The sequence below is a fragment of the Danio rerio genome, chromosome 11, assembly GCF_052040795.2.
Source record: "Danio rerio strain M-AB ecotype USA chromosome 11, GRCz13ab, whole genome shotgun sequence".
Lineage (NCBI taxonomy): Eukaryota > Metazoa > Chordata > Actinopteri > Cypriniformes > Danionidae > Danio > Danio rerio.
The window spans coordinates 4222699-4287500 of record NC_141031.1 but is presented as its reverse complement, the minus strand read 5'-3'; the positions used below and the strand labels follow the sequence as shown (position 1 = coordinate 4287500).

Below are 64802 nucleotides of genomic sequence, written 5' to 3'. Positions count from 1 at the left end.
CTGTATTTTGGGATTTTCAGAAGCTGTGGAGATGTTACAGATTTTCAGTTGTAAATCAAGAGCCATGGCTGCGTTCAGAATGGCATAAATGATTCTAAAGTGCACTACGAAGAGTTTATCTCAAATTCGCTAAAACTGAAATGTAAAATAATAACTTTGAAAGCAAATTAGGCTCCACATAAGAGGGATATATCCTTTAATTTTGTGTCATTTAAAGTGAATGTTGGAACGTTGGAAATGAATCGGTAATAGGAATTCAGATTAGAACAACCAGAAACCACGGCACTAGATGAGTAGTTACAACCAAACAAGTTTGCGATACACTTCACGGATGTTTGTTGGAATGACGGATTTGGGAAACGCCAAACTATAATTTTCGATTTAGATTTTTTTTTGATGACAATGAAACTATAATTGTAAACTTGCGTTCTAATTGGCTAACGATGGTTTTTGGAAACGCATCCCAGGCTGCTTAGTGTGTGTGCACATGAATCGGCCTGGACATGTAGCTATTTTACATTTTGTAAGTTTAGTGGCTTATTCGTACTAATTCAGTTGTACGAAAATGTATGATTTTAAAAGGAGGCGTGGCACCAAACCCCACCCCTAAACCCAACCATCATTGGTGGATGAGCAGATCCTACTAATTTGTACAAATGAGATTAGCAACTAAATCAAAACGTGAGATATCATTGGATGGACAGATATGTTCTGGTTCTGTTACATTGGACGAAACGTTGTAAACAGGGAGTAAATAAACAGTCTATTGCTCTCTAATCGAAACGCAGAACATTTATAAGGCGACGATTAGACAAACACATCAGTATTATAGACGAGTTAGTGATTATTGCTTAACCAAGCCGCCAAATATTTGTCCATTGCCTAATTTTAATCGTCTCTTATACTTAATCAGCACTTGTCACTTTTAAATGAAAATATGACACCTAATAATTATTTTCAGCCTTCGTCGACATTGATTTGAAGCAGAATTTTAGCGATTTTTCAAGCAAAACTATTAGAGATTTGACTAGTTTAACACACTGATAGCTAAATGAGGACGCAGCGTTACGACGTGTTCACACTAAAGTGTGAGCATGCAAAATTCTTATGATGCTGTAAAAAGGGGCGGGATTAATCGAGATGATTAGACATTAAAAAAACTGATTGGTTCATATTTTTTATTTTTGTCCAGCGAGGTCATGTTTTGATCTTCGATTAGCCTCACGTGATGCAATTTCGCAGGTCAGAGTTCACCAAGTTTGAACTTTCGAATACATGCGAAACTTGTTGCACAAGCTTGTGTTTGAGGTCTGTTGTATTCGCATGCATATAAATGGAAGTCTATGGGGCGAAAAGTCCAGTGTGACCGTGGCTTTAGCTACATGATGCTAACGATGTGATTTGAGACGTCTGAGATGTAAAACTGTTAACATAGGGAAGTTGTGTGGTTTGTGCTTAATTCAGTGCCTTTGTTTAAGCAATGCAACAAGAAGGGCTGCCTGACTGTTATTGTGTTCATAGTATTTCTTTGTTGAATGTTCCCTAATGTGGCTGTGAATCAGATGTTGTTGTTTTTTGCTACTGATTTGCTGCTTAGATTTCTGATATTTTTATTAACGATTGATAAAAGCACTAAGGGTATTTCAGAACTCATATGAAAACTGAAAAATGTGTTAAAAGTGCTTTTTTCACTCTTATTTATACTTAACAAAAAACACATGAGCGTTACACATTAAACTCGGATGTTAAATTAGAAACTCCAAGACAAAATTATCCATAATTATTTACAGTTAATTTACAGCGTTTGCTATGTATTTTGCTTTCTTCTGTAGAGTATTCATTTTAGTTTGGCTGGAATTTTAAGTTTAAAATATATATATATATATATATATATATATATATATATATATATATATATATATATGTGTGTGTGTGTGTGTATGTATGTATATATATATATATATATATATATATATATATATATATATATATATATATATATATATATATATATATATATATGTATATTAGGGCTGTGAAATGATTAAAAATTTACGTAATTAATTACACTTTTTTTGTAATTAATCATAATTATTTACGAAACGTCGTATTTATTACAGAAATAAAAACACAGGCATGTTAGTGTCATTTGAATTTCAAGACAATCAAAGCCAATAGCAAACAAAAATGATTTCCATGTTGGATTTTAAGTGGACTACAAACACACACACACACAACGTGCGCAGTACAGTGGACCCGGTGAGCGAGGGAGGGATCCCTTCAGATTTATCAACACGCATGAACACATTTATCAAATTTGCTTAAACTAAGCGTACTAAACAGACAGAGGAGCGTGAAGCAGACGCTTTACAAAAGGGGGTGAAACACGTCAAACTTATGAAATGTGAGGGCTCATGGAAGCAGCTTAAAGGCAGAGAATAGGGCTGTCTTTGACAGCTTGCGACTTCATCTGCCACTTTCACTACAGAACATTCACATGGACACCAAAACTCCACCTTTATGATTAAAATAATACTGATTAAGAGTCTACCATGTAAGCAGAGATTTTTGATTACCTTAAAGGATCACGCGAGTCCCGAAATGCGGAAGTTTTTATTTCCATTCGCCATGAGGTAACAAATTCCATTAAAAAATCCTGAATGAAAATCTGCTGAATGAGAGTGAACTGCTGAACTGTAGGTAAAGTCCAAAGATTAATAATGAAACACCGAAATTTCATGAAACTCTGGAAAGCCTGGTGATGCTATATTCATTGTTTTAACTGAAACTTTCCTTCTAAAAGTGCGTCCTTGGTCTTATCCAAATTTTTTTACACGTTAAACACCCACAGGGCCTGAACAAACGTCGGCCACAACAGAAAAAAAAAAACTGTTATTTGCGTTATTTTTTTACGCGATAAATATTTCCAATTAATCACGTGCGTTAACAAGCTAATTTTGACAGCCCTGATATATTTATATATATATATATATATATATATATATATATATATATATATATATATATATATATATATATATATATTCTTTTTTATTATTATTTTAACCAACCACTGTTAAACATCACTAACATTTCATAAGGGGGCTCATAATTATATTTGTATTATATATTTAGCTTGAAAATGTTACACACGTGTCGCTCTTGTGTTTTTTTTTTTATTTCAAATAAGTCATATTTAATATTTTTTTTTACTGTTTTGGATTGTTTGGTATTTTAAAGCACAAAATAAAATTGAAACAATCTACAATTCCTGTCTTTTTTGGCTATTAGAACAGTTGGATAATATAACAATCAAGTTACTTCAGTATAATTTAAACACAAAATCATATGAAAATATAAGAGTAGGCTATACTTTATATTTTTGTAGCTTTAGCCGTGACATTTTGATTGTAACAAACAGTGAACTTAATAAAAACTACACATGCTGCAAACAAATATGATTTGTCATTTGATTCTTTTGTCCTTTTGTCTAACAATAAAGATTTCATTTTAACTCAATCTCGATATGATATTCTGATTTTTGCTAAACACACACCTACACACTGTCATTCAACAGAAACATGCTCCTTTGGTATGGCAAAACTGTTTAAACATAAATTGTTTTTCTAACGTTTAAACTTAGAACACTAGCATTTATAAATTTAATTCTGGATGTGACTACAATGTAATGGCAATGTTACTACAGTAATTACACGCAAGATAAACGTATGTAATTACAACTCAAATGAAATTACAATGTTAAAACAATGTAATTACAACGTCATTACATCCAAATAAACATTTGTAATTACATAGTGTACTTGAAATATGAAAAAAAAACATTTAGAAATATTATCTTGGATGTAATTACAATGTGATGACATTATATTCAAAGTAACGACACTGCACACAGGGGAAAAAATTTTTAATTAAATGTGTACTGTGTATATTTACGTACATAACTATAAATAAACAAAGACTGTACATGCAATATACAAAAAAATACGATAGTAAATATTTTATTGGATGTAACTAAAATGTAACAACAAAGTACAACCAGGATAAAATTTGGTAAATACATATTACATCTCAGATGTTATAAAAATGTTATTACAATGCTATAACAATGTATATGCATTTTACAATGTTATAACAATGTAATTACAGTGTTAATACAAGATCAAGTTATGTAATTACAATGTTATTATAATGCTATAACACTTTCATAACGATGTAATTGCAATGTGATAAAATATTATAATGTTATTACAAGGTCATAACAATGTATTTACAATTTCAATGTAAGTTCAATGTTATTACATTGTAATTACAGTGTTATTACAATGTTAAAGCACTTGCATAACAATGCACTTACAATGTTGTAACAATGTAATTGCAATGTTTTATATAATGCAATAACAATGTTATAGCAATGTAATTACAGCATTATTACAATGTTATTACAACAACAATGTGTTTACAATGCTAATACAAGGTCAAATGATGTATTGTAATTAGAGTCAGATCTAATCTGATGTATCTATAATGTTATTACAATGTAATTACAGTGTCACAAAAATGTAATTACAAGGTCATGACAATGTAATTACGGTGTTATAACAATGTAATGTAAATACAGTGTTAATACAATGTAAATACGCTGTTATTACAATGTAATTACAGTGTCATGTAATCAACAATGTAAATATGGTTTTGACAAGCAATGTTAAATAAACAATGCTATAACAATGTAATTACAATGTTAAAACTATAGTGTATTTACAATGCTAAACCAATGTAATTACGATGTTATAACACTGTAACTACAATGTTGTTAAAATGTCAAAGTAATTACGATGTTATAAGAATGTAATGTAAATACAATGTCATGACAATGTAATTACCGTGTTTTAACAATGTAATTACAATGTTATTACCATGTAGTGTGTTTACACTGGTAAACCAATGTAGATATGTTATATGATGTAACTACAATGTTATTACAATGTTATAACACTTTAATTACAATGTCAAAACCGTGTTATTTAATGTTATAACAATGTAATTACAGTGTTTTAACAATGTAATTACAATATTAAACCATTGTAATTATGATGTTATATCAATGTAATTACAATGTAGTGTATTTACAATGTTAAACCAATGTATTTACGATCTCATAACCCTGTAACTAAAATGTTTTTACAATGTCCTAACAATGTAATTATGGTGTTACAACAATGTAATGTAAATATAATGTTAAAACAATGTATTTACGGTGTTTTAACAATGTAATTACAATGTTATAACTATGTAGTCTATTTACATTGTTAAACCAATGTAATAATGATGTTATAACAATGTTATAATTATGTAGTGTATTTACAATCATAAACCAATGTAATTACGATGGTTTAACAATGTAATTACAATGTCATATCTCTGTAATTATAATGTTGTGCTTTTTGCATATTAGGTCCTCTTTAAATAATTTATTTGTTTCTCAAATTGAGATGGTCTTTTTTAAGTATATAGAACAACCCAGCTGCAAAAACAACCATTTGATCCATCTCCATGCACCAGCAAGTGAACAATAAGCTATCAAGTTCAGCTCGGGCGTATTTAGATCCTGCCAGCTCCATGTCTGTATGGTCCAGGAGTCCAGACGTTCCCTGCTTGTGGAATTTCACAAACCTGTAGCAAAACAGATGAGAACAGAGTGTGTGTGTGTTCCTAAAGCAGATGCTCTAGAAGTAAAGTTGTGTGATGCTACAGGAGGTCACAGGGCTCGGGGTTATCACTTTAATGGCTCTTCGGTGAAGATTTCTTTCCTTTTTTTCAACTGATGGAAATTCTCCATCTTGCCTTCCATCCAGCTTCTCGATAGCTTCTTAATTAGAGGGACAGGTAACACTATATCCCGAATCACAAGACCCTTTGTCCACAAAAACACGCTATCCACCTCTAATCTGTTTAATCCTTAAGAATCTTCGGGATCCGATTTGTTGTGCTCTGGTAAACAAGGGCTAAATTGTTTGACGCGAGGCAGTTGTGAACCTGAACTGAGCGATGGCACACCTGAGGAACAGGTAACACAACGGACTGAGCATGAACACTGGGTTCCAGTGCAGACCAGGCCAACACACACGTCTGATGGAGTTAAAAACTTCAAGAAATCAGAAAGAAAGAAAGATGTTACTGACCCAAAGCTCAGCTGTAATCGGCTGTAATGTTTTTCAAGTGCAGTCCTAAACAGATATGAACACATACACTCACTGGCCACTTTATTAGGTACATCTGTTCAGCTGCTCGTTAACGCAAATTTCTAATCAGCCAATTTACAAGTGAAGAGCATCTCTGATCGCACAACACACTGAACCTTGAGGTAGATGGGCTACAGCAGCAGAAGACCACACCGAGTACCACTCCTTTCAGCTAAGAACAGGAAATGGAAGCTACAATTCACACAGGCTCAACAAAATTGGACAATAGACGGTTGGAAAAATGTTATTTCTGCTGCGAAATTCGGATGGTAGGGTCAGAAATTGTGCAGCCGACAAATCAGCAGCAACTGTGTGATGCTATCATGTCAATATGGAAATCTCTGAGGAATATTTACAGTAGCTTGTTGAATCTATGCTATTAAGGATTAAGGCGGTTCTGAACGCAAAAGGGGGTCCAACCGGGTATCAGTAAGGTGTACCTAATAAAGTGGCCGGTGAGTGTATAAAAAATATTTTATATTTGCCATTCCAGTTGTTCTAAAGAATTATATATATATATATATATATATATATATATATATATATATATATATATATATATATATGTATATATATATATATGTATATATATATATATATGTATATATATATATATATATATATATATATATATATATATATATATATATATGTATATATATATATATATATATATATATATATATATATATATATATATATATATGTATATATATATATATATATATATATATATATATATATATATATATGTATATATATATATATATATATATATATATATATATATATATATATATATATATATATAGATATATAGATATGTATATATAAAGTTGAACATTACTAAATGTAATTATTCCTAGTTTAAATTCAACACATAAAAATTGTTTACAACAATTTTGCGGAATTTTCTTATGAATTTATAAATAAAAAGAAACATAAACAGCATGCACACAAACAAGCTAACAAAAAACGCACTGCTACGTCACATTGTGGTGGGTCCTAAAATCACTGGGATTTGGACCCTAGCCCTGTATATATATATATATATATATATATATATATATATATATATATATATATATATATATATATATATATATATATATATATATATATCACTCCAATATAACTGCAAACACATTATATCTAAATAAATTTCTGTCCAAACTGCTTTCAAAGGTTTATTTTGTATGAGAGGTGCCCTTTAAGTATTGCTGTTTGATAAATGTTTCTAAAGGAAGGGTGCTAAGTGGTGAGCATGCTTGCAACACTGCAAGAAGTTTGCTGTTTTGAGTCTACTGTGACGACCCCTCATAAGACAAGAAATTAAGCCAAAGTGAATATAGTGTTTTCAAAGATTTTTGTTTTTCTGTAGCCACCGCTAGATTTCCTCCACCTTTTTTTAAGTATAAGACGTAATTTAAATCAGTGTTTCCAGAAATGAAGACTTAACATGTTACGTAATTTTGCTCTAGTAAATCTTGATTGAAGAGATCCTTTAAAAAGGATTTTTTTAAGACAAAATAGCAATGCGTGGATTTCACATATGGAGTAATAAGTTGTTCAAATGGATATTAAACCGCAAAGTATATAGAAAAACAAAAGAGTAAAAAACTAAAATATCCTGTTGTGTCCATTTACATAATTTAAAAAGTATTTCATTAAACCGAACAGCTCACAACATCTTAAATGAACTAAAAGACCTCAAGTAACACAACATTCTGTAAGAAATCTTCGAGGGAAAGCTGCTTTTTGTCCGTCTCCTGCTGGCTTGGCATGCGACCAGTGTTTACCTCTCATAGTTTCTGATAACATCTTAAGATATGCAGTAGTTTGCCCAGTGTTGGCTAAACTCCGCTTCAGTTTATGTAAATGTACATTCCTGCTTTGGTCCAGTTCCCTCTAGTGGATGCTGGAGGCCACACCCCTTTGAGAAGATAAATGCTGTAGTAGGTGGAGCTTGGCACATAGTAGAGGCCACACCCCACTGAGAGTGCTATGCTTGGCAGATACTGAAGGCCACGTCCCTCTGATGAAAAAAAATGCTGCAGTGGAAGGAGCTTTGTGGGTATACTGGAGGCCATGCCCCTCTGATAGTGTTGGGTTTGGCAGTTACTGAAGGCCACGCCCCTCTGAGAAGATAAATGCTGCAGTGGGAGGGGCTTGGCACATGGTATAGGCCACGCCCCTCTAATTGCGTTGAGTTTGGCAGTTACTGGAGGCCACACTGAGAAGATTGATGCTGCGGTGGGAGGTGCTGGGCACATGCTAGAGGCCGCGCCCCCCTGAGAGTGGTGTGCTTGGCAGATACTGAAGGCCACACCCCCCTGAAAAGATAGAGGCTGTAGTGGGAGGGGCTTTGGATATACTGGAGGACACACCCCTCTGATATTATTGGGTTTGGCAGATACTGGAGGCCACACCCCTCTTAACAGGTAGATGCTGCAATAGGAGGGGCATTAGCGGATATAGAAGGAGGCCACGCCTCTCTGAGCACTGAAATGCTGCAGAGGGAGGGGCTTGGTGGATATACTGGAAGCCACGTCCCTCTGATAGTGTTTGGTTTGGCAGGTACTGGAGGTCACACCCCTCTGAGAATGAGATGCTGAAGTGGGAGGAGCCAGATGGTCAGGTAAAGTACAAAGCAGCAGGACTGTGAGCTCAGAGCTAAGATGAGCCATGGGGCCACGAGGACAGGTCATACTCACACTGCTCGTCCTGCTGTTTGTGATCTACATCTCTGAGGCGGGTAGGCAAACATTACTTTGTTTAAATAATCGTATAATACTGTTTTTTTATCATGTTAGTTTATATATAAACATCTGGATAAAACTTAAAATGTACTGGACTTACTATTCACATTTGAGTATAGTGTTGATGTGTGTTTTATATGAAATGTCTGGTTTATAGTGCAGTTTTACAGTAGCTCGGTGTAGATTTATATTTTCGGTTTATAGTTTTCTTTATATATAAACATCTATAGATAAAATTAAGAGAGCACCTCTTGAAATTGAGTAAAATTATGACATTTATTTTTATTTGAGAACGATTCTTTCACAGCTGGTCAAAATAACAACTTTTCATTAGTTGTTATAATTTTAAATTATCATTATTCCAGCAAAAAAATGTTGATTTCTTAAATTTTCTGAAATTGTATTTTATTATTATTATTATTATTATTATTATTATTATTTATTAATAATAATTTTCATAATGAAATTTAGACATTTTAACTTCAAAATAAATATTTGGTGCAGCAACCCTGATTTTCATCCAAAACAACTAAAGCATGTTATTTTAAACTAAATGTTTTTAGTTATACTTTATTTTAAGTCATATTAACTAAATATTATTATTAGTTATTATTATTATTATTATTATTATTATTATTATTATTAATGTGGTTACTTTAGTTTAATTATTAATAAACAGCATTTCCTAATGTCTTATTACCTGTCTGTTATTTAGATGTTAGCTGTGTATTAGCACTTATAAAGTAGAATTATTATTTACACCCCTATTCCGACCTATTACCAACTTTATATAAGCAGCTAAGTAGTAATATGTTAAGCTGAAAGTCTTAGTTAATAGTTTGTTAAAAGCCTGAACATTAAAAAATAAAGTATGTACTTAAAAAAAAAAACTAATTGCAAGTCAATACATATGTAATTAAATTTGTAATTATATTTAGAATTACACCATAAACCACTGTAAGTGGTACACTGTTAAAAAAAATGCTGGGTTCCACACAATTAAATTTTCCCCCCAAAAAATGTAAGAAATGTGTTGTTTCAACTCATTTTTAAAAGGTGGTTTGAACAAGCAGCAAAATTTCATTTTTGAGTGTAGTTAATGAAGTCTAAGCATGAATTTTGTAATTATAATTATTCAACTGATCTCCAAGTTCTCTTGTTTTCATAAACTGTTCATTTCCGGTTCGTTTGTTTGTTTAGCACGTCTACGTAAGTCTTCAGCACTGGACTTTCTGCGGTCTGGCAGAGAGAAGCGAGCGGCAAGATGTCAACATGGAGGTTGTAGTTCTGAAGACAGCGAGGCTGAAGAAATACCAGAGGCAAACTCAGATTACGTAAGTTCACTGTTGATGCTAAAAATTCAACTCTACAGTTTAACAAAGTGACTTTTATTAAAAAAAAATTTAGTAGTTTGACATAATATAGCGTAACATACAAGACTAACTCAGAGAATAAATCACTTTAAACTATTAAAAATGTTCATAAAACTCACTTTTTCCAACTTTTCAAGGTTAAAAGTTGTTGAAAGATCAAGGTCTCATAATGCAATTTAAAAGCATAAATAAACAGGGAAAAATAAAAAATAAATCATTAATCACACAGAAAACTGCTAATTTACAGATATTTTCTACAGTAATGGTGAAGTGAGACAAACAGATTTTTTTTTTATACATATTTTTGCTCCTCAGGAGCAGGACAACTCAAAGATGTTCTTCAATGGGGGATCTCAAGGAGGAGTGCAAACGGTAAGATACCGCATTTATACAAATTTAATTTGTTGTTATATTACCAATTTATGTTTTGTTTCATGGATGCTACATTGCTGACAATTTCTGGTAGAATCTACATTAACACGTAAATCAATTACAGCAAAAATACTGTTTTTTTATATTTTTTTTATATTTTTATGTAATTTACATTTACAGCACCATATATTGACAGTTTGGCATATCTTTACTGTAAAATATACAGTATTTTTCACAATGCCACTTTAAAATACAGTAACATACCACTTAACTGTGGTGCAGTAAAACACAGTTCATATTTCAGTTTAATGCTGTGTCGTTTACAAAAATTGTCAACAGTTTATGTTGGATAACTAGATAAATTACTTCTTAATCGCAGTATATTGCGATTGTAATACTGCAGAACTGGAAAGTATCCTCAAAAATGACATTTGCATTTGAGTTCAAATGAGCTAAATGACAAAATTCTTGAGTTCCTTTTGGACAACCTAATTGTTTTGAGTTCAATCTAAAAAACTAATGATTTAACTTAATTTCTTCAGTTGACTTTGTGAAAGCCAGCATTTTTATAGTAAAAAGTTAGTTTTATAGTTTCATCGTGTTAGAAATTTCTAAAAACTGACAAATGCTACAACTAGTGTTGATCTAATCCCATCAATGCAATCAATATAATTATGCAAATAAATCAATATTAAAAACATACATCCCTTGGCCTATACCCAGACATCCCAAGTCTCCCGGAAGTTGCGGGAGTATCCCTCAAATGCATAGACACTTCCGGATGCCCACAAATGAATGATAATCTCCCGGAAATCGCGCGCTTCCTGCCCGGTCCTTAAATACGTTGCACAGCCCTCTCTCCACCGCATCCCTCGTAGCTCTTCAGGTAACGTTATGTCGCGTCGCTCGCAACCCCCCTCCCCCCCTTCAAACACCCACTATCCCACTACCTCCCGCAAACAACTCTGTATCCCCCAGAAATGACTTTTCCTAACTTGGGATGTCTGTATACCTGACCAGTAAGCATTCATTCATTCATTTTCTTGTCGGCTTAGTCCCTTTATTAATCCGGGGTCGCCACAGCAGAATGAACCACCAACTTATCCAGCAAGTTTTTACGCAGCGGATGCCCTTCCAGGCGCAACCCATCTCTGGGAAACATCCACACACATATTCATACGCCCGGAGGAAACCCACGCGAAGGCAGGGAGAACATGCAAACTCCACACAGAAATACCAACTGAGCCGAGGTTCGAACCAGCGACTCCAGCGACCTTCTTGCTGTGAGGCGACAGCACTACCTACTGCGCCACTGCCTCGCCCATTGTTATGTTATTTGAAGCACAGTTACAAAGTATAAACACTTAAAATGACCTCTAATAATTTTTTAAGCAGGTCTTTTTTTTTCTCAAAAAAATTAATGAAAAATATGCGCAACAAAAACATACAGTAACATTTGATAAATATTAAAAACTTATCTGATACGTATGTAATAGTGTTACCGTAAACAATGTATTTTTCGACACCACAAAATGAACAACAGAGCTCAGCCTAGTATGAAATGATACACTGTTTATGTCATCTATACTATATGTTAGAGATAGAGTAGCTACGGTACATCCAGGACCTTGTTGTCACAGAATAAAGCCAGACTGTTATATAAAGCTTAAGCGCTTTATTCTGCTAAAACAACCATCCTGGATGTACTTTTGTCCTGCTTATTATATGGTTTCTTGCCACAAAACATAGAAATTAAAGACAAAACATTGTTTTGAGATATAATAGTTCATCATGTCTTTAATTAAATGTAAAACTAAGAGAAATTAAAACAGCTGATGGAGTAACCTGTGCGTTATTCAGTCACAAGATGATGCCAAACAGTCAAAAATCCAAAGCTGACACAAACGAAAATGGCTGAATAAAGCATTCAATAACCTGCATATGTTTTGGTAAATACATACTGCACTGCAGGAAGTAGCTTTCCTTTACTACAGTATAAATGGGAAAACACCACAATATACAGTGACTTCATTTACAAATGACCAATGTCGGCTGCCTGAAAGGATGTACTGTATATCCAGCATGTAAAGTGGACTGTAACTCAATCTATCCATTGGGGGCTTCATTGAACTTCTTTTCTTTCAGAGGCCTGATGGTGGGCCGCAGGGAGAGGGTTCAGGTATGTAGCACCACGGCTCCAGGATTCAGGGCTGGAAAAAAATAGAAAAGCCTGGAGGAAACTCAAGGCCTCCGTTGGATACAAGCGCAGGAGCTCCAGCATGGAATAAAGTCAGATACTGTAATAATAATATGATAGACTGAAATGTATTAAATCAGAGAGTAGTCCTGAAGTGTTTTTGGATTCTGAATTTCGCGTAGAAAGTCACACTGAAATTGATAATCGAGTCTGAGATGGATAGGTTTCTCAAGTCCCATGTATTGTATATTAAGTGGCCTTAACTATGATGCACTTATAAAGTTAGTCAAAATCATTCACCCTCCAGTGAAATTTTTATTATTTTACAATTACGTCACGAGTGATGTTTAACAGAGCAATTACATGTTCACAGTATTTTCCATAATTATATATATATATATATATATATATTTTTTTTTTTTTATGTTCACTGTATTTTCTATAATTTAATTTCTATTTTCTATATTTATTTCTGAAGAAAGTTTTATTTTTATTTATTTTATGACTGGAATAAAAGCAGTTTATAATATTTAAAAAATCTTTTTTTTATATATATAATAGTTTTTTTCTGGGTTTTCACCTTTAATTTTGATATGCCAGTAGAGAGTATTGACAGGAAAGTGTGAGGAGCAGAGAGAGGGGAAAAATCGACATAGGACCACGAGCTGGGAATCGAACTCGGGTCAGTGTTGCCAACTTAGCGACTTTCTCGCTAGATTTAGCGACTTTTCAGACCCCCTAGCGACAATTTTTCAAAAAAAGCGACTAGCGACAAATCTAGCGACTTTTTGTGTGTTACTGGAGATTTTTATAGACTGTCGTTTGTCCATACTGTACCGTCCCTACTCTCCTCAAAGAGCTGCAGATGATGCCGCCGGCCCCTCCCCCGCCTCAGAGCAGTGACTGGCGCTCCAGTCCTCGTGCAGCAGCCTCTCCCACCTGCAGCCCGAGAGCAGATCACCTCTCTACGTACCGACGTCAAATGATTATCTGGCAGCGTGAAGGTATTTCCCTGTACAGTCAAACTGATCTGCTTCTCTTTTTCCTTCTCATTTGGTGAGGTATTGGTGAAGTTTTTTTTCCCTCTCCGCTGTCGCCACTGGCTTGCATGGTTCAAGATCTGTAGAGCTACACATCAATGAATTTGCTCTTCAGTGTTTAGACTCTCAGTAATGATTTCAAACCACACTGAACTGAGCTGAACTGAACTTAAACACTAAAAACTGAACTACCATGATCCAGTTACTATGACCATTTATGTGAAGCTGCTTTGACACAATCTACATTGTAAAAGCGCTATACAAGTAAAGCTGAATTGAATTGAATTTAATCATATTAACAATTTAATTTGACCGTTTATTCTTTTCTTTTTCACAATCACAGATATTTTAAGAAAGAGTTTCGGAACTTGTCTGAGTTTATTACATCTGAGAGATTGCAAATTCACACATGTATAATTATATACTGTATTCAAACAGCAATAAATTTAGTTAAATTGACATGCATATATAAAGCGTAGTGCAAATATAAATACCCCTTTATTAACCATATGCTCAGGCTGTTAAACAGAAATGGTACGTCAGTAATATGCAAATTAACGAATGACATAATCTAGCGACTTTTCGGGCAGAGCTTTGCGCCTTTTCGTTGAAAATAGTTAGCAACAATGACTCGGGTCGCCATGTGCACCGAAGTGCATGTGTCGACGCACTAACCACCACACCACTGGCGCCAACTTTAACCTTCATTATGAGGTCAATATTATTAGCCCCATGATGGCAAAATCTAAATAAATGTTGTTTTAAATTAGCTATTAAAACGACTATGCTTAAACATGTTCTCTCCGTTAAATTACACTTGGGAAATATTTTGTAAAATAAATTACATTTTACTGGAGGACTAAATTTAAACTTTTCGCAGTTTAATATAAATAGATTTTTTTTACCTTAGTTAGGGCCACGCAATATAAAGTGGGACAGTTTCTCATCTAATTCTAATATAGATGTGGTGAACTTTGGTGCTTTTCAAAGAATGCTGCTGAAAGCCTTGACATATTATGATGACACTATAGTCATGGTGCTAAACTGACATTATTCAATCTAGAGGACAGTATTTAGATACAAAATTACTGTATAATGAATGAAACTCACTCATACCAGAGGTACCTTAGTGTTACAACGTTACAAATTACAGAGTTTTCTTTCACCTGGTGGCTAATGCTGTACATACAGAGAAATATCTGCTACATAACCAAAAAAGATGTGTTTTATAGCATGCTACCATGAAAGTAATACAACGACAATTGTAAAATGCATTACATTGACATTTAAATACACTGTAAGAAATTAAAACACAATCTAGAAGCTTTATTGATGAATTAATGAATTATTTTTCATTAACAAATTACACACAAATTTCTTTCTTTCTTTCAGATTCCCACTTCAAATTTTTGCTATTTTGGTTTCTTTGTTTTTTGGCTCAAACTTGACTACTATTTCCAAAAGATTATAATATGCTGGATTTGTGTTCATCAGTCTAGATCAGGGGTTTTCAAAGTGTGAGGCCCACCTCACCTGGGGAGCGCCAGAGCATGTCAGGGGAGGCGCGGGAAAAGATATTATATAATAAAAATATAATTATTAAGTTTAATTATTATATGTATTTTTTATTATATTTAAACATTTTAATTAAACAAATAAAAAAAAATAATACATCAAATATAAGAAAACCTTTTTTACCCAGAAGGCCATAGCTGTGAATTCGCTTCTGTTTGGCAAGCCCGCCATTACAGGTATATGCCTGCTAATAAAATGGATCGGTTTCTGAGACCCCCCGATTCAAAGTCTTCAAGTTCAGGGCTTAAACCCAAAAGACGACGATATGATGATCAGTATTTGAGTTTAGGATTTACGACAGGACCAGCTGATGAACCATGACCTTTATGTGTGGTTTGTCAAGATATTTTGACTAATGACAGCATGAGACCCGCTAAACTTCGACTGTTTTGACTGGGATGGACAGTTCTTGGATCTGTTCTATTCATATTGAACCATCATCCTAGTTTTAAAAACGTTATATTAAAATAGTTGTTATGACTCTGTAAATAATTGCACTTTCATGCAAATGATGATAAACGTGAGTTAACAGTCTGACATCTGTCTGTGTCTTTATATATACTGTATATATATATATATATATATATATATATATATATATATATATATATATATATATATATATATATATATATATATATATATATATATATATATATACATATATATATATATATATATATATATATATATATATATACATATATATATATATATATATATATATATATATATATATATATATATATACATATATATATATATATATATATATATATATATATATATATATATATATATATATATATACATATATACACACACAGTATATATAATTACATATATACACACACACACACACAGTATATATATAATATATATATATATATATATATATATATATATATATATATATATATATATATATATATATATATATATATATATATGTGTGTGTGTGTGTGTGTGCGTGTCTGGGAGGAGGGGGGCGCCAATGGATAAGTTGTGTTAAAAGGGAGGCCCACTGTCTTAGACTTTGAAGAACCCTGGTCTAGATCAGGGGTGGCCAACCCTGTTCCCGGAGAGCCTCATTCCTGCAGATTTCAGTTGCTACCCATATGATATGGGTTGCAACTGAAATCTGCAGGAAGGAGGCTCTCCAGGAACAGGGTTGGCCACCCCTGGTCTACATAAATATAACATAATATATCTTTTAAGTCAAAGAATATATATAAAGAGCAATATCACATGAGTAGCAGTGCGATATGGCTTCTCCCACCAGTAATGATAAACAGCCATACTGCACTGCTGCGTTTCAAGAGTCTCAAAAATTGTTTTGTATGAAGAACTACTTTCATTTGCCATTCTTTCAAACTTCCAACACACAGTCGTCTAAAACTATCATCCTAGACCTGTGTTACTGCTTATCACAACACACACAAACACACAGCCTGTTTTATTAATCATACTGGAATCAATTTACGCTATAAAATCATCAATGATATCTATTTTTACCAGATTTCTTTTCCTGAAAGTGTCATCTTGATTTCTTAGTGCAAATGATTGTATATGTCATATTGTAATGCCAATAAAAATGAACTATATTAGAAATATGACATTTTCTGCTTCTGCTTACAGTTATTTCATTCAGAAATCTCCATTATTTTATTATGTAATTATTCATTCATTCATTTTCTTGTTGGCTTAGTCACTTTATTAATCCGGGGTCGCCACAACGGAATGAACCGCCAACTTACCCAGCAAGTTTTTTTACGCAGCGGATGCCCTTCCAGCAGCAACCCATCTCTGGGAAACATCCACACATGCATTCACACACACACTCATACACTACGGACAATTTAGCCTACCCAATTCACCTGTACCGCATGTCTTTGGACTGTGGGGGAAACCGGAGCACCCGACGGAAACCCACGCGAACGCAGGGAGAACATGCAAACTCCTCACAGAAACGCCAACTGAGTCGAGGCTCGTATGTAATTATTAGGTTCTTAAAATCTTAAAAACCTTTTATAAAATATTTCCAAATATTTTTTTTTCTCTTTTGTAATTATTTTTTTTTCTTTACTTTTTTTATATTGAGGAAACTGATCATATTTAATGGAATTTAGATATTATGGTTAACCAGATAAGATGATAATAAAGTAAATGCTTGCAAGGTGGTTCAATTAAACATTGATGGTAAATGTTTTTATAGGTAGAAACACATGCAAAAATGTGAGGAGGAGCATATATTAACCGTTTTAATTGATTTTGTATTTTTAGACTTAGAAATCACTTTTATATGCATTTAATCTCTTATTCCAGCAACCATGAAGATGAGTGTGTATGGATGTTTCCCAGTACTGGGTTGCAGCTGGAGGGGTATCCATTGTGTAAAACATATGATGGATAAGTTGGCGGTTCATTCAGCTGTGGCGACCCCTGATGAATAAAGAGACTAAGTTGAAGGAAAATGAATGAAATTTACACACTAATAGAATAAAGTTTATAATAAAGCCAGAAACTTTTAAAAGAGCCATCCTTACCATCAGTGGCGCCTGCAGCCGTACAGATACTGTAGCTGTTGTTTAAAACAAGGTTCAAAATGAGTAAACTCTCTTTAAAACAGATAAACTTAATTGAGACATTTTTCAAAAGGCCTAAAACTAATGAGACAAACACTGATCCCACACGGAGTGGACACCACAGTTTCATCAGCACCTGAGCCGGGGAAACTGTGTCTTTCTTCAGACAGATCAGATCCTGCTGCAGCCTCCTCGCATGGAATGGAACTATTCAAGGTGTTATAGACAATTTTGTCTGACAGACTAGCATAACAAGCAGACATCTCCATTCTCACTACGAGTTTCTAAGTTTTCTCAAACTGCTGTGAGATTGCATTGTTTTCTCATCCTTCAAACCGAGTTTGTTCCACAGAGGTAATGTCGGAACATGTTCACTACTGTTGCGATAACTTGCGAATATTGAAAAACGCCTTTCTTGCTTATTAAAATTATTGAATTAAATTGTAATTGACCAGCGCAACATGGAAAACAGTTTAATTTAGGCTTCTCTGAAACTGAATATTTCACTTTAATTTTATTTAGGTTATATTGTTTGGCCTATTTTATTTGACAATCCAGTTTGTGATTTGTCATTTTTTAAGCATAACTCTTCACCTCAAATGTTATTCGTTCTTCTATTTTTATTTAGATTATAACTGACCAAGAAAAATATTTAAACAGAGACAATATATATATATATAAAATATTCGTTTTAAAAAGAAATTTTATCAAGAAAAATATACAATTTTTTTTTTTTTTTTTGAGCCCGTCCATTACTCAACTGTACGGGTGGATGATTTTTGGTCAGTGGAAAGTAAGGATTTAATTAATTCTTTACTAAATGTTTAACAATCTTCTGTCATATATTTGCAATTTTTTATTTGCTGGATTTGTGTGTACCCAGGAATAAAATCCTGCAGGCGCCCCTGCTTGACATGATAACCCAAAATCACATTGAAACTTTCCCCTTGGTTGATTCCCTTCAGACGGTCTTCTAATGGTTTTTGCCGCCACCTGCTGGCTGTAACTCATAACTACAACACTGCACAGACACGGAGCATAGAAAACAAACACAAGAAGTTTTAATATCTCCACTGCTCCACGGGACAAACAAGGACACTTTTATCTCCTACCTTCATCGCAGGAATGTTTAAGGATGTTGACAGGTAAAGCTTGTTTTTCACCTGAGAGAATCAATCAGCACACCTGACACCGCTGTGTGTGGCGGAGATGCCAGCCATGAACACACGCGGAGGTGTCAAATATACCGTGGGACACAGAAAACTTCGGGGATTTGAGCAGCCAGACGGCAGGAGGGCAAGCCGAGGCCACATGAACGAATTTCAAGAGGAAATGGGACACCCTGGAGCCCCACAGTAAGAGAACAATACAAACAGTTTCTGTACACTCGCCTTCCTCTGCCAGAATACACTGAAAATGCTGAAGAACGACAGGCTGAAATGGAAAATTGAGCATGCGCAGATGTGGGCCACTGTGGGTGAGGAAACAGACACATCAAAAGTTCGTTATGAAACAATTTTCTGACATTGTAAAGTTCATTTAGTAAAAGAAAAAACACAAAACCTGAAGTAAAAGCATGTTTTTATTTAGGGAAAAATTAAGCTACTTACAAATGCAAAGCCCTGTTGGAAAAAAAGCACAACAAGTAAGCTACATTTTAATTCCTTAGCTATAGTGTGTTTTTAGACATTACATTAGAATGTATTGGTTTTAACATGACACTAATAGAAAGGTCCAGTCTAGAGACTCTTATGGACCATTACAGTTTCCATTAAAACCACAATAGCTAATCAACATTTGAAGTCAATTGCCCAAATTTGCCCAATGCATCTTCTCAGAAAAAAATATTTCTAAAAGTGCTGATGACTTGAAATTTTCACCAGATGTTGACAGCACCAAAGAAATCCATATGAAAAGAAAACAAATCTAATTAGTTTACAAATTAAGTTATGAGTATTAAAATGAAATGACACAGGAAAAATTTACAGCATTGAACACATGAAGAAAGGGAGGTAGAAAGACTCAGACAGAAACTGAAATCTTTTAGTAGATAATGAACAACCATCTGCCCTTCATCATTGTTAATTATTTAATAATAATATATAAATGTATAATAATTTAAATTGTAATTTAATAATATATAGCTGCTTCAGTCCAACATCTACATTTGCAAGAGGATGAAGATGAAACCAGGGTGGATATTTCAGCAAGACAATGATCCACAACACAGCCAAGGAGACTCTCAAATGCTTTCAGAGAAAGAAAATCAAGCTGTAGAATGGCCCAGCCAATCACCTGAGCTGAATCCAATAGAAAATACAAAAGAAAGATCATATTTAATATTTATATATGTATTTTTAATGTACAATTTGGTTTTAGGACAACTGTGATAAACGTGTTTGATCTGCTTTAAATGTTGACTACTATAATTTACATTAAAACTATTACAGAAGGTTTTTTTTTGTCTGAGATAAATCTGTTTTCTAGCTTTGCATTTTCTACATAAACTTTAATTGCATTTGTTTTTAAAATGCATTTGTTATTATGATTTTCTAATGCACGTGTGACAACAATGTTGAAGATTGTACACTGCACTTTTTAAATTCAACTCAATTTAATTAGTGTGTTGCGTCTGCACTGTAATCCTTAAACATCCAACAAACTTCAAATTATTTTTTAATTATATATTTTATTGTTCCAACATTTTGTAAAAAAAAATAATAATAATAATAAAATAATAATAATAATCAGTTTGGAGTTTCTTGTTGATGTAATCTGTAAATTATAGTAAAAAATGTCATTTTAAGTAAAAAACTAAATAAATGATGCATTAAAATGTACCTGAGAATCAAATATGCATAAATAAAAATAAGCTTTAAAAACCTATAGACGGGGGCGGGGCAGTGGCGCAGTAGGTAGTGCTGTCGCCTCACAGCAAGAAGGTCACTGGGTCGCTGGTTCAAGTCTCGGCTCAGTTGGCGTTTCTGTGTGGAGTTTGCATTTTCTCCCTGCCTTCGCTTGGGTTTCCTCCGGGTGCTCCGGTTTCCCCTACAGTCCAAAGACATGCAGTACAGGTGAATTGGGTTGGCTAAATTGTCTGTAGTGTATGAATGTGTGTGTGTGAATGTGTGTGTGGATGTTTCCCAGAGATGGGTTGCGGCTGGAAGGGCATCCGCTGCGTAAAAACTTGCTGGATAAGTTGGCGGTTCATTCCGCTGTGGCGACCCCGGATTAATAAAGGGACTAAGCCGACAAGAAAATGAATAAAAGAACCTGTAGACGTTGATCCATCTGGAAGACATCTGCTGTTAATTTGAAGAACAAAATTAAGTTAATATATCAAATCATATAAGTTAATAAAAATTCAGTTGGTATAGATGTAATATGTTGTGTTACTGCTTTAATTTTTGATATTTCAAAAAAGTTGGCATATTAGTGACACACCTAAAGATGGCAGTAAAGCACAGGATAAACTTATTTTCACACTATCCTCACTATCTTAGATTGCTGTGAGTCATTGCTGAATTAAATCTCTTCGCAACTGAAAGCAAATGTTCTGAAATGCTGTGCAAATGACTTGGTATAAAGTCAAACTGTGCAGAAATAAAAGCCTGACAGCAGTGTGGATACTTCCAGCTTGATCTAATCATCAAAGTCTGAGTATTTTGGTCCAGCCTAGATGTCTATTTTGTGCATTTGATCTGAGATTCAGAAATCTAATTCTCTTTAAAGCTACCACAGACTGGATTAGAGATGAACAAACGATGGACATTGAGTTATCGGTGGATTATCCAAAAACTGTTATTTGGGATAGGCTTTGAGTTCAGTCTTTCATTTTTAGCACACTGATTTCTTTCCGTTTTTTTTTTTTCAGTCAAACTGGCAAGTAAGCTAGCTAACAAAAAAATCTCATAATATATATATATATATATATATATATATATATATATATATATATATATATATATATATATATATATATATATATATAAATATAATATTTCTCAGCATCTAAAAAGATTAGTTCAAGTGCATTAACTTGAGAGTAAAACAGAATCATGCCTCAAAGGTGCATTTAAAAACTAGTTATCAATCATAATTTAAAGGTGCAGAATGTAGGACTGACGCATTGCAGTCCAAATTCAAAAGATTGAAGGCAAGGCAAGTTTATTTATATAGCACATTTTATAGACAATGGCAATTCAAAGTGCTTTACATAAACAAGAATAAAAGAAACAAGTAAAATAAAAATAAAAACAAATAATAAAAATGCGTAAAAACAAAACAAAACATAAAAACAGGTAAAATGTGATATAAAAGAATGAGATTGAAGAGGGTTTGTTTATCATTCTGTCTCTTTTCTAAACATTTGAAGCAATCCAGGTTGCCAGATTGACGACACAAACAGAAACTGCATGCCTCTTGACGTTGCCTTAAAAAAGTAAGCTGCTCAGCTAATGTTTATGCATTTCATATTTATATTGTTTGCCAATTAAAAACCACCTCACAAAAGGTCTAGTCCTTTAGGAGCAAAGATGGGCCTAGGATCGCCAGTTTGCTAATAAATGCATAAGAAAATGATTGAAATGTTTATAAACAATGTTCCTCAAACAAAAATGGAAAGACAAAATAAGCAAGGGGTAAGCAAAATAATCTCATGTTGAAAGGAAAAACAATATTATTTTGCTTGCCCCATTGGCAGGGCCACACGAAATCTGCGCGCGCAGAATTCTGCAGATTTTCCACAGAATTCTGCAGATTTTCCACAGAATTCCGCATATTTCTGCAGATTTTTTGCCTATTATTAATTCTGTTTATTTACTTGAGTAAATGTATAAATCTTAATTTATTCAGATTTTATTCAGTAATTTATTACTTTTTATTTAATTTATTAAGGTTTTGGTTATGATACTCCACTGAATACTCCCAAAATAATTCTGCAGAAATCCGCAGATTTTTACAAAAATTCTCTGCAGAAATAGCAAAAAACGTCCGCAGAGTCCGTCTGGCCCTGCCCTTTGGCAGATTATTTTGCTTCTTTTAGGGAAAAACTTACTTAATTTTGGCATATTATTTCTTAAAACAAAACAATATGTTCTGCTTGTCTGGAAAATGCTTCTTGATTTAAAAACTTTTAGATATTTGGACTAGAAACCAGACCAAAAATCTAAGTAAGAAAAGCATTTGTTGCAGTGTTTCTCTCAAGGTTTTTTTTTTTTCCTTCACTTTCGTCAATTGGTGAAGTTTGTTCCTCGTCGCTGTCTCCACTGGCTTTGCATGGTTCAGGACTTGCACATTCGTGGATTTGCTCTTCATTGTTTGGACTTTCAGCAGTGAAAATTAAAAACTTTGAACTAAACTCAACTTCAACTCTGAAAACTGGACTGACACAGTTTCAACTCATTATAATCTTCTATGTTAATCTGCTTTGACACAATCTACATTGTAAAAGTGCTATAGAAATAAAGATGAACTCCACAGAAAGCCTTCTCCTAGATTTTGAGACAGCCCCTTCAGCTCATGGATTCTGAAGTATGAAGACGATTTCAGAAACATGTCATTTTTATGACACCTAAAAGCATCTCCTCCTCCTCACAGAGTTGCTGCAAGCACTACCTCAATAAGCCTGCAATAGGGGAACTCAGAAATGCAGTTCCTCCGGGTTTGTGCTGTCCCGTAGAGTGATTAATGTTCTGCGCGCCATTACATGTCATGCAATAATGATTTGCTTGAGGGCGCACTAACCTGTCGGCTTTGAGATGTTTATTCTTAACCCTTAACCTCGTGCATGAGCAAACGGTTTATTATCCTTATTTCGGCACGTAAACAAAGGGCTAAAGTGTGTTGGAACACAGCTATTACTCACCCTTAGCAAAACATGTGCGCTTGTTAATGACTTTAGACAGCCTTTTTGGGGTTGGTAAAAAATCTTAAAAGCAGAAAATGCTTTTCATTGTGGGACTTGATTACAGACAATACACCGTAAATAAATACAGTGTGAAAAAGTGTTTACCCCCTTACTGATTTCTTTTTTTTTTTTTTTTTGCATGTCTGTCAAACTTTTATGTTTCAGATCATCAATCAAATGTAATGATTAGTCAAAAAAACAAAAAACAAAGTATGCACATCATAAAAATAAAGGTTTTTATCATTAAGGAAAAACAAAATACAAAACTCACTAGCCATGTGTGAAAATGTGTTTAAATATAACTTAACTCTGGTTTATCCAACATGGACTCATTCTTAAAAACGAAGCCCTATGTAGAGTAGATTTCTGCAGATCAGATTCAAATGAATGCTATGGGGCGGTATGGACTTTTTACACTTACCAGCTGACCGATTACCTCCATGTGGACGGCTTTTCCGCTGTTACCAGTTTGTCCAGTAGTTCGCCATGTATGTCGGCATGCAGACTTGAGACACAGAGAGGAGTTGACCACTACGACGGGGTTTGAGTCTGGTAAACAACGGTTCCAGAAAGCAGGGGTCTGTTCTTCGTACTTCGCTTAAATAATCTAAGATGATTTGGCAGATCCTGGATCTTTTAATCTAGATAACTGATCACTGGCTAATTTGGTTCTTCAAACAAGTTCGCGAATCAGATTAAAATGTCTGGATGAACTAATCTGAGATCACTGCTTGTGTTGTGAAGGACAGATCTATCGATCCTCGAAATCATGATCAGCAATGCAGCGATTGGCTGACGGCACAGCATAATGACATCATCTGATTAATATTCAATTATCCATGTGAGCTAAATTACATCAAATTTGTAGTAAACGGTTTGTTAAATATGACACGCAATAACTTTATACCTTTTTGTGGCCTTGTTTGTCAAGAGCAGTTTATTTAGTTTTACAGTTAGAGCGGATTTTTCTTATTGTAGTAGCCATAGTAGTATTATAGTAGCCGTTTTTTTAATGGGTGTAAAGCATAACTGGTTGTTTACAAAAGCATTTTGATATTGGTAAAGGCGTCTGCAACTTTTGTGAAGCATCAAATCACATTCATATTAGCTGTCCAAACATGTCTATAACTGCATAAATGTATTATTGCTTTTAAAAAAAGGCACATATTGTGCAAGTCTATTATCATACACAAATTGTACTAAAGCAATCTAAAGAGTACATATCAATATGTTTTCTCTTTGCACCACCAGGTGGCAGTCTTTGTACTTTCATTTCGGGGGTGCAGATTGCAAAGTTATATATATATATATATATATATATATATATATATATATATATATATATATATATATATATATATATATATATATATATATATATATAGTTAAAAATAAAAATAGCTACTATTTTCCCAAGTGTATATAACTACTACTGTAAGAAAACATCAGAATTCGGTACATACTTTCAGTATTTTCTTTGCTTGAACTGACCTAATGTGGTCCTGTTTATATGAATTGAGCTTGCTCCCGACCAGGTTTGAGCCACCAGAATGCTATGACAACAACTCTCGGATCAGATTTGAAGAACGAAACGATCCTGAATCGTGTCAAATCGTCAATAAACAAATCCAGCTAACTGAGTAATCCTCGTACGAAGAACAGACCCCAGATAAGACAAAAACAAAAGGGAAAAAAATAAAATAAGTCAACCACTGGGTGAGAATGTGGCAAAAATTTGAAAATGTCAAAAATTAGGCGAGGGCTTTTCTTTTTCTTGATTGCTTTTGAAAAAACACTGTTGGTTGGGTTTAGGGAAGTGATGGGCGCTGGTCAATCGGTGCTTTTTAAAACACTATGGGTTGAGTTTAGGAAAGGAGGAGGGTGAGTCAGTCGATCGATCTCAAAAAGCATACACAGCGCCCTCTGGTGGATTCGCAAAAACTGCAAAAAACATAGCTCCTGGAACATATTGGTGCTCTCCAGAAATGCATATAGGGCTACGTTTTCAGAATAAGCTTGGGTTAGGTTTATCACACCTGAGTTCAATTTCTCTAGCCACACCGAGGCCTGATTACTGCCACACCTGTTCACAATCAAGAAATCATTTAAATATGGCCAGTCTGACAAAGTGAAGTAGACCAAAAGATCCTCAAAAGCTAGACATTGTGCAGAGATAAAATTAATTGATTCATTTTTTTAATCCCTTTATTAATCTGGGATTGCCACAGCGGAATGAACCGCCAACTTATCCAGCATATGTTTTACACAGCGGATGCCCTTTCAGCTGCAACCCATCACTGGGAAACACCCATGCACTTCCATTCACACACATACACTACGGACAATTTAGCTGACTCAATTCACCTATAGCACATGTCTTTGGACATGTCCGGAGCACCCGAAGGAAACCCACACGAACACATGGAGAACATTCAAACTCCATATACAGAAATGCCAACCGACCCAGCCGAGGCTTGAACCATCACCCATCTTGCTGGAAGGCGAGAGCCCAACCCCCTGTGCCACCGTGCTGCCCCAGAGATCAAATTAACATATTCGTTTCTATTAAATGTTTTCTGTATTTTAATTCATTAATTAAATAAGAAATAAAACAACTGAGATTTACCAATATGAAAAAATGTATGACGTCATTTCTAAAGCTTTTTCTAAAGATCTTTTACATCTCTAATGATGATAAGATGAATGATGCAAAACAATGTAATTTTTACAGGCATTTTTAAGTCATATGAATGTGTTTTACATTTGTTTTTTTTATTTACATCTAACAATATATATATGATGAAAAAAAGTCAAATCTTTGTGGAAACAAAATATGTGTGTTATGCCGTCTTTCACCAGTACTGTAGATTCTGAAAGTGACACCTCTTAATCATCCACGTGTTGATGATTATTTTCAAAGCAGGATAATCTGAAAATGGCTACATTTTTATTTATTTGATAGCTTTTACCATATCTGTCTGTCGTTGTTTCATCACAGCAAGCGTGAAATCCAAATGAACTAAAGATGTGAAATTGCGCATGTGTTTAGTCTGGAAGCATTTTAAAATGAATCTAATATAAATTAATATGATTGATTACATGTTTGCAATGCAGTGGTGCAGTAGGTAGTGCTGTCGCCTCACAGCAAGAAGGTCGCTGGTTCAAGCCTCGGCTGGGTAAGCTGGCTTTTCTGTGTGGAGTTTGCATGTTCTCCTTGCGTTTGTGTGGATTAAAACAAACAGAAATGGCTGGAAACTAGCCTGGAGGTGGCCAAAACCCGCTGGTCGACCAGCTAAAACCAGCCAACTATCCTAGGCTGGTTTAAGCTGGATTTTTCAGCAGGATTGTTTTCTCTGAGTCTGCTTTATTCAGGTGAGATGGAAGTTTTCTTTCTTTTTTTATTGATTTTTTAATCAAAAACATACAAAAATCAAGCCTACACATGGAAATGACACTGATGATAACAATAATGATAGTTATTTAACAGAGCAAGATATAAAGATCATATATATATATATATATATATATATATATATATATATATATATATATATATATATATATGACAGTAAAAGTGAATAAATAAAATAAATAAATACCACAAAAGACTTATGCATCAGTGATATTTAAAAAAATCATTATAATATTTTAAGAATCTATCACTTTCCTTCTTTTAATCAGTCTAAGACATTTAAAAAAATACATCAATTTCAATTACAAGAAGGCTGCGAATTTGAGTTGAATGTTCGAGAATAAAATGCTTCCCACACTGAAACAAAAATGATTAGATTTACATATTTTCTTAAGGTAAGTGGTTGCAATTAATTCATATGTTGAATTTAAACAAATAAATCATATTGAGTAATGTTCAGCTAATTTGTTTGTTTAAAATCAGCCCATTTAAATTATTTGCAACCACTAACCTTAAAAACATTCTAAACCCAATGATTCCTTTTTTTCAATGCACAAAGTGAAAAAATGATAGTGTAGTCCTCTGGTATATCAGTTATATTAACAAATAATAACTTGCAATCGAAAAGGGACTGGAAGAAATAATGCAATCGCGATTGTTTTCTCCTGCAGGTCTGTAAAAAAGAGCTGAGCGTCACTGAAGTCTCTCCACAAACCGCTGCGCGTAATGCACAGAGCGCACGGGGGAAGAATGCAGAGCAACAAGACCTATAGATCAGACTAAATCCACAGACATGCATTGCAGATAAGACCAACACTTAGCTATCTTGGAAATCTACAACTTCTACAAGGTGAATGCTGTGCGTTCGAGCTGGGTGAATCACTTTTAGAGGTTTATCAGAGTGGAGTTGCATTTGCTAGAGGCTGTTTGCTAAGCTGCGCGTCATGGGTACATCAGTGGCGTTAATTTTAGTGCTTTTCCTCAGCGCATCATGGGCATGCCAGCTGCCCCACGACTGGAGACCTCAGACGGAAGCGTGCCGCGCAGAGCTGGCGGAGATCATCGTGTTTGCCAAGGTGCTCGCCCTCCATAAAGAGTCTTACAGCGTTTATAATTTCCTGCCGTGGCAGTACGACACGGATCTGTTCTTCTCCGCGGAGATCGAGCTGCTGTGCGACCAGGCGTGGGGCAGCATGCTGGAGGTGCCCGCCGGATCCAGGTTCAACGTCAGCGGGCTGGGGTATTTCCCCTGCTACTCATACAGCGTCATGGAGAATAACTCCTACTATTTCTTTCTGAGGTAAGATTCAAAGGTCGCATGAAATTATAATAAAGTTTAAGATGTTAGTATTTTTGTAGGATATATATATTAGCCAGTGTGCTCCAAAACAGTGAAAAATACACATTTAGAAGATATAAACATCCAAAAGGTAGCAGTTTGTCACTTGTGCCTAAATAAGTCAATTATTGTTTTGATGTCATCTCATTTCCCAGATATGGGTTGCGGCTGGAAGTGCATCCGCTGCATAAAAACGTGCTGGATAAGTCGGCGGTTCATTCCGCTGTGGCGACCCTGGATTAATAAAGTGACTAAGCCGACAAGAAAATGAATGAATGTCACCTCATACTTCAGTTTCTCATCAAATCTTCTGGCCAATCAAATGCTTTCTATTGTCTAACATGCCCCGCCCCCTTCTAGACGCATCACATTTGATGTGCTTGAGCTCAACCACTCTCACTTGCAGAGTGGTGAAAATACAACACTATTGGCTGTTTTTAAAGGGGAGGAGCTACACTATGTCCCGCCCTCACTTTGTTTCAGTTTAGATTATGTCAAACATGATTAAAATGCACATTCCAGAGCACTTCACCTGACCTTTAAAGGTGCAGTTTGTCATTTTGTGCATTAAATAAGGGGGTTAAAGAATAACTTTATGGCTTATGAAAGGAAATCAAAAATGAAAAGATGAAGATTCTTTTACATTGAGGGTTGCCCCCTCATGGGCACCTCATGTAATGTGAGGTTAAGTTGGGTTTATACTTGATTAATAATTGGGTTTATACCGATTAATATAGAGACTAAGCCGAAAAGAAAATTGATAATTGAATAAAGTCATCTAAGCAGCCAACGACTCTCAAAGTGTAGCATTGTTTACAGTCAGCTAAATAGTGCTAATGTTGTTTTGAAGTCATATTTACATGCGATTTCAGACCGAATGTTCAAGCTGGCTTAATAAACAATATAGAGGCCGTGTCACAAGTTGTCACTGTTCAAAAATGAACAAATGTGCGAATATAAAACCAAATTTACCTTAGTTTGCATTGAGTGTCGCCCCCTCATGGGCACTGCCATCATGCCGAGATCATATGACTTGTCTTGCAAAAGATTGATAATATTGCAATATGGTCCATATTTTAAAGGACCTGACAAAATTCTTGTCGCCTTTCCAGGTTTTAGGAACAACAAATAACTCATCTTCTAGTTGATCATTCGGTATCAGTGGCTTATATGAAAGGCAAAGGCCTCATCATGCTTAATTTACTCAAATAAAATATGATCAAGCCCTGGTTTTTAATTATTTGATTAGGACAATAAGGTCTGACTTTGCTTAGTCTAAAGTCTTGTTACTTAACAGAAATAATGTCCAGTATAGAATATAAAGTCCTGCTGCAGTGGAAACAGAATGAATATTGTGTCTGACTCCATCAAATCACTTATTAATAAAGTCATCTGGGATGGCAAAGAAAGCGTTCTTGCAGGACTGCCAGAGCGACCTTCTTGCTGTGAGGCGACAGTGCTAACCACTGAGACACTCTGCCGCCCTGAATTAACATACTATCAATTAATCAATTAACAAAACTATCAATTCATTGCATATTCATTATATGATTACTAAGCAAACAGAACAAATTTGGGAAATGCATTTATTTATTTAAAATTATAAATATTTTACAAAAGGAAGCATCACTTTTAAATTTTTATTCTTTTATTTAATTATTTAATTTATTTATTTAATTATAATTATTGTTGTTGTTGTTATTATTATTATTATTATTTTACAATTACGAAACAATCAAAATAATGGATGATTGTCTTGGAGCTTAAACAGTGAACTATAGAGCTTTTATTTTGGCGACCAACAAAAGAATAAACGTCTTCTGAACGCATTTAATTATTTTATTTATTTTTTTTTGACAATACTTTTATAAACCTTATAAGAAACATGTCATGATGTGTATGTTATAACCTACTTTAAGACACTGAAAACACTGTTATATGAGCTGCTCGTGTGAACAGATCACAGAAATGCACATCACGTCACATTACACATTACATTTATTTACAATGCTGACTTATCATGCTAAACACAGGGCTTTAACAGGCAGGCCTATTATCAAAGACTTACTGTCCAACTAGTACGGTAACACTTTATTTTGATGGTCCATTTGAGTATTAGTAGACTGTCTAATTAATATCTGTTGATACTGCTCCTTCAACAGACATTTAACTTACAAGACATCACAGACATTTAACTCTCATAAGAAACTTTGCTAGTACATGTCAACTTACACTAACCCCAACCCCAAATCTAACAATCTACTTATAATCTAATGAGAATTGGTTGACATGTAAATGCAAGGTAACTTAATTCAACAAACGGATCACCAAAATAAAGTGTGACCAAAAATGCTCATCAACATTGATTTTTACTTGCATTTGGCTCTTTTTTAAGTAAAATTGTAAACCCTGTGTATGCAACTTTAGAAAGGCTTTGCATCAGCATTTCTGCAATCCAGTCCAAACACAATTAGAGTTGGACTATAAATTCCCAAATAAGAGCACGAACAAACCACAACAATCTGCAGCTCCAAGGTCACAGACTAAACAAAAGATAAACAACAGTTATTGAACTACCTTTAAACATCCATGCCTACAGGTATCAGTAAATGTCCAAAAGCACACAGAAAAAAATCAAATAAAATAAGTGCGAAAATTTACACTGTGCAGCTTTAAATCAAAGCAAATCGTTCATTTTTTATAGGTGCATCATTTTATCAAACACAGTTTTCCTAAGTGTCAGGAATCTTGATCATGATTAGGTTTTTTAGGCACATTTGGTGACGAAATTTATACAGCGCATCCGGAAAGTATTCATAGCGCTGGTCCCACTTTATATTAAGTGTCCTTAACTACTATGTACTTACATCAAAAAATAAATACAATGTACTTACTGTGTTTATAATGCATTTGAGAACACTTGTGGTGCTTTTGAGTTGGGATAGAGGTTGGGTTATGGACAGGTTTGGTGGCATGGGTAGGTTTAAGGGTGGTTAAGGTGTAAGGGATGGTCAACAGCGTATTTACAAACGTAATTACAAAAGTTAATTACAGATGTAATTACATACATGTATTTAATCAAGCATAAATACGGAGTAAAAACATGTATTTACACAATAAGTACATTGTAACAAACTATGAGTTCCTGTGTAAGTATATATTAGTTAAGGCCACTTAATATAAAGTGGGACCATAGCACTTCTCTTTTTCTACATTTTTTTGTTACAGTCTTATTCCAAAATGGATTAATTGATTTATTTCCTCAACATTTTTCACACAATCCCCCATAACGAGCCCTGCGCTTATAAGATCCTCAAGCCCGGGGCTCCCTCCTGTTTGCAAGCCTAGAGGGGAGTTTGAGCTCAGGTAGATCTCGAGAACTCACCTGCTGTAGCTAATGAACAGATAGTGATTGCTCTTAAGAGATAACCACTTACTCAGAGCATGCCTATGGTGCCGATTTGGATTAGTTAATTAATTTAAGTTGCATGTTTTTGGACGGTGGGAGGAACCTGGGGGGAAACTCATGTGAGCATGGGGAGAACGTGAAAACTCCACACAGAAATGTCGACTGGCTTGGTAAGGACTAGAACTTGTGACGTTCTTGCTTTGAAGCAACAGTGCTAACCATGCCACCCATCTAGGAAAGGAGGAGGAGTAGGGGTGGAAGGGGGGATTCTTCAAAACAAAGATGGCTGTTATATGGAACTTAGGGTATTTATAATGACTTAGGAATCGTCTGATTGGTGAATCATAAATTGAATAATGTAAGGCCGCCTGCAAGCAATTATAAGCACGTGATCCTCTCGAAATTAGTTTATAAATAAACTTCACTTAATGAGTGGAAAGCATCTAACTTTGCGTATCATTAGATCATGAATCCTGTGCATAATGACAAAAACATTTGTCAGACTTAATTAGCGCTGGCTCGTCCTTGTTTCTGTGTTTATAATAGGAATGAAATCACTTTGGCAGATGAGTTTACAAAGGATGAGGTAGCGAACAGATTAAGTGCAGGCCATTTTGGATGGAAAACAATAGCAATTGTAGAGTACAGTATTTGGTACAGTGTAAGGTTTGAATCTCTTGACAACTGTTCTTTTTTATTGCTCGTATTTCCTGTCTCACCCTATGGTCCAATCAGTTACTGGAGGATGTTAAACTCCCTCATGTTGAATCCGTCAGACTCAGCACTTTTCTGGCCAAGTGGTTTACTGTGATAGGCAGCACTTTACACATTCAGCCTGAATGTAAACCGAGCAGACAATATGACCTGTTTTATTAAAGCAATCTTGTTTGCTGGCTTCGTGAAACAGCTGAAACTTATTTGACAGATATACAGAGAAAACCTGCAGGCCTGTGAGAACTGTTGGGCACCTTTGGTCTTGTGGGTTTAGTTTACAATTTAATTTGAGCTATAACACACTTTTAGCTAGTTTCTTTCATCTATATGTTAAAATGTCTGACAGTGAACGTGCATGTTTTTGTTGTGTTTAGTTTTGTTTCATGTATCGTAAATACTCACTAAAGGCTGGTTTACATGTTATATGATTTTATGTTCCTGGGTCGAATTTCGTTGCTGGTATTTTGTTTTTCTGAACGCTACCTTAATGTCAGCACAGGCTCATTCTGAAAATGTAGTCCCGCAGACGTTTCTGGAGACCACGAATTATGGAGCCGGAGGTACGTATGACTGCATTTAATTTTTTAAGCGATAGCTACGGGGCAGTATGACGCCGTTCTTTTTGGCGCTTACCGGCTAACCGCTTACCTCCATGTGGAGGGCTTAGCCGCCACAACCAGTTTGTCTAAATAGCTCGTCATGTACAGTTGAAGTCAGAACTATTAGCCCCCCTGTTTATTTTTTTCCCAATTTCTCTTTAATGGAAAGAAAAAAAAAAATCAGCACATTTCTAAACATAATAGTTTTAATAACTCATTTCTTATTTAATAACTGATTTATTTTATCTCTGCCATGATGACAGTAAATAATATTTGACTAGATATTTTTCAAGACACTTCTATACAGCTTAAAGTGACATTTAAAGGCTTAACTAGTGAGATTGTCACTAATGGGCGGGGCTTTCCTTTTCTGATGATACGTACAAAGTGAGAATGTCAATCTGAGGGTTTCTACTGACTGTTTTTTATTAAGTGTGATAAACAATAGAATAAATACACTTTTACTATTAGAAGCTGGTTATATTCACAGACTTTTGCCACTGGGCAATCTTCCACTGGGGTAAGCTAAATAACTGTGTTTTGAACCGTTGAGTAAATAGTAAGTAAATTTTCATTTTTGCAGGAACTATCCCTTTACGTTTTGAGAGCTGACTTTGAGTATATTGACTTGAGTTCAACTACTCTTATGAGTAATAAAAGAATAAACCATTTGAATGCAATAACAGCACTTTTTGTGGCGCTTTGTTGACATATTGTAGACTTATTTCACTTCAATTGTGAGAAGCCTTCATGACAGTCTGCTTTCTTTTAGTGTTACAACTGTAAAATAAACAACTTAGTGTTTTGCATAAGGATAATAATCACAAAAGTACAATTATTTTTTCTTTGGGAACTCATCTGGAAGACCATCAGGGCTTTATTTGCCCTTTACTCCATGTTATGGATGCTGAATCAGCTCAATCCTTTGCAACTTTCATATTTCCTGCCAAATGCTCCAAACAAGAGTCCGCAATTCTGGAGCAGACATAAAGAGGGGAAAAAAAACTTGTTGAGTAGTTGGACTTTGTCTCAGTTTCTGCTCTGCCTTTTAATGTCCCATATGTCATGAGTCTGAAGCATGAACCAATCAGACAGCTGGTTCCAGTTTGCCAAGACAGTTCTCACCAGTCAAACCATCAAAAGCCTGAGAAACTGGAGCCACTCTGCATGGAAACGATAATTAATGCAATGTGGTACTACATGCAGGCGTTCAGGTTTCCTTGAGAGACTTTCTTTTTTAATAGAGGGTGGCCGGTGATTCATGGTGGTTACATCCTGAAGATGAAATTTGCAGGATGTCTAGAAGGAACCATTTGAGGAAATATATAGAATTGGTCATTTGTTAACATTTTGGAGGATTTTTTTTTTATCAGGGGTGGAAGTACTATTGCAGTGTAGAGAGATGTTTGCATGTTAAAAAATGTCTCTAAATTTGCTGTTTTCTGTATTTTGTGAATCATGTTTTAATTTTTTCCCATTTATTTGTATTTTTGAACTACATTATGGGACCTAGATCTTTCTTCCAACAGCTTTTAACCTTGAAAAATCCAAAAAGTGACTTTTATTGACATTTTTAATAGATTAAAATTAGCAAAATTACACTTGTAGCAGTGCAATAGGAGGTGTGCGTTAGCTCGAGGCCAAGTGCCTTAGTGTCTCATCAGTGACGATATACAGCCATATCGCACTGCTACGAGTGCTACAGTTAACCATTCATCCATTTTCCTTTAGCTTAGTCTCTTATTCATTAGGGGTCGCCATAGCAAAATAAACCGCCAACTATTCCAGCATTTATTTTGAGCAACAGATGTCCTTCCAGCCACAACCCAGTACTGGGAAACACCCATACACACATGCATTCACACACATATAGTCAATTCATCAATGGCACATGTCTTGTGGGGGAAACCGGAGCACCCGGAGGAAACCCACACCAACACAGGGAGAACATGCAAAACCTCAAGCCCAGCCAGGACTCGAACTAGCAACCTTCTTGCTGTGAGGCCACAGTGCTAGCCACTGAGCCACCGTGACACCCGTTACAACCAATTAAACTACTACAAATCTAATATGTTTCTTTATTATTTTTCAGCAGGGTTTTCTTTAAAAACGGATCTTATTATACTGTTGTGCTTTTAGCTAATATATAGAGCCATTATATGCATTATACGAGTAAAAGGAATATGCAGAAATTTGTATTTTTTCTGGTATTTTCATAAGCATAGTGTCTGTTTATTTTTAGAAATGTTGAACAGGAAAAATCAACATTAAATGTCTAATAAACTTAGAAGTCTAATAAACTTGTGCCTTTCTTAAAATGTTGGGAAGTCGAATGCTAAATGGATTCAATCCAAAACCAATTTAATGGAGAAAAATGTAGCATTCGGTATAGCTATACAGTTAAAACCAGAACTTTACATACACTCTAAAAAAAGGAAGATAACCATTTAAAAAAATATATATATATAAAAAAAACTATATATATAAAAAAAAAAATATATATATATATATATATATATATATATATATATATATATATATATATATATATATATATATATATATATATATATATAATATGTCTGGTGTTAAGTAAAACTAAATGTTTACTATTTTAGGTCCATTAGGATTACCTAAATAATTTACATTTGCTAAATGCGAGAATAATGAGAGAATTTTTATTTTATTATTATTATTTTTTTAATTCATTTATATACAGTCAAAAGTTTACAAACATATCCTTGTTATTTTTTAGCTTTGTTTTTAAACTGTTAAACTTTGGTCAAATGTTTTGGGTTTCCTTCCACAAGCTTCTCACAATAGTTTGCAGGAAATTTTGGCCCATTCCTCCTGACAAAATTGGTGTACAATTCAGATATGTCAGATATGTTGCCTGTCTTGCTCGCACAAGCTTTTTCAACTCTGCCCACAAATTTCTATAGGCTTGAGTTCAGGGCTTTGTGATGGCCACTCCAAAACATTCACTCTGTTGTCCTTAAAGCACATTTTACCTAATTTGGCAGTATGCTTAGGGTCATGGTCTGTTTGAAAGACCCATTTGTGGCCAAGTTTTAATTTCCTGGCTGATGTCTTGAGATGTTGCTTTCTTCATGATGCCATCTATGCTGTGAAGTGAACCAGTCCCTCCTGCAGCAAAAGAGCCCCAGGTGTGAAGGTGTTCCTAGGCTTGTAAGCTAACCCCTTTGTCCTCCAAATGTAAAACTGCTCATTATGGCCAAACAAAAATTAGTCCAAAAATTAGTCTTTTTCCCAGTGTAATTTAGCAAATTGTAATCTGGCTTTGTTGTTGATTCTGGCTTGTTGAATTTCCCTTGTTGTCACAGAAGGAAGCAGTGTGTTTGAGGTTTTCCTTAAATACTATTCTACAGTTGTGCCCCCAGTTAACTCAAATGTTGTCAATTAGCAAATCACAAACTTCCAAAACCTTGACACCATCATCTGAGCTTTTTCAGAGGCAGAATAATTTTACTGAAACTGAAACAGCCTTCACAATGATTCTGGAGCTCAACTGAAATCCATCAGAGGATTCTGGAACTCGAGTTGGGTCTAGAAGCTTTAAGTCTGGCACTGAGCACAGGTTTTGTAAAAGCCCCTGAGCTTCTGATGCCCCACTAAAAAGGCTGAATTATATCCAGATGGAGGGACTCTCTGCTGTCAGCGTCCAAAGCCAATGTTTCCGTCAGGGAAAACGGCTATAGGAGCCAGGTGGAAAACTGTTCACCTCAAACCCATTTCCCACATTGAGAGCGACGGTGATTCAGGGCCAACAAACATATGAACAAAGCTTACAAAGCTTACATCTGATTTTATACAGTAGGTATGATCATATAGCACCAAGGATTTAAAGAAAAAAGGAAAAACTCTCATTCAAAAGATGCAGAAATATGCACTGTAAAAAAATATCCATAAATTAGCAGTTTTCCATATTTTGTGATTCATGTTTTTATTTTTCCCAATTTGTTTATGCTTTTGAATTGTTTTGTGGGACCTTTATCTGTCTTCCAACAACTTCAAATGTTAAAAAGTTTTTAAAAAGTAATTTTTATTAACATTTTTTATAGTTTACAATACCTGACAGAAGTCTTGTCGTCGATCCCAGTTGTAAGAACAACAAATAATGACTTGAAAAGTGACAGAAGATCGATTTTCCTGATCAATCATCTGTTGATCTGCATCCCAATCATCACAAATCCTGCAGAAGACCTACTGGAACCAGCATGGACCCAAGATTCTCATAGAAATCAGTCAAGTTTGGGGAAGGAAAAATCATGGTTTGGGGTTCCATTCAGTATAGGGGCATGTAAGAGATCTGCAGAGTGGATGGCAACATCAACAGACTGAGGAATCAAGAGATTTGTGCCGCCCATTACATTATTAACCACAGGAGAGGGCAAATTCTTCAGCAGGATAGCGCTCCTTATCATACTTCAGCCTCCACATCAAAGCTCCTGAAAGCAAAGAAGGTCAAGGTGCTCCAGGATTGGCCAGCCCCGTCACCAGACATAAATATTATTGAGCATGTCTGGGGTAAGATGAAGGGGGCATTGAAGATGAATCCAAAGAATCTTGATGAACTTTGCGAGTCCTGCAGGAACGCTTTCTTCGCCATTCCAGATGACTTTATTAATCAGTGATTTGAGTCATTGCAGAGATGTATGGATGCAGTCCTCCAAGCTCATGATGGAGTCAGACACAATATTCATTCTGTCTCCACTGCACCATGACTTTATATTCTACTGGACATTATTTCCGTTAAGTGACAAGACTTTTGTCTAAGCAAAGTCAGACCTTATTGTCCTAATTCAATCATTAAAAATTAAGGCATGCTCAGATTTTATTTTGATAAAATAAGCATAATCTAGAGGCCTTTGCCTTTCGTATAAGCCACTTCTGATACCAAATGATCAACTAGAAGTTATGATTTGTTGTTCCTAAAACTTGGATAGGTGACAAGACTTTTGTCAGGTAGTGTAATGTGTGGGTTGGTGTAGTATATTATTCTACAAAACCTTGTAATAAGCTGCCAGTACATGGTCTTTTATTTTACAGACATATTTCTCTCTATATTTCTTGAACATTATATTATTTCAAACTTCTAAAATGTCAATAAAAGCCACTATGTTTAACTCTAGAGTTGAATTTTTAACATCAAAAGTCGACAGAGCAGAGATCAAAGTGCCATAATGTAATTCATAACCATAAATATTTTTTATTTATATATATATAGGCATGATTATATAGCGAAACAGTGAAAAATCTCATTTAAAGATGCAGAAAGTGCCTCGTCTGGCTTTCTAACATGCATGTCATTTGTTTGGATTAACTGTGATTTCCTGTTCCCAAATGACGAGTATTGAAAAAATATGCATTGTTAATGATTACACGGCGAGTGCTGCAAACCATTACGCTCGCATTTTAATGCCTTCAGGGACTACAAACAGACGGTCTCATTCCCCAACGTTGTGCCAATGTAACCATGGTTTTTGTGTCCGTGTTTTTAAAGCCACCCTTGAAACTTTGATAACAGACTTTCTTCATTTCCTCGCCGCTGTGAGGTGTGTGTATGTGTGTGCTGAAGTGTGAAAAATGTGAAAGACTGCAGGCCGAAACAGCAAGAGAGCAGTCAAAGAGCAGCTTTGTATGCCAATCACCAGTAATGCATACTTCACTCACACAGTTACGGACACAAGAAAAAGAACAAAGAGCAAAGGATAGACCTCCCTAAGCTATGTGTGTATAATTAACTTCTTATTGAAGTTATATATTGTTTCACTCTTCACTGTTTTGCTTTAAAGGAACACTCCATTTTATTTTATTTTTTGGAAACAGGCTTGTTTTACATCTTCCCTGGAGTTAAACAGTTGAGATTTACCATTTTTACTATCCAGCACTTTTAGCTTAGCTTAGATCATTGAATCAGATTAGACCAGGGGTGGCCAATCCTGTTCCTGGAGAGCCTCCTTCCTGCAGACTTCAGTTGCTACCCATATCAAACATACCTGAACCAATTAATTAGGACACCATGTGGTAATTACAGGCAGGTGTGTTGATTATGTGTTGCAACTGAAATCTGCAGGAAGGTAGCTCTCCAGGAACAGGATTGGCCACCCCTGGGTTAGACCATTAGCATCTGACCAAAGAGATCACTTTTCTATTTAAAGTTTGACTCTTTTGTAGTTACATTGTGTATTAAGACTGTTGGAGAATAAAAAGTTGCTATGTTTTGGTAGATGTAGTCTTAAAATAATAATTGTGTTATATTATTTCTGCTGCTTCAGCTGTGATATTGCAGCAAAGTTTCTTTATTATGTCAGAAGGAAAGTACAGTATAGTTCCCAGCCATATGGGCCTTGAAAATAGCAACTTTTCTGACACTCTTAGTACACAATGTAACTACAGAAGAGTCAAACTTTAAATAGTAAAGTGATCTCTTTGGTTACTTATGAGCGAGATGCTAATGGTCTAATCCGATTCAATGGTCTATGCTAAGCTAAGCTAAAAGTGCTAGATTCAAAGATGGTAAAACTCTGAATCTCAGTACTGGGTGTAACTGCAGACGAGTCAAGCTTTAAATAGGAAAATTAACTAAAATGTTTGGTCATTTTATGAGGGAAAGGCAAATGGTCTAATTGTCCCTGCTGAAAAATCCAGCTTAAACCAGCCTAGGATGGTGGTTTCCAGCCATTTCCAACCTGGTCTTAGCTGGTCAGGATGGAAAGGGACCAGCTAAAACCATCTAAAACCAGCTTGACTATGGTTTAAGCTGGACATAGCTGGTTTTGGCTGGGCTCCCAGCCTGGCTAGGCTGGTCAAGCTGGTTTTAGCTGGTCATCTCCCATCCTGTCCAGCTAAAACCAGGCTGGAAATGGCTGGAAACCAGCCTGAAAGTGGCCAAAACCCCTCTAAAACCAGGCTGGTCGACCAGCTAAAACCAGCCAACTATGCTAGGCTGGTTTGAGCTGGATTTTTCAGCAGGGTTATTCAATGATAAATGCTAAGCTAAGCTAAAAGTGCTAGATGCAAAGATAGTAAAACTCTGAGTCTGAGTACAGGATGTAACTGCAGAAGAGTCAAACTTTAAATGGTAAAATAATCACTTTGGTCATTTTATGAGTGAGATGCTAATGGTCTAATCTGATTCAGTGATCTTTGCTAAGCTAAGCTCAAAGTGCTAGATTCAAAAATACAGGATGCAACTGCAGAAGAGTCAAACTTTAAATAGAAAAATTATCTAAATTCTTTGGTAATTTATGAGCAAGATGCTAATTGCCTAAACCGATTCAATGATCTATGCTAAGCTAAGCTAAAAATGCTAAATTGAAATTGAAAAAATGATAAAATAAAAAATGATAAATCTCTGAGTCTGAGCACACATTGCATTCAAACTTTAAAGTATTTGAATTATTTAGTAAAATAATATGTTTGATCATTTATGAGTAAGACGCTGATGGTCTAATCTGATTCAATGATCTATGCTAAGCTAAAAGTGCTAAATTCAAAAATGGTAAAACTCTCTGAGTCTGAGTACAGGATGTAACTGCAGAAGAGTCAAGCTTTAAATCGGACGATTATCTAAAATCTTTGGTCATTTTGTGAGCAAGCTGCTAATGGTCTACGATTCACTGATCTATGCTAAGCTAAGCTAAAAGTGCTCCTGCCAGGCCCAGCAATTGGCTGATGTGATTCAAAAACAGTAAAAAACACAGTAAGTGCCTATTTTCACATTAAGCAGAGTATTCCTTAAGCATACAGTAATTTGCCTGCCTAATGTTTCAGGAAAAATATAAAGGCTCTCTAATGCAAACATTGCAAAAAACAGAAATGTGCGCACATCTAGAAAAATCTTGAAGGCAGGTGCACGATCAAAAAAACAAACATAAGTCGCAAAAGATTCAAAGTAAATCGGCACACTGCCACTTTAGCTCTCAAAAACATTTAATGTCAATATTACAAAATCACAACGTTTCGACCGACATGGTCTTCATCAGGTAAAGCGTTGTCAATTTGTGTCAGTTTTTTAGTCATCCACATTCAGGTAAGCAATTAAAGATTAAAGGTGTGATTTCATGCAACACAAAAAATGTGATCTATATGATTAAATGTCCTTGTGGTTTAGCCTATATAGGTAAAACAAGACGGTGTTTAAAAACACGAATTGCTGAACACAGAAGTAATATACGATTAAACGATCAACGAAATCCTATCGCCGTTCATTTTAATGCATTGAAACATAACCTTGCGACTTTGCGATATATTGGCATTGAACAAGTGAAGGTGCCGAGAAGGGGTGGCGATGTTGACAGACTTTTATTACAGAGGGAAGCGTTTTACATTTACACACTAAACACTTTATCCCTGAGAGGTTTGAATTTGGATTTTGATTTAAAATTCTTTTTGTAAGTGTATTTGCATTCTATATTGTTGTATACTTTTCCCAGAGATGGGTTGCGGCTGGAAGGGCATCCGCTGCGTAGAGACTTGCTGGATTAGTTGGCGGTTCATTCTGTTGTGGCGACCTCAGATTGGTAAAGGGACTAAGCTGACAAGAAAATGAATGAATGAATTGTTGTATACTAAATATGTACATAATGTTTTTGCCCCTAGGTCTACTGGCCTTGTGTTTTATTGATGTGATTTTGTGCAGGTGTGATGCGCTATATTTATTTAGCCTATGGAATACTGTCTCCGAGGAATTCTATAGTGAGAATTTGTATTTGTATTTTAAATGTCTGTTTGTAATGGTATGCATGTTTTTCACATTGTTTAGATGTATATTATTGTATGCAAATGTTCCTGTTTCCTGTTTAGCTGATTGTGATAATTGACTGCAGGTGCTGTGTAGAGCTGTTTGACTATTTCTGGAGGACTTCCATTTGCAACGCTTTACCTGATGAAGACCATGTCGGTCGAAACGTTGTGATTTTGTAATACTGACATAAAATTTTTTTGAGAGCTAAAGTGGCAGTGTGCCGATTTACTTTGAATCTTTTGTCTCTAATGCAAACACACATGCAAAGAACACAAACAGAGCTGTCCCAGCGTACCCTTTATTAGTACCTCTCTTCTCCTTGGCTGCTTCGCTGTGTAAAAATGTATGGGTCATTGACATTAAGTGTCCCAAGAGGCGATGGAGTAATACAGCGTTGGGGCCACACAGGAGAAACAAAAATACACAAGAACTGTGTGATTTTCTGCTGTAGCAAACTGTTTGGTGCTCTTCCTTTCTTTGTATGAACATTGTAATAGGCTGAAACTGTACATGATTAAGCAATATTGGTAACAATTTCACAGATTCCTTAAACAAAAACAGTTTAGGAGCGTCCAGGAATAAGCAAAAAAGTGTATATTTACGCTGCAACAAGGACATGGTAAAATAAAGTGTAACTCCAAGAGTTTGTATTATCCCAGATGCAAGAGCATCCACATATAGTACAATGATTACTTGTCATAGTAATGTTTCATTTCTCCTCAGGATGGATGAAAACTACAGCATCATACCTCACGGAGTTAACTTCCAGGACCCCATATTTCCTGACACGCCGGAGAACCATCGCATGTTTGCCAGCTTATTCCAGTTTTCTAACTGCACAGCGGGCACGCAGGTTCACACTTACACCCCAGACTGGGAGCTCCAGGAGGATAATCGGGTGAGCTACTTTTAATGAATTCCAACAATAGTAATAATAGTTAGTTTTAAGGCTGTGAAGCGATTTAATCTTCACTCTAAACCATACTGCGTTCATCGTTAGAAAATAATTGAATAAAGGTCCTTGCATAGGAGTCTGAAATTTGTATCTGAAATAAAAAAAATATCTGTCTTCACTCTGTGTCGATCATATTTACAAGCTGCCTCCAAAGCTTTCGATTTAAAAATAAAAATCAGATTGGGATCAACATTTTGACTAATACACCTTTTCTATGCCATAGTTTGGTGTGGGTGTGTGTGTGTGTTTTGCATCCCTTGCTCTGTGGGGAACAAATGACCCCATAAGTATAGCAACACCAGTAACTTTTGACCTTGTGTGGACATTAATTGATCCCCATTCGGAAAAAAAGCTCAAAAATCCCCCAGAATGAAGTATTTTGAAAATGTGAAATTGTTTCCTGTGAGGGCTGAGGTTTGGGGGGGATACAATATACAGTTTTTACAGTATAAAATCATTATGTCAACTTGAATACGAATAGCTGTTTAATTGATTAGGGGTTAGGGGTTAGCAGAGGTCGCGTTAGACTTTCTCATTGTCCGTCATTTTGATGGAGAGGGTTGTAAAAATTCCGTCATAACCTATTACTGATTGTTATTTAATTAGCAAATTTTCTAATTGTTTTTTTTTTCATTCATATTTTAATAATGAACTTGCACGACGAGCATATAGGCTAAATTATTCATTTATTTATTTATTTGACAAATTAACAATAACTCCTATCTACCTTAACTCCCATCTTCCGCCTGCGTCGACCTGAACTGGGTGCTTACCTGTGCTTAATCAAACTCATCAAGGGAGACTGATGCAGAGGCAGTTGTCATTAAATTCTGTGTCTTTGCCTCGGAAAGTCGATTTCTCGTGACCAAAGACCGGAACTAGTCTAGCGCCACTTCAGCCAGCGTTTTGTAGTTAGGAAACATTTCTCCCAAGGCTGTGATCAGAACTAAGTTTGCTGGATTCTCTTAATGTGGGATTTCCCGTTCCTGCAAGCACTTGTTTCACCGGGAAAAAATACTACAGCACGCGCTGCTTCTGCACCCCTCTGCATTCGGTAGTGCTCACAACACACTCAAAAGCACCTGACCTGCCTGCTGCCGCTTGGTTGGCTCGTACCAAACTTTCACCATTATTATTATCACAACTATTTGGCCGTTTAAAGAAACTTCTCACAGCTGCTGTGACATTTTTGCAATACGTAGTGGTGACAAAGAGTAGACAAAACAAGGACAATCGCCATCAGCTGGACAAGAGTGGGAATTACAATTAGCTACAAATTACAATAGATCACCCTCAGCATAATCCATAGATATATACTTTAGATGTCGCCTGGCCTATTGTTTACTATTGGACGGAATGCATCAATATCGCCGCCATCTTGCTACAGGGTAGCGCTCCTTTGAAATGAATGCGGGACCAAGGTACAGTGGAGGACTGTGGCCATCCAAAGCCAGAGATATACACATATATCTATGATCGGGAGTTTTCCTGGATGTTATTATGTAATTTTTTTTTCTAATTACGAAAATTATAATTTTACATCACTTTTCTACATTGATGGATCAGTGATCGCACAGGGATTCCTGACAAAGCTTGTGTTTGTGTGTACAGAAATGTACTATTCACCCTCCCTGTTAAATTTGATCTAATCAGGTCCTGAAACACACCTCCTCTCCTGCTTTCACTTCTCATACTGACGGAGTGAGCGACTCGTTTGTGAATGAATCCCCGTTATGAATGACTCGTTCATGGCCGACAAAAAAGTTTCTGGCAGCGCAGCATCTCGTTGTCATATTTCTTTTGCATTGTTTGCTGATTTTATTCAACAAAACTAGCATAAGCCGAGTGTTTAGTGCGAGTTGGAGCTGCTTTGCCGTTTGGTGAATGCAGTAAGTGACTCTATTTTGATCAACAACGTTACCTGATTAGCACAAAAGTTTAGAACATACAAAAACAGAAAAAAAAACTTAATATTACCTATGAAATGTTCTGCCTTTGTGCTTTGTTTTCTTTGTTTGCTCGTTACAACACCCGCAGACAGCAATGAAGTCCCGCATCTTCACGTAATAACACTGTCTTGACTAGTGCGGTTGAATGATATTTGTACTCGGAGCACTGTACCAATGTGGCGGCGCTATTGACGCATGCTTAGGGTCCCTATGCGATATCTAGTGTATATATCTATGAGCATAATCCATCAAAATGACGGATCACGAAAATGAAAATCGATTAATGTCAGAACCCAACGTCAGGCCGACATCAATGTCCAGCATCGGACATACGTTGCATTTTGACACGATAAACACACTGATTTGCATTATCACTGGTGTCAGGTAATGCTTGAAATATAAACATCATGTCTGTTGTCCTAAGATGCATTAATTATGTCAGGTTTCCCCTTTTTTCTTGTGCTTAAATGTTAAAACGGCCCTCCTATCAATTGTCAGTCACTAAAATGTAGTGATGGGTCGTTCATGAACGATTCATACTTTTTGAACGAATCTTCAATATGACTCGGGAACTGCGAGTCCTCTCAGGGAGTGATTCGTTAATTCGCGCGTGCGCACATTTGTGCAGGTGATATCGTTAATTCAAGTCTTCATCACATTGGCAGAAGCCAATCATATGCGTTTAGAGCCGGAAAAAAAATTGATCCGCTTACCTCTCGAGTCCTCTATCGGGTCTGAGTCACTCGTTCATCATGAGCCAATCATATGCAGTTAGAGCCGGAAAAAGAATTGATCCATTCATCTCTTGAGTCCTCTATCAGGTCTGAGTCACTCGTTCCTCACGGGCCAATCATACGCGTTTAGAGCCAGAAAAAGAATTGATCCATTCATCTCTTGAGTCCTCGGGTTTGAGTCATTCTGTCACGTGATGAACTAACGATCATGTCTCCTATCGGCTTAGACTGTGCATTGATTAAGATTATATGTGACTGTCAGTGTAACGTGAATTAACCCCTGATATTTGAAGACATGAAGAGTTGAGCTGAGCAAAGAGACAAAATGCCTTCATAGACAAATGAGCAGGTAAACATTGAATTAGTATTTTCTCCTTGTTATATTCTACTTATGACTTATTTGTCGTGCAATCAACCTTTTGGGCTAGTTGTAGATGTGTTTGGAAGCAATTCGTAACATTTTAATAATATTTTGGCAAATTGAACGAAGTGAACAAAATGACTCGAAAAAAGATTCGTTCATCTTGATGAACGAGACTCAAAGATCTGAGTCAGTAAAATGATCCGAACTTCCCATCACTACTAAAATGGCCCCTCGCCATTTTGAGTTTGAGACCCTTGCTTTACACCAGGGGTGTCAAACTCAATTCCTGGAGGGCCGAAGCCCTGCACAGTTTAGTTCCAACCCTGCTCCAACACACTTACCTGTAGGTTTCAAACAAGCCTGAAGGACTCAATTAGTTTGATCAGGTGTGTTTAATTAGGGTTGGAACTAAACTGTGCAGAGCTGCGGCCCTTTTGGAACTGAGTTTGACACCTGTGCTTTACACCATTGCTTATAATAGCCAGTCTCCATTTTTACTAGTTTTTGATGCGTTTTTGTAAGTGTTCGCTTTTTATTGTTGAATTAAATAATGTAGTGTTCATTAGAGAGACTTGTTTCCAATCCATCCCCACAATTGCCTGTCGTGTGTTTGTGTGTATGCATGCTGATGGAAACTATTTCAGGGAGGCAGACGCGGCATAGAGGAATTGCAGTATTGCTTGTTCGAGTCTTTTGCATGCCTGCTTGTGGTTGTCTTGGCTTCTGAAAATGGATGAGACGCTCTAGCAGAAGCTTTTGTGGCTATCACATGCTGAACACACACAAAAAAAATCAACATTTCAGGGCCTAAACATCCTCTGCCTCAGAAATCCTGCTCGAATAAGTAGACGGCTTCTTAAGAGAGTCCAAACCAGCTGCTATTTTCAAGCCTATATTTTGCTGTGAGTTGGTGTTCCCTATTAAGTGCGGTTTATGTCTTGGTTCAAGTCTCGAGAGAATTAAGAGAAACGACTGCTGGGATATTAACATTCCTCTTCTTTAGTCTTCATCTATGCTTCTTATAAATGCTGGCGGTACGTTTCAGCTCAAAATCATAGGCCCTCAGACCTAAGTTGCAACTCCACATTGGGATTGTTGGTGACTTCATATTTTATATTTACTTAAGAAGTTAATTGACCTTAATCTTTAAAGACAACTAGTTTAGTGCCTATTTGAAAGTACTAAGCAGGATTCGATGTTCTTATTTGCATTAGGACCAAATATTGATTTGAGTTATATAACTGACGCATACTTGCAAGTGTTTTTCTGATGCCATAACTAAAACCAAAAGACACAAAACAGAGATGCAAAACTGCTGTTTATACTGCAACTGATTATATTTTTCAAGAAGTTTAACCATGGTACCGGGTCCGGGACGTCATCGACTTTCGCTTTAAGATTTAAAGAGCTAGCACTGCACCCGACCCCCATAAGTGGTTTCGTTTGAAAGTGTAGAAGCTATATTTTATGCATATATGCATCACTTTGGTTTTTGTTTTACTGTAAAAAGGTTATTTACATTTAAATGCACAGTATTTTGGATACCCGAGCTATAGGTATTTTACATTGGTATCATATTTTTCATATGACACATGTACAAGTTATAGCTCAAATGAAAGCTCTGGGCGGTGTTCATACGGTTCTATCATTCTTTTTACTGAATTATATTCACATAGCAAACAGTTGCCGAATGAATCGCGGTGTTTCCATGGCGCAGAAGTGAAAACAATACATTTATGATCAATAAGCAGCCCCAGATAGCACAGACAGCTGTCATCTCTTACCTTATGCTGTGTGCTTCAGGGCCATTTCTCCTCTGTTTTTGAGGTGATGTGCATAAGTAATCCTTTTATATGTCTGACGTGCTCCAAACACAGTGAATTATGTTTGATCAAACAAAAGAATAGTGAAATCTGAAAACAATGATCGCTCCCTGTGGTCTGTATAGCACCTCTCATCAGTTGGAATACAATAACTTTTGCATAGATTATGGTGGAGACATTTTTTTTTCTTATGATTACAGACATGTGCAGGAACCACCAAAATTAATTACAGCACCCTAGACCACACAGAACCTAAAAGGTGCACTTTCAAATTTGAGTTTATAAAAAAATAAATAAATACAAAAAGCGCCTCTGTTTATTATGAAACAGACATCAAATACAGTTACAAACACTTTCAATAGGGTTTTATGAAAATTCAAAGGGTTTTCTTTATAATGATACCAAATTCTTGCATTTACACCTCTGCATGTGGATTTGGGAAGCTTTTAAATTTTGGTTGGCAAAATCCAGGCGGAAATCCCAAAATAACAGCAGAGTTTAACTAGTTAAATTTGCCATTAAATCAAAATGCACTCAGGTCACAATTCAAGCTATTAACAAACCATTAACTAACACTACTGGGTTAATAAGCTACTAATTATCTGTTTATTAATTGTGAGTAAGGTAGAAGTTGGGTTTAGGTTTTGGGTAGGATTGGGGTTGCACGATAAGATCATACTTTATAACTACTAATGAACAGTTAATATACTAATAATAGACAGGTAATAAGCCAGTAGTTAATAGCATGAATTGTAACCTAATCTAAAGTGTTAGAATATAATAGTTCTTGATATAAACAATGTATCTGTTCAATTTGTTATTATGTAAAAAATGTTTTTGCCCTAACACACTTTAATCAAATATCATAACCTTCCCATGTGGAGCTAGATCACTATTCACATTTACAAAACCAATTCATAAGTTCAAAACACAATATAGAAAAATACACAATGGTTCGCTGGTTTAAGCCTCGGCTGTGTCAGTTGGCATTTTTGTGTGGAGTTTGCATGTTCTCCCTGTGTTGGCGTGGGTTTCCTCTGGGTTGCAGCTGGAAGGGCATCTGCTATGTAAAACATATGCTAGATCGGTTGGCGGTTCATTCCACTGTGGCAACCCTAGATTATTAAAGGGACTAAGCCGAAAAAAAAAATGAATGAATTAATTAATTAATTAATGGATCCTCAACTTGGTTGCCAGAACCTTTGATGTTACAAAAACAATTAAAAAATACTCAAATCCAATTCTAATATACACAAATCCAATTAATTTGGTGAAAAACTTATGATTTTTAGTTGTGAATTAGGTGTTCTATTTATGAATTGTGTTTTGAATTTACAAATTGGATTCTTAAACTGAATTGTGCTCTGCATGAATGAATTTTTTTTGTAAATATATTATTTTTGAGACTGATCTGACTCCATACAATACAAACTTCTTCATCTACAAGTCCTCAAAATCATTCATTAAGCAATTGAAAGTAGCAGCCAATGGAAATCAACCCTGTCTTCATCAATTAACAATCAAGTAGAGAAAAGATTGTTTAAACAAATGATTATACAGCCCATCATGTCTACTTATAAATTGTATCGCCTCAAATGCAAGCTTTACATTTGAATGACCTCAGGCTATAGTTTCCTAAATATATTGCACATTGATGCCAGTCTTAACATGTTTACACATATCATAACTCTTCAATCCCATCTGACCTACACATGGGTTCAGGTGCAAGCATGATGATTAGAGCTAATCGGGAAATCCAGCCTTACGGAAAACACACTTACAGCTGTGATTCATTTGCCGATATACATTCAGGACTCGAGGAACACATGTGTGAGGCGAGCAGTAAATTCTTCGCTTTCTAAAAGATTGTGAACTTGCCATTACGTAACAAGAACAACAAATGCTATCTGACGAGTTTCAGCTGCTTCGATTTCCACTTGTTAATCAGAGCTTGATTAAAACGCAGCCGGATTAATCAAGTTTTCTAACTACGTCATACTTATTTAACTTTAAGGTCCTTTCACTTTTTACATCTAAGTCTCATGGATCCCCGGAATGTGTCAGCTCAAAATACCCCACAGATCATTTATTATACCTTAGTATAAATGACTTTTATTTTGGGTAAAAGTCACGTTAAATGCAAATGAGTGTCTTAAAATGCAAATGCAAAAGGTTGGAGCCTTTACAACTTGTGCCTTGGGTAATCCACTAACAAACCAGATAGATAGATAGATAGATAGATAGATAGATAGATAGATAGATAGATGGATAGATGGATGGATGGATGGATGGATGGATGGATGGATGGATGGATGGATGGATGGATAGATAGATAGATAGATAGATAGATAGATAGATAGATAGATAGATAGATAGATAGATAGATAGATAGATAGATAGATAGATAGATAGATAGATAGAGAAAGAGAGAGAGAGAAATAGATAGATAGATAGATAGATAGATAGATAGATAGATAGATAGATAGATAGATAGATAGATAGATAGATAGATAGATAGATAGATAGATAGATAGATAGTAAAGGATGGATGGATGGATGGATTTTAATATGAAACTGCAACCAAATTACATAATGAATCATTGAATTGTTTGTAGTTCAGTCATCAATCAGTAATGAAACATTTCTTTAAAATAATATTTATAATGCTAGTCACTTAATATCAACATATTACATAACATTGAATTTATGAAAATAATTCGCTTATGATACTTGCGTTAATATGTTACATAAAAACCAGGATCTCATACAAGTGCTTTTTGCAATCAGATTTTGAATTATGATGACATTTCGATTAATTTAAGTGACATTTTTGTCACAATTCTGATACCTCTTAATCCAGCTCAGTGGGGTTGTTAGAGAACACTCCCTGCCCAAAACGTCTGTGTAAGTGGAGTGTTTTTTTCATGTAATGAGTCCTAGTGGCTTATGTGTGTACAATCAAGAGGTGACCTGAAACCGGTGTGTAACTGCAGGAGATGATGGGATATATAGTTTGGTTCACATAGTGCTTGTTTTAGTTCACAGGACCTCAGTCTGTCAATCAGGAGCCATGGGGATTGATTTGGATTTGTTTGTATGCCTTTATGTTTAATCTCAAAAGACCATAATAATAATTCCATAATAACAATCCCCATAGACCACAGATTAAGCTAAACATCTTCTTTAATGTTATACTGAAAACAGAAAGGCGCCTATATTTTGAACGACCTATAAGTGAAATTAAAAGAAAATGTTAACTTTTTGGTCATTTTGTGGCAATTTAAAGGAGTCCTATAATTCTTTTTACACATTAATCTTCCATGATGTTGGTTAGAAATGTACCAAAATCAGCTCTTCTCTATTTGAGTAACCTCTGTCTCTGAACTCGGATATTTAAGCCCATATTTTAGGCCTTAAATATATTTTAGGCGTACAGTATATTCTGTAGTTTGTTTGGGGAACATGCATGTCACAAAATCCCAGATTTAAATAGATAGTTCCCTGCAAACAAATGACAGAATATACTGTATAAAAGGGCTGAAATATCAGAAACAGGGGTTGCTCAAATAGAGAACTCATTTTGGTACATTTGTGACCAACTTTATGGAACTTGAAAGTCTAAAAAGGATTATAAGGCCACAAAACTGTAACTCCATCTTCTTCCGAGGCGTGCCTTAGGGTGCTTTCACATCTGTAGTTCGCTTAATTTGGTCCGGACCAAGCGCAGTAAATGATAAATTGTTGCATTTTCTGCCGTCTTTGAGTCGTTTTCACACCACACTGCTGGCTTTGGTCCGAACCAGTTGAAACGAACCAAAATGCAGTCATCTGACAAAATCCACATCTCTCATTGGCCAGATGTTGTTGAACATATTTCCTAAACTGCTAATTGATTGGTCAGAATTCACCTGTGGGAAAATGCCAGTGAACTCCCGCAAGTAAACAAAACCTTTTTCTCTGGAGGGACGACTGCGCTGGCTGATTGTATCCCTGCTTTAGACAAACTATAAATTACGAAAATGAAGCGCGGCCGCGGCTGGAAAACAGGGTTTAATGCATCGCTCATCACTTCAGGAGGAGGCATTAATTAATTTAGCTAAACTGCGACATGGTCATCTTGTGGAAAATTACCAACGATCCATCAGGTAATGTTTTCCCCTCTCTCTCTCTCTGTTGGTAAAGCGCTGTCAACGAATATTTTTCCTCCATATCCCATAATGCACAGCGCATCGGCCTAAGGCAGCTGAATTAGTCCAAAACGCGCAGTACTTTTTGCGGTTGGATCTGTTTTAGTACGGATCATATTCTCACCACAAACGAACCGCTCCAGGGTTCGTTTAAAAGCGTACCGAGACCACCTCTTCAAGCAGGTCTCGGTATGCTTAGTTGGTCCGCTTTTGGTGCGCTCTCCAGTACGATTGCTGCTTTCTCACCTGCCCAAACGAACCGTACCAAAAGGGGAAACAAAACTCTAGTGCGATTCAATCGAACTAAATAAGGCTGGTGTGAAAGCACCCTTAGACTGTTTTTATAAGTTGCGTTATTTATGATGTGCTAACATCTACTGACTTCCTGTTCCAATTCAATTCCTTCAGCTGTGGTGCTCCAACATACAGAAGGCCTTGTTTGAGGAGGAAGAGAAAGTCAAAAACCTTTCTCAGAAGGTGAAGATCCTGGAGAAGGCCAACAACCACCTGAGGGACAAAGTCAAGAATATGAAGCGTCTCTTGAGGCAGGCCAAACGAGAGACCAAAGAGCCCGTTCAGAGCTTCAAACAGCTCCATGAAACTGAACCGGTGTTGCCCCATCCACATCAGGACACCACCCAGGAGCAGAAGCCCACCCTCAGGAAAATCATCCCCAAAACGCTCAAGAACTAAGAGCTGGTTGAAATTATAATGTGTTGGCGGGTCTAGACTGACAGAGAAAGGTCATGCAGGAATCCAGAGAGGACGGCATATTCTTCAGAAACGTTTCTCATGTACAATGAAGCTGAGGGACAAAGGTATACAAGTTACAATGGTCATACGACTAATTATATTGTTCAGACGGTGTAGACAAACAGTATTTTCATTTGAGTGTGTTGACCTTATTCTTCAATGTGGAAGTGATCTCGTTTTCGCGATTGTTTTGAAACGTCCGATTCAGTCACCTATGGAAGAAATGACTAGGAATAAGAAATGGCTGAAAACAGTCTAACTGCTTGCTTTACAAACAAGTGTGTTCATGACTAGACATTAAAAGAAGGATAATATAATAAGAAAAGACATGCATCTCAACATCAAGCAACATAACAAGCTAATTTTAACGTCAAAAATCAGAGCGACCGAATGAGACCAAAGTCTCGAGCCAAAAAGACATGAAGAATGAGGTCAACAATATCATCAAAATGCAAAATACCACTACTATCAAAAATGTGAAAACGTTACATTACACGTTTAAACCACTAGAGGATGTTTTGAAAATCAAATTATCATTAATCAATATTAAAATCAATATTTTGCAGGGATATTTTATTATAATTATTTTTATTTCTGCCTATAGAAGCAGAAAACATGCTAATCAGACGGATCATGATAAGATCACAGTGTCATGTATTTTTTTGGCCGGCTCTTTGTATAGAAATAAATGTTGGCATTGTGTAGTGACCTTTCCATTTCAGTCCACTAAAAGTCACCCTTTTCCCATGACAGAAGTCTTTCAGTCAAACCCCCTAGAAACATCAGATTTCTAGTATAAGATAGATCTAAATCTGTAGTTTTGAGATTTCTTATTAAAGTGGATCCTCATAGAGAGGTTTATTTGACCATAGAGTAACAATTTCCTGTAGAATATACAGTAACTCACTGGCAGCAATTCTCTAGTAACTTACTATAAATCAATTACTGAAAAAATACTGTACTTACATTTACAGCACCATTTATCTTGCTGTATACTGTATGTATTTACAGTTTTGTATGTCTTTACTTTCTAACTTTCCCAATGCAATTTTAAAATACAGCAACACACTGCATAATTGTCCTACGGTAAAATACAGTGCATAAAACAGTTAAATACTGTTTAATTTGCAAATATCGCTAACAGTCATGACAAATCTGGTAGTTTAGGGTTAAATTTTCTTTTTTATTTCTTACAAATTGTCCATTTATTATCTTCTTTTGTGTGCGCTTTTGTATTTTTTTTTTTTACATGCAAACTAGGTGCTGAGCACCTAATATATGTAACCTTTACTCAGTGAAGCTCATGTTAAAGTGAAATTGTTCATCATTTTAATAACTGTACTGACAAGGTTTTAAAACTGTTTTTTTTTTATTGTAAGATATCATTTTGTTTAACACATTCACATGTATGCCACTGAGCAATTAAATAAAAATCGCACTTCCTTAAATATTTGTTGATATGAAGGTATTTAATAGGTACTGCAATTATACACTGTGAAAAAAAATACTGTAAAATTGACAGTAACTTACTGTAACGTCAGTTTTGGTTGCCAGTAAGTCAAGCGCATTGTAAATAAATAATTATAATTGTGCTGTATTTTCACATTACAATAGTAACAATTAATTTATTGTGCGCTTGTAAAATTCTTACTGGCGACCAAAATTGCCTGCAAGTTACTGTAACTTTTGCAGTAATTATAATCATTAATTTATGGAGCACCTGTAAATGTACAGTCTTACTGGCAATTTTGGTTGCCAGTAAGTTATTGTAAATTTTTTCGTAAATTGTAGCTGTAATTTACACCGTGCTTCCAAATGTACAGTCTTACTGGAAACCTAAATTTGCAGTAAGTTACTGTAAATTGTACATTAAATTGTAATGATTAATTTACACTGTGCCTGCAGATTTAGCCTTGCTGGCAACCAAAATTGCCTGCAAGTTACAATAAATTTGACAGTAAATTGTAATAATTAAATTACAGTCTGCTTGTAATTTTTAAATCTTACTGGCAACCAAAATTACCAGTAAATTACTGTAAACATATTTTAAATTGTAACTGTAATTTACACTGTGCATCCAAATTTACAGTTTTACTGAAATCCAAAATGACCAGGAAGTTACTTAACATTTTACTGTAAATTGCAATTATTAATTTACACTGTGCTTGTAAATTTACAGACTAACTGGAAAACAAAATCTCCAGTGAGTTACTGTAAATTTTACAGTAAATTGTATTGATTAAATTACAGTGTGCTTGTAAATTTAAAATCTTACTGGCAACCAAAAATGACTGTAAGTTACAGTACATTTTACCACAATTTGTAATGGTACCACTTTATATTGTGGCCTTAATGAATACGTACTTACACAGGAATTAATAGTTTGTTACAATGTACTTATTGTGTAAATACATCTATTTACTGTGCACATGCTTGATTAAATACATGAATGTAATTACATCTGTAACTAACTTTTGTAATTGCATTTGTAAATACACTGTTGACACTCCCTTACACCTTAACCCACCCTTAAACCTACACATGCCACCAAACCTGTCCATAACCCAACCCCAATCCCAACTCAAAAACACTACAAGTGTTCTCAAATACATTATAAACACAGTAAGTACATTGTATTTATTTTTTTGATGGTAGAACATAGTAGTTAAGGACACTTAATATAAAGAGGGACCATTGTAACTAATTTACTCTGGCAACCAAAATCACCAGTAAGTTACTGTAAATTTTACAGTAAATTAAAATTATTATTTCCACTGTGCTTGTAAATTTAGTCTAACTGGAAACCAAAATTGCCAGTAAGTTACTGTAAATTTTACAGTAAATTGGTATTATAAATTTTCAGTGTGCTTGTAAATTTAGTCTAACTGGAAACCAAAATTGGCAGTAAGTTACTGTAAATTTTACAGAAAATTGGTATTAAAACTTTTCAGTGCGCTTGTAAATTTAGTCTTACCGGCAACCAAAATTTCCAGTACATTACTGTAAATTTTACATATTTTTTACAGTGTACGGTAAAGCATTCTTTGTTTTTTCTGCCTTTAAAGGTGATGTGTGTAGTATATATTTTCTGTAGTATTATATTTTTATCTTATATATCTGGTTTCTGTTATATTTAGCAGTCAGCAGTCATAAGGAATGCTAAGTGTCTTTTATTTCATAGTCCAAACCATGAGGTAATGCCATACTATATAACATGAACTACATGCAATGTTAAAATGTCCCGATTATGCCAACCCAATTGGTTTAAAGTATTGTTTCAGAATATATTGCATTCAGAGTTTCATTCAACTTTCATACAAACCTTCAGCCCAATGCCTGTCACTACAGTTAAATTTACTGAGGCCTGAGAAAGATATCCTTCTTCCTCTCAGTGTCACATCCCAGGAATTTGAAGCCCTTGGAGGAACATTGTTTCCAAACGCGTATTCAATATTGCCAGATTTCTGACTCAGACATCGAATAAGAATCATTCTAGTCCTTAAAATAGGTCTGAACTCTGCTGAGGATACCAAAGGGATCACAGAGGCTGTCTGGGTTTCTCCTCGAGCTTGAGAAACTCTCCATCTAATGATCATTTATGACTTATGCAATGTGATTCTAGGCCAAGAATGAAGTGCAAAGCAAAAACCTTTCCTCAGATTTCAGTCTGTTCTCTAAGATTTTTTGACCATATTTGAAGAAATTCAATTTTGGCAGACCCATTGCTTGATTCTCCAATACTGTTTCCAGAAGGTTTAGACCCAGCTATTTCCATATGCTCCCGAATGGGGAATGGGAGAAGGGTTTTAGCTTCGAATGACTTATCAATTACAATGGGTTCTATTTAACAACCAAGTGAGACATTGTGGTGAATATATGAAGCAGAGACATTTCTAGGCTTTTCAAGCATCTCCAAATCAACAACGGGCATTTATAATCGGATCCAGAGACTCTATTCAATGATCTCTTTTAAAGCACTATATCACAGTAAAGCTGCACCCGGCAAGAATCTGTCATTACTCCATGAACACGTCCAACTAAGATATACACACAGACTGCATTTTCAACATAAACCATGTTCTCGGCCAAGCTGTGGACCAGATGTGTTGACAATGTGGTGTGGCGCAGTGATCCTTGAAGCCTTTATGCTAATTATAGACATTTTTTTTTCTTCTGAGATTTTGAGCATGCATTCATTTAAATCAGAAAGCTGGTGTTGAAAGAACGGCGTTTGGTCTCGGATTTCCATTCTGGAGTTGTTCATGAAAATCTAATACAAAATCACCTGTCGAGAGTCAACATGTTTAGTTTAGTTTAGTATAACGCGTCAGAACGCGTTTTTGCTAATTTAAGGACGGGAAAACCTGCTTTGCTAAAAGGGTTGAGTTTAATTTCTTAATGAGTTATATGTGTGTTTTGAGAATAAACCAATTAGAGTCTCATCCTCCATTCCCTTTAAGAGCCAGCTGCATCGCGCCATAAGCGCATTCGCTATTTACAGGACGCAAAGAAAGTCTAAGTGGGAAAAAAATGAGCATTTCACAAGCAAACAGTTAACAGTTAAAAGTTTTTTAACAGAAAACTGTTAAACAGAGCATCTACTGCGTGAGAATGAGAGATAATGGATCACTTTCACTTTCACTCTTGGATAGGGAAACCTTTACGCACAGACATCAATTAGCCTATAAATAATTAATTTTGTTTGTTAAGCGCAAATATTCGTTTCAAAACTATTTCTAAATTCAGTTCTAATTTTCAGCAAACGAATAAAAGAACAATAATAACAAAATGTCATCAAAAACCTGAGTTATATCCTAAAACACATGCTGTGCCCCATATGGTCTTAAACCTGACAGGTGGGCAAATCTAAGCTTGTTTTTAATAAAACAAATATAAATATGGATATAATAAATAATACTGCTAATAATAATAACATTATACAAAAGCAAATTGTTATGAATGAACTGAAAAAGCCTCCCGAGATGAAGAAGACATAAAAGCAGTGATTTTTCATATTTATATAGGCTATAAAATAGTATGTTTTGTAATATTTTAATCCTTTATATTTATATCCTATATCTATTCTTATTATATCCTATATATATCCTTAATATTTAAATTTTTTCATATGTAAAGATATTTGCCTATTGCTTTTGTGCTCACCAGTCGAGAGTCAACATGTTTAGTTTAGTTTAGTATAGTGAGAGGGGTCTGGTGCAGAGCAATCTGAGATGCATCCAATGCTTTTTAATGCGCTCACCTAACCCCACCCCTAACCCGACCTGTCACAATGACGTCACTCACTCCATACTAAAACTATTCCATAGTTTGGGTGCATGGCAAGAGAATGCCCTACCTCCCATGGTGGTTCTGGAGTTTACAATGAGGCTGAAACAGTGTAAGACCCGAAGAAGAGAGTGATTGAGGCAGAGAAAATGGATATCAAATCCATACTTGTCAACCCTCCTGTTTTTCCCGGAATTCTCTGGTATTTTACAGTTCTATCATGCTATCATCCCGTAAAGCAGGGGTCTCAAACTCGCGGCCCGCGGGCCATTTGCGGCCCTCAGTGCAATATTTTGTGGCCCGCGCCGACCGCTGTACTCTGACAGAATCAGCTGAGCGGGGAGAGAGAGCGCTTCCCGCTCCGCTGATTCTATCCGTACACAGCGCGCTTGTCACTCAATGCGCGTTGTCGCGCGCGTTCTGATCAGCTGTGTTGTCGCGCGCGTACTCAAGAGCGATGTTATCGCGCGCCTACTGAAGGGCGGGACCGAGGGTGTGTCGCGTCGCGGGGGCACTTTTGATCATTTTGGAAGGGCACTTTCTATGCAAGACTAAAAAGGGCATGTGCTCTGCACAGGTTGAGCCCTATGTGTGCACGTGCCTGCCCTGCATCTTATATATATTGATATTATAGGTAGAAACAGACTGGTACAGACTGATGTGACTGGAGTGGGGTGGGGGTGTTTTATTTATACACATATACGCCTTTTTTTAGGTGAGGGAATGGAAGTTTTGAGTGAGTTCCCCCACTTTTTTCCCTAGGACTTCAATAAGTCAAAGTACAGGTCTAGACTTAATGATGATCATCTTCAAGCCATACTGAGGGTCTCAACTGCTTCCGCTCTAAAGCCAAATGTGGTTCAGATTTGTGAGAAGAAGCGCTGTCAAGTCTCTGGCAGCAAGGAGTAGGCAAAAGATGCCATGTTCAGAAGAACTGTTCATAATCTTCACTCAATGTTCTATTAATGTTCAGGACACTTCATGTTCAGAAGAAATAATTAAAACTGTTAATAATGACATTTGAGGACTTTTTTTTTGTGAAATCCCTTATGCAGCCCAGCCTCACCCAGACTTTGCCTCCTGCGGCCCCCAGGTAAATTGAGTTTGAGACTCCTGCCGTAAAGGTATTTCCCGTATTTCTCCTGTATTTTCAGTCTTTTTCTGAAGGGTGGCAAGTAACATTAAAGAGTCGAGCCTCCCTATATGCAACCCATACTGCCGAACCACAAGGGGCCACCACTTGTTCTTAAATGTGAGTCTGTTCTGTACTTTCGCTTTGTTTAGGCACGAAAACACTTTGAAATGAATATAAAAACAGCCCGACTGCCTTTTATTTTTATTACAGGTGCCGTCAACACTTCTATGCAATCCTTTAAACAGTCATATAATGGTGCATGACTGTCAGCTGACGCGCTCCATACTGATAAACAGACGCTGTTTCCCAAACGGATTCTGTACTCGCGATTTGAAGCGGAGTGAAAGTCTGGGTTTTGGGTGCGTGTTTAAACAGACATACACACATAATTACTAATAATAATATCTAAAGTTGTCGATCTTGGTGTTTTTTTTTTTTTTTAACATAACTAATTTCATCTTAAATGAGCATAAAAGTTAGGAAAGCAGTCGAATGCTTTCATTATAATCTTAGATGTGCGCATTTTTAAAGTGACACCTGTTATTTAATGCAATCAAACAAAAAAAAATCTAAATAAATAAGAGATTCATTTGTTGCTCTTTAATCAGAATGTGTAAGTAATGTGTAAGTTATATGAAGAAATGGCTAATGAGATTTGATAGCTTGATTCTATTTTATTATAACAGGTAGTAATTTTAAGAAGCTGAACTGTTCAGCCTGATCTCACGAGAAAACGTAAGTATTTTACGTTTTGGCCGTTTAGTGGCTAATTCGTACAAATTCGTACGAGTTCAGTCGTAAGAAAATGTATGATTTTAAAAAGGAGGCGTGGCACCTAACCCCACCCCTAAACCCAACCGTCATTGGGGGATACGCAAATCGTACTAAAATGTACGAATTAGATCGTACGAATTTGTACGAATTAGCCACTAAATGAAAAAGTTACGAATTGCCGTGAGATTGTGTTGAACTGTTTGATAATGTATTTGCTGCTATACTATAAATTTTTTAATTTGTAAATAATAATAATAAAAAATACATATTACTGACCATTTAACTGTTTATTTACAATGAAATTTATTTAGTAATGTTCATTGGGGGGGAGGGGGCCCTTATTATGGTGGGCATATCCCTTATTTTCACATCCAAATGTTGACAGGTATGATCAAATCACAAATGTAATCGGTAGTAGCTTTATATGTTAAAATCAATGTTTCAGGCTTCAATTTTTCCGGGTTTGCGTACGCAACCATTGGGCGAGGCTTAGGTTTCATATCTACATCACGCCGAAACGGCTAAAGACTCGTTATCAAGACGATTCATTTGAAGCACTCTGAGTAAACTCTTTTACAGATGAATCAATAGTTTTAAACACTGTCCACCTTCATATTTAAGCATAAGCAAGGTATTTCACTTTATTCAGAGCTGTTACACACTACATGGAAGGTCATTCTCAAAAACCCATAATAGGGGCTCTTTAAAATAGGAGATAGACCTCAAACATGTGGTAAGAAGTACACTTTTCCAAACTATAATTAGGCTATGACTAGGCTATGATTATTCAGAAATCTCATATAGTCTTATATCTTGTCTTTGGTTTAACAAGTCATCCACTCTTTATTTACTGTAGTTGCCGATGTACTTTCCACAAAACAGTACAATATAATCACTTGTTTTATGACAACGTTTTATAGATATAGCGTACAGTGTTGGTACTTTTGATGTATGCATATGCTCCAAGCTGTGAAATAATAACCCACTTGTCAAAAGTCTTTATACACATTGGTATTGTGAATGGAGACTGTGCTTGTTATGTGACTGTAAGCAGTGAGATATAGTGAACCTCAAGGTAAGTTGACCCCTGTATCCAAGCAACAGTCTGTATTTTTGTAACAAGGGAATACAGCGTGCAACATTTCTTTGTGGCAGTAAAAAGGAAAAGAAGACGGGCTGAATATTTCATGTTTGGGGTCAAAAGAAAGCTAAACCTCTGCATGCCCGTCATTACATTTGAATTCAAATTCAAATCATTGCATACTGTAGCCTGTGTAAGTGTTCAAATGTGTCTGTCCCAATTTTTTATTTATTTTTTTGGTGGGGGGATACAATGGGCTTTATTTTGACGGTCCATGCGCAGAGTGCAAAACGCAGGGCGCAAACGCTTTCAGGGTGTCAGAACGCATTTTTGCTAATTTAAGGACGGGAAAACCTGCTTTGCCCCAAGGCACATGGTCTAAAAGGGTTGAGTTTAATTTCTCAATGAGTTGTAGATGTGTTTTGAGAATAAACCAATTAGAGTCTCATCTCCCATTCCCTTTAAGAGTCAGCTGCGTCGAGCCAAGAGCACATTCGCTATTTACAGGACGCAAAGTAAGTCTAAGTGGAAAAAATGAGCATTTCACAAGCAAACAGTTAACATTTAACAGTTTTTTAACAGAAAACTGTTAAACAGAGCATCTACTGCGTGAGAATGAGCAGCCTGATCTCACGAGAAAACGTAAGTATTTTACATTTTGTCAGTTTAGTGGCTAATTCTTAAATTAGGATTTTAAAAAGGAGGCGTGGCACCTGACCCCACCCCTAACCCCAACCGTCATTGGGGGATAAGCAAATCGTACTAAATTGTACGAATTAGATTGTACGGATTCATACGAATTAGCCACTAAATGAAAAAGTTACGAATTGCTGTGAGATTGTGTTGGAATGAGAGATAATAGATCACTTTCACTTTCGCTCTTGGATAGGGAAACCTTTACGCACAGACATCAATTCGTTTATAAATAATTAATTTTGTTTGTTAAGCACAAATATTCGTTTCAAAACTATTTCTAAATTCAGTTCTAATTTCGAACGAATAAATGAACAATAATAACGAAGTGTGCTCAAAAACCTGAGTTATATCCTAAAACACATGCTGTGCCCCATATGGTCTAAAACCTGACAGGTGGGCAAATCTAAGCTTGTTTTTAATAAAACAAATATAAATATGGATATAATAAATAATACTGCTAAAAACAATAACATTATACAAAAGCAAATTGTTAAGAATGAACTGAAAAAGCCTCTCGAGATGAAGACGACATAAAAGCAGTGATTTTTCATATTTTTGTAGGCTAGAAAATAATATGTTTTGTAATATTTTAATCCTTTATATTTATATCCTATATCTATTCTTATTATTTCCTATGTATATCCTTAATATTTACATTTTTTCATATGTAAAGATGTTTGCCTATTGCTCTCTTGTGCGTATTAAGCAGTGCGTTAGCGAGGTGCAACTCTGCGCTGGAGTTTAGACCGGGTTAGTTTTGGTCTAATGAAAAATCTATTATAGTTTCTCAAAATAGCAACGCGCCAGCGGTCCGCCTCAGAACGCCTTCCTTTTTAGAGCAGAACGCCTATGGGCGCACAAATGAGTGCTTATGCATTTGCTATTTAAACAGCGTAGCGCAACGCCTCAAAACCACTCTTGCGCCAAGCTGAAACTACCAAAAGACCATTGCGCCGCGCCAATGATAGGGCCCAATATGTTTAGTCAGTGAAATCTTCCTTTATTTGTACTTTGGTCAGTTAAAATTAAAAGTTCTGTGAAGCGCTTTTTTAAAATTCAGTGTTTGATTTAATCTCAATGAAAACAGAAAGGCAGTGTGGAAATTAGAGTAGCTCCTCCTACGTCTCAAAGACAGCCAATTGCGAATGGGATCTGGATGCAGACCTGGTGCAGTGCAATCTGGGCTGCATCCAATGCTTTTTAATAGGCTCACCTAACCCCACCCCTAACCCTACTCCTCACTGTGACTCGCTCCATTTGAGTGCATTGTGTCTGACATTGCATTGCTGAGTGATGCAATCTCAGCTTGCATCATAAAGTCTGCATCCAGAAACTATTGCCAATCGCATTTAGTCTATATCACAATTCTGCCATTTCCACGAGACATTAATGCGAAAGCAGACTTCATTTACCTCAAAGGAAATCATATTTTCCTTTGAGGACCGAAACGCTAGTTGGCAGTGAGGTGCCAACTAGAAACGCTAGACAACCGAAACGCTAGTTGGCAGTGAGGTGTAAATGTTCCTCTGTGTCGAGTTTTTTCAAGTGGTGCTCGCTGCAGAGCCATTTGGGCGAGCTGAGCTCCAGCGAGGGGGAGCTTGAGCTTGAGCTCCACCTTTTTTGCACTTCTTCTACGAGTGATGTCACTGGGGGTAGGGTTAGGGGTGGGGTTGGTGTACGCATTAAAACAGCTTACAGGAGGCAGAGCGAGAGCTCATGCTCCCCCTCGCTGGAGCTCAGCTCTGCTCAAATGGCTCTGCAGCGAGCACCCTCTCAGTTTTTTCGCTGTTGTTTTGCTTTTCCGGAACACTTCCTGGATGTACAAGTGGCTCAAACTCGCTCATTTTGAGGCAGGAACCGGCGGACGTGCAACAACTTTAACTATGAGGTAAACACAAAACAAAACTTTCCATCAGGAGCTCCTTCACGGGACTCCACATTTGTAAACAATCGCTCCATCAGGCTGGCACCATTCGCGCGGCTCTCGGTCCCGCCCAGTCTCGTCAGCGCTACCAAGCCGACCAATCACAGAGCTTGCGCTACGCGTCGTTGCGATGTTGCGATATTTGCAGATAAATAGACACATGTTAATTTTTAAGTTTGCTCGCTTCATTTGTGTGTGAAATTCCCTTCACAATAGATGCGGATTTGCATCATGGGCAGGGCTTCTGTCTGCCAGATGACTCTAGCTCCCTTGCTAAATGGCTAACATGGATTTTAAAGATGGTGTAGCTGTGTTTGTGGTTTAGAAAAGCTAAAAAACAGCGCAATTTCGTTCGGCCTTACATCTGAGTCCACTGGATCCTTTCAGAGTTTCCCCCAGCTCTGTGAGCTCATCAACTCCTCCAGAAACTGTAGGAGAGTGTTTACCGCTCGTGGCACCAACATCAGGCGCTACGTCATAATCACGCCCCCACAAGAAAAAGCTCCTAATTGGTTAACGTATCGCAAATGTCTGCTAAAGTTTAGATTTTCCAACTCGAGTAATTTCACAATTGCGCGTTAAGTGCGTCAATCGCGCAAGACGCTGAACTCGAGCCACTTAATTAATGCAAATTGGGTGATTAGCACCGCAGGATGTCTATTCGTGTCTTTGCATTGACTTAACATGTCAATGCTTGATGTCGTGTCATGTACAGGTGAATGTACAGGTGAATCGTGTCGATGTCATGTCGTGCTTGATGCTCCATGACGCACCATCAGGGTTAGGGACTAGTGTGGCGGCGGCAAACAACTACCATTGCCGAAAA

The 64802-nt window shown here is 36.0% G+C and overlaps 2 protein-coding genes and 2 long non-coding RNA genes across 8 annotated transcripts in view; 2 read left to right on the top strand and 2 right to left on the bottom strand.

Annotated features, from left to right (window-relative positions):
* The window catches only part of LOC147841635 (uncharacterized), a 183201-nt gene extending 166005 nt beyond the window's left edge, over positions 1-17196 (bottom strand). The window contains exons 1-2 of one of the 2 annotated variants that reach the window (XR_015502318.1): positions 16759-17196; positions 14630-15499 (exon numbers count right to left, since the gene is read on the bottom strand). This is a non-coding gene — a long non-coding RNA (uncharacterized LOC147841635). The remainder of the gene's footprint in view (positions 1-14629; positions 15500-16758) is intronic. The other variant, XR_015502317.1, reaches the window with a different exon arrangement.
* Positions 8871-17196, top strand: LOC147834631 (uncharacterized). Of its 3 annotated transcripts, none has more exons than XR_015502312.1 (5): positions 8871-9018; positions 10223-10356; positions 10711-10767; positions 12913-13149; positions 16749-17196. XR_015502312.1 is itself a non-coding variant. In XM_087273186.1 (5 exons), exons 1-4 carry the CDS (start codon positions 8949-8951, stop codon positions 12952-12954), a joined length of 303 nt encoding a protein of 100 aa, XP_087129312.1. In that variant the 5' UTR covers positions 8871-8948; the 3' UTR covers positions 12955-12961; positions 16734-17196. The 3 variants fall into 3 exon arrangements, 2 of the variants coding, with proteins under 2 accessions (XP_087129312.1, XP_087129311.1); XM_087273186.1 differs by having other exon boundaries at positions 12913-12961; positions 16734-17196; XM_087273185.1 differs by lacking the exon at positions 16749-17196 and having other exon boundaries at positions 12913-13436.
* A 10997-nt stretch (positions 17197-28193) lies between these two features.
* On the top strand, positions 28194-54528 carry ccdc3b (coiled-coil domain containing 3b). 2 transcript variants are annotated; one of them, XM_087272391.1, is made up of 4 exons: positions 28194-28483; positions 28677-28784; positions 43039-43213; positions 52736-54528. In XM_087272391.1, exons 1-4 carry the CDS (start codon positions 28476-28478, stop codon positions 53018-53020), a joined length of 576 nt encoding a protein of 191 aa, XP_087128517.1. In that variant the 5' UTR covers positions 28194-28475; the 3' UTR covers positions 53021-54528.
* LOC147834630 (uncharacterized) lies at positions 53266-58546 on the bottom strand. Its single transcript, XR_015502281.1, has 3 exons — positions 58244-58546; positions 55796-57365; positions 53266-55494 (listed from the first exon to the last, which is right to left on the bottom strand). It is a non-coding gene; the product is annotated as an uncharacterized LOC147834630 (long non-coding RNA).
* Between the last annotated feature and the right edge of the window lie 6256 nt (positions 58547-64802).

Bases quoted from the DNA above. Each gene is read 5' to 3' on its own strand.
- LOC147834631 (XM_087273186.1), top strand. From the start codon at position 8,949: ATGGGGCCACGAGGACAGGTCATACTCACACTGCTCGTCCTGCTGTTT. The intron at 10,357-10,710 runs GTAAGTTCACTG...TTTGCTCCTCAG, and splicing joins CAGAGGCAAACTCAGATTAC to GAGCAGGACAACTCAAAGAT. The intron at 10,768-12,912 runs GTAAGATACCGC...CTTTTCTTTCAG, and splicing joins CTCAAGGAGGAGTGCAAACG to AGGCCTGATGGTGGGCCGCA.
- ccdc3b (XM_087272391.1), top strand. The intron at 28,785-43,038 runs GTAAGATTCAAA...ATTTCTCCTCAG, and splicing joins TCCTACTATTTCTTTCTGAG to GATGGATGAAAACTACAGCA. The intron at 43,214-52,735 runs GTGAGCTACTTT...CAATTCCTTCAG, and splicing joins AGCTCCAGGAGGATAATCGG to CTGTGGTGCTCCAACATACA.